Source organism: Lepidothrix coronata, unplaced genomic scaffold (genome assembly GCF_001604755.1).
Source record: "Lepidothrix coronata isolate B3197 unplaced genomic scaffold, Lepidothrix_coronata-1.0 Scaffold213, whole genome shotgun sequence".
Classification (NCBI taxonomy): domain Eukaryota; kingdom Metazoa; phylum Chordata; class Aves; order Passeriformes; family Pipridae; genus Lepidothrix; species Lepidothrix coronata.
In genome coordinates, this window is record NW_016690393.1 from 555,272 (window position 1) to 624,490 (window position 69,219).

Genomic DNA, 69,219 nt, shown 5'->3' on the forward strand with positions numbered 1-69,219 from the left:
GCTGGGTCTCACAAGAAATTGAAACCATTATTTTTTGGAAGTTTTTATGAGTTGGAAATACATTAGTCAGAGACTTACCCCTGCATTCTATCAGTCCCCTTTACAGACCCCATTTCCTTGCTGTGGGCAATACCATAGCTCTCAGTGACACTTTTCATTTTGCACTATTAAATCCTCCTGGGCTTGATTTGACCTCCAAGTGCCTGAAGCCCTTTGAATTCTTGGCCTGGATCTTTAAAAGGGCACGTGAAGCAACAGCTCCCACTGCCTTGTGCAGTCACAGCAGAGATGGCACTGGGTGAATCCTCGTGTTCAGGGTGCCCTCAGCAACCAGGGCAGTGCCCCCAGATGGCATCCAGGTGCCTGCAGATGAGGTGGGTTGTATTGGAGGGCAAAGAAATAACTTGATTGGAGCCATTTACCCCTCATTCTGGCCAAGTGAGCTCGAAAAGAACTAAATAAAACTCTCAGGCTGAGGTGGGAGCAGCCAGTGGAATGGCAGTGCAGGGATATTTTGAAGTGTTGCTGTTCACTGTGGTAAACTTTGACTTCTGAGGGGTGGGATGAGCTTTCCCCACGTTTGTGGGGATGTTTTTCCCCAGCAGACTGGTGCACCTGTGGTGTGGATTATTCTGGAGATGTGGCAGGTCAGGTCTTGATGGGAATGGTCGTGTCTGTGATACTGAGTAAACTTCTGCCTGTGCTGAGGTTGTGACCTCACCCAGCTTTGCCAGACTCTGCTGGGAAGCCTTTTGTGCTACCAGGTCTTTTTCTCTGGTTCTTGCTGGTTTATCATTCTTCACTTTGGGGTTTTATCATTTTAGGGTTTTATACTTGTGGCTTAGAAGAGCTTCTTGTGGTGTGCTTGATAAAAACTGCTTGCCAGGGTATGGATGTGGTTCTTGTGGAGAGTTGTAGCTTCTGAAAACATCGTTTTTGCAAGTCAGCTGTAGCAACTGGACTGACTGACTACTTGCTTAATCATTAATTACCCTGTGAGTGCATTTGTTGGACCATTGTGTATCAGAAATAACATTTTCTGACTTTTGGAGGGAGGCTTTTTCTGTGTAACTCTTAGACAGAGGCTGACTTTTGGGCAGTTTAAATATAAATATTCCTAAAAGTTGAATGAGAAGCAGACAGCCAAATTCCTTTTTGATTTCTGGCTCCTCTTTGGTTCGTGGCTGTTGCTGTGTCTTAAAAAGGAGAGGAAGGTCCCGGGATGCAAATTTAAACATGTGCTGTCCCAAAATGAGTTTCTGGCTGTGAATGAGAAAAGGATTTTCATTCAGGAAGAATAATCTGCTGGGCTTGTCTGACATTCATTAGGGCAGCTTGGGCAGCCTAAAGCTCTACTAGAGGTGGTGTATTTTCAGCATGTTTGTGTGAAATAGGGCAGTGTTTGTCTCAGACCCCCGTGATTTTTGTAATGGTTGCTCTAACAGGCAGCTATTTTGGGCAGTGTTGGCCTGGTGGTGCTCGTTACATCTGGTGGTACTAATTACATCTCTGCCTTAATGAGGAGACTGGTGCTGTTTAGCATTTGGGCACAAGAATATGTGCAAAGCCTGTTGCTGGTTTATTCAATTGTCTTTTTATTCCCTTGTACAGCAACAGCAAGCAAAGGATCACAGAAAGACCTAAACTTTTGGGATGGTCTTTTTAGATTGGCTGAATCTGATTAAAATCCAGGCTGTCAGGGGGAGGGTGTGGTGTGTGAATTAGAATCACAGAATATCCTCAGTTGGAAGGGACCCACAAGAATCATCAAATCCAACTCCTTGGCCCTCAGCACACTTTTATAAGAAATGGGACAACATGTGAACATTTATGGTACTGGCTGTTTTATACATATCTTTAATTTGTAATAAGCAGCTCCTTATGGTCGAGATTCCTTCAAAGGGAACTTGGCTCGTGAGTTTTGCATTAAATTTATCAGCTAACGATGCTTTTCCACATGCTTTCAACTATGTGGACCCTCTGCATCATCAACAGAGGAGGGAAGTTGGGGCATTTCAAGATGGTTGATCAGCTGAATATTCTCTCCTCTCAAGGTCCCCCAGCCTGCACAGAGGAAGAACTTGGTCCCCTCTTGAAATTAGTTGTGGCATTGATGAGAGACCTCGTGGAGCTTTGTGTGAAGTACTGTGCAGAGCACAACTGCTATTGCAGGAACCCTCCTGGGATATCCTCTGAACTCAGTTTAGGTTCAAAAAAAGATATTTATACACTGTCACATGCAGATCTTGTTTACAGAATAAATAGATGCAGTTGATATGGGCTTCATAGCCCATAGCCCATGTGATGCTTTTACCAAACTCCTTGTTGGTAGTAATGAGACAATTAATGTACTGGTTCACTTTCTAACCTTGAAGAGCTCAGCATGGCACTGAACTTCACAAGTGATGGGGTCTGTCACTAGTTCAGTGTAAGGCTGAGCTTTGCCTCTGTCCTACATGGGCTACAGAATAGAATCATGGAATGGGTTGGGCTGAAAGGGACCTTAAAGCTCATCCAGTGCCACCCCCTGCCATGGGCAGGGACACCTTCCACTAGCCCAGGTTGCTCCAAGCCCTTTGCATAAAAGATGTTGAAAGCATAAAACTTTCTTGACCAACCATCTGGGGTGGAAATTTTGCACATCATTTACCATCCATAAAATGGGGATTATTCTTCTTATCCCATTGCTTCTCCCAACTACATGTGAGGTCCAAGATACAGTAAATTTCCCAGGATTTCCCTGGAAGCCACCTGGCAGGACCTGCAACAGGAAAAAGCTCTGAATCCCAGGTCATTGCCCTGTTTGCAGTGGCTCTGTGGCCAGGTGTGCTGCTGGTCCCAGAGGGAGTAGCTGGATTGAATTATCCAGCTTTTATTACAAAGGAAACTTTGAAAAATGAGTCAGTAAATGAAACTTTACATGGAAAAATAGGCTGTGGAATACTTGTGCTTCAGTGTGCCATATTTAAATTCTGGTTTAGCCATCTTTGTTAAAAGTCAGTCCCTAGCCTAGACAGGTGTTGCTGGGGACTTGGATTTGAAATTAATGTGTTGAGATTTTAAGCTTTAGTTCTCCTGTAGATTGAGTATTAAAAAAATATGGATTGCAGAGTTTATCTACAAAATTTTGTGCTGGCTGTTGATGTCCTCTGGGTATTTGTCACTCCCACTGGTGATGTGTGTTCACTTTGTTGAACCCTAACGTGTTGGATCTTTCTCCTTTGTGCAGGTTAACATTAGCAGAGTATCATGAACAGGAAGAAATCTTCAAACTCAGACTAGGTCATCTTAAAAAGGTAAGAACTGACTGCAGCAAAGGCTTTTTGATGCAGTGTTCTGTGAACAAGAGCATTTCTCTGTAGAGGTCACCACTCTTTGTTTGATGAGATGTTTTTGTTGCTTGAAAGGGACAGCCAGGATTTTGTAATAATTTTTTTCCAGGGCAGTGGCATTCAGGAAAGGTGTTCTTTGCTTCAATAAATAGATTTCTGTGTCCTTACAGTTAGGATTTCATGCAGAGAGTTCCACTCTTTTGATACATCTGTCACTGTGACCTGCCTGGGGCTGGGCTCTGAACGTGTCCAGCGTGGGGGAACAGGAAGGAATGGACCAAGGGAAGAAAATCAGGAGAACACAACAACAAAATGCAGCTTTTCCAATTCTTTGCAATATTGAGTAACCAGCATTATCAGTCCAATAAAATCTCCTGGGCTGTTGCAAACCAGTCCTGTTTAGGCAGCTGCAATGCCCATTTGTTCTCAAATACCTTGGCTTCAGTAGGAACTGTACCTGCAGCTGAGGTTATATTTAGATAAGCTGTTGGTTACCTTGAAAGTGATTGCAGTGACCTATAAATAAGTTTTCTGGGACACTGCAACAGATGAAATTCTGAAGGAAAAAAGATAGATGTCTTCTGCCATTTCCTGGTTAGGTGTGATCTCTGCTAAGGCCAAGGAGTTTTCTTTTCCAAAGGAAACAAAGAGGAAGTGGACAAATGTGCCCCTTCTTTTCTCAGGTGGTGCCTGAGCTCTACATTTATTTTTTTTTCCTGTAACCTTGACACACAGGTTGCATTCAAAGCCTCATTAATGCCTCTGTACTCCTTGGTATTTTCAGTGGAAGGGAAAGTTACTGCACACATGGAATCTGCTGGCACTGTGCCCATTGTGCTTTATTGACCTGTGAACAAAGAGAAGGGATCTGGGCAGGGCTCCACAGCTTCCACATGGCTCCAGGGGATTGACTGCAGGTCCATCTCCGCTGGCATGTGGCACTGCCACCCTGGAATGGAGGAATCCATTGGGAAATGGACCTTAATGGCACATGAAGTAATGTGCTGGGATCGTGGCATTGTCTGAAGCTGAGCTTATCCTTCTCCACTTTTGGAAACTGGCTCATTCTTTATGTCTAAAAATAGAACAAGTTGGAAAGGGAAGGAGCAGAGTCACAAGACCGATGGGTAACGATGTCCCTTGAGTCACACACCCAAACCATTCTGCTCAAGGGACACGTTTTCCTTCAGGTTTGCAGCCCTGGCCACAGGGGTGGCAATTCTCCTGTCGTGTTTGAGGGCACCTGAGCTTCCCACTGGATAAACAGTTGTCAGAACTTCCCCATGGCACTGAGGAACGTTCTGACCTGTTCTGGCACTGCCACTACTAATAGGGACACAATGTTGTTCTCTCACATTTCCAATCCTGTCTGGATACTGCCCCATCCCCACGTGGCATCATGACATCCCTGCCCTTACTTCTGAGCGCTGTCATCTTTCTCTTGCCCCAGCAGAACTGAAATTCCTACAAAAACAGCTGCTTAGGGAAGGAGCAGGATCAGAGAACAAGGCTTCTTAATTACAGAAAATGTTACAATGTGAAAAATAAGGAGGTGTAAAGAGATGTGAGCTCCTGTCTGTGTAGGTGTGAACAGAACTGCCCAGTCAGTTTTCATTCCCGTCACCTTCCACCTGACTCTTAACTGACTCTGACCATCTCTCTGATCTCCCAGACAAGTTTTTTTGGCAGTAACCTCTTGGGAAGTGGAATTACATTTGTGTTTCCAAGTGCTGCCTGCAGTATCTCACCCAGTGTCGTGTTTCCCTTTTGGTTTTCCCTTGAGCAGGAAGAAGCAGAGATCCAGGCGGAGCTGGAACGGCTAGAGAGGGTTAGGAATCTACACATCAGGGAATTGAAAAGGATACACAATGAAGATAATTCACAGTAAGAACTTCAAGCTCTTAAGCTCAAATTTTTATTTGCTCTCTTGACAGTCTTTTTTAATTTGATGTTACAACTCAACAGTCACTTGGCTGGGGGGTGGCACAGTGATATAACTTGAGGGCTTCCAAGTACATCAAGGTACCATTATATAGTCTTTCATCAGTGCAGAGTGATAAAATAGTATCAAATCTGTCAGTCATTAATAGTTTTCTGTCTGAGAGTAAGAATGTTTTTTTCTCAGCTGTGCAGTAGCTGTGATTTATCTCTGTCAGTGTTCTCAAACCATGTCTTTCTCACCAGATTTAAAGATCATCCAACGCTAAATGATAGATATTTGTTGCTACATCTTCTGGGTAGAGGTGGCTTCAGTGAAGTATATAAGGTAAATTTGAAATGGCAATCTGTGGGGGAATCTGAATGTGCAGGGGAAATACTGTAGGAAGCAGAATTTCTCCACTTGTTTTCTCAATTCTGTGCCTGGTTGTGGCGGGAAGAAGGGAGGACAAAGCTCCTGGTGCATCTGGCTTGCATTAGGCAGCAGAGTTGAGATTTTTGAGTGCTGCCCTTGTCCTCAGAAGGCCAAATTTCCTGCAAACACGTGTCAAGAAAATGTGGCACCAAGTCTTCAAGTTTTGTCAGGACAGAGAAGCAAAGCACTCGTTTCTCCAGGTGCTGCACACAAACATCTGCAGTGGCTCAGCCTTCCTGAGATGGCACAGCAAGTCTGAACATCTCTGCAAAGAAGAGAAAATAGCTGCAGTAATAAGAGCAAAGCCTGCATTTCCTGGGGGTAGAAGGCTTTGTTTCTTGTGCCTTCATTTTACACTCTGAAGTAGCAGACTGGGTGTGTGTGTGTGTGTAGTTTTGGGACTTCCTTAGAACTGAGGATTCCTTGTGTGTCAGCACTCCTGACAGCCAAGACCTGTGATACTTTAAGTGCTTGCTCTTTGACTGTTGTGCTTAGAGCCATTCCAGTCCTCAGTACTCCCCATCTGCTCTCAGTAGTCTTGAATTCATGTTGAATTTGGCTGGGATGAAAATAATTATGCCAATGCAAATATTGGAAACTTCACAGTGCTTTATTATTTTGATGGAGGGCAGCAATAGGTACCTAAACTAAGGTACCAGACTGCTCGGGGGGGAAGAAGGGAGTGTGAGCTGAGTGTAAGTTCTCTGAGCTGTTCTTTGGAGGCTTTGCTGACTAAGCAGAAAGTTTTGGCACCACAGATGAAAGCAGGAGGGTATGAATGCTTCATACCTGACTGCTCTTAAGAGTTGTAACTCTGTTATTAAAACAAAGACATGCTTGGCCCTTCTTCTCCAGGGTCTTGGCCAATCCATTAAGCATTAGGAATTAAGTAGTCAACTTTTGAGATGAACACAGAGTATCCTTGTTTGCTTACAATAGCATTTTGCCCTGTCCTGTGAATTATTAGCTGTTGCTGCTCTCAGACAGGGTAAAAGATTTCTGCTTTTTTCCAAGAGCACAATTCCAGAGGCCCATTCTTTAAGGACTGTTGAAATAGTAAAAAAAGTGGAGGGGAAAATGCAGCACAAAATCACACAGTTCTGTCATTAAATTCTCCAGCTTCTAAATATGCTGAAACATTATGCTCCAAGTTGGAGAGCTGAGCTACCAGTGTGAAACAAAGTATTGAAAAATCCTCTGTATTTTGGGGTTTGTTGTTTGTTTTTTTTTTTAACCATGTGTAGAAAATGAGTTGGGGACTTGAGGGGATAATGGCAGGGTCTTTCCCAATATAATAACTGTCTATATTTTGCTAATTTGGCCTTTCTGGTCCCTTTGTAGCTCTGGTGGTAAAATGTCAGAATAAATGCAGCATGAGTTAGATTCCATGGGGAAGGTCAGATCAAAGCCCAGAATATTCAATTGTTTTCAGAGTTGCTTGGTTTCATTAGTGAAACTAATTACCTCAAAATGTGGGTTTGCTTTTCCCTCACTATGTTGTAATGCTGATTTCCTGGGTGGGGATATTGGGTTGTTAGAGCTTGTCTGCTTTTGCAGTGTTAACTTGAAGCTGGGATTCCCACTGATTCTCAGCTCTTCTCTCTGCAGGCATTTGATTTAACAGAACAGAGATACGTAGCTGTGAAAATACACCAGTTAAATAAAAACTGGAGAGACGAGAAGAAAGAAAACTATCACAAGTAAGTGGGGCTGTAAAGCAGCCAGCCATGGTTCCAAACTCCTCCTGCATTCGGTTATCCAGTGTCTGCCAATTTTTTCCTGTGTTTGCCACATTTCAAAAGCCCAGTAGCTGCTTGCAGAAGTTATGGTCAGATTAGAAATGTTTTAAATGTGCCCACAAACACACACAGAGTTTTGTATCGGCCCTCTGGCACCAGGTTTCAAAGCACCAGTGCTCTGTGAGGGAAGTGTTAAAGTGGCTTCTCCTCTCTGAAATGTTGAAGCTGTTTTGTGGGACACAGTTGTTCCTGCCCATCTTCCAGGTACGCACCTCCATGGTTCTCCCTGAAAGCCTCCCCCTTCCCTTTGCTTCCCAGAATGATGGATCCTTTCACAGATGGTGAGGATGTAGAATCATGGAATGATTAGGGTTGGCAGGGGCCTTAAAGACCATCTCATTCCACTCCCTGCCATGGGCAGGGACACCTTCCACCAGCCCAGGTTGCTTCAAGCCCCATCCAACCTGGCCTTGGACACTTCCAGGGATCCAGGGGCAGCCACAGCTTCTCTGGGCAACCAAAACAGTGTGGGCAGCAAATCAAGGAGAGAATTCTGCCTCTCTCAGAGCTGCCTCCAGCCCTGGGGTCCCAGCACAGGAAGGACATGGAGCTGTTGGAGCGATGGTTTGAGGGATGGAGCAGCTCTGCTGGGAGGAAAGGCTCAGAGTTGGGACTGTTCAGCCTGCAGAGAAGGCTCCAGAGTGACCCCCTTCCAGTGCCTGAAGGGGCTACAAGACAGATGGAGAGAGACTATTTACAGGGCCTGGAGTGAAGGACAAGGGGGAATGGCCTCCCACTGGAGGAGAGAAGGTTTAGATGGGTTATTAGGAAGAAATTCTTTACTGGAAGGCTTTTGCTGTTGGTAGCTCTTGCTCCCTAATGCCATGGGTTAGATAAGCTCTCCAGAGTGGCAGCCAAGCCTTTCTCCTTAGAGCTTCCCAGACAAAGCTGTGATCTTAAATCCCTAACAAGTCACTGGTGACAAACTAAGCTGAATTTGAAGCCTGGAAGTTGGGCTGTTGAGCATCATGGAATTTTTCTAGAACTTGCTGATTTTTGCATTCAGCCATCTTGGACCCCTTAAGGATTTATGAGGTTATTCTATTTTGGCAAGCAGTCCCATTAATCAAGATGAGTTATTTTGTAGCACTGCCAGCCCTGGAGCTGCACTGGGGTTCTGTGGTTCCCAAGAGCTGTTGTGTGCAGCTCCTCCTTCCCCTGCCTTTTCCGAGGCTGAGCAGCCTGATGAGTTCCACTGAAGCTGATGCTGGGGGGTGTGTCTGGGTTCACTATCTGCAGAACTAAGAATTAAGTCACTTGTATGACTAATGCTCAGACTTTGCTGCTTTCAGACATGCGTGTAGAGAGTACAGAATCCACAAAGAACTGGATCACCCTCGAATAGTTAAACTCTACGACTACTTCTCGCTGGATACTGACTCGTGAGTCGTGTTGTCCTTGCCCTTGCTTTGGCCTCTTCACTACAGACAGAGTATTTAAAACTTCCCAGAAAGCTCCAGAGAATGCCCCCACCAATGTTAGAGATATCTGAGGTGTACTTTCAACATACACTGGTTTTCTAGAGACTCCAGCCCCCAAACCAGCCTGTTGTGTTATGTCAGATGTGGTGCTTTACTGGTAAATCCTATTCTTTGGCCTGAGCAAACACCCCAGCTCATACAGCTTTTACCCTCTGGGTCTTTAATGGGGGATCTCTGACCTTTGTACTGTTGAGCATCGAGGCCTGTGCTCCTGGGAGCTTATTTTTAGAAAAGAATTAATAGGCTGGCAGACTCTTAATTTAATATATTGACCAAATTGGTGAGTTACAGACAAGCAATAACCAAGTGTTCTGGTTTCTCTCAGGTGCCTTAATTACAACAACTGCTGTTTTGCTTGCAGGTTTTGTACAGTGTTAGAATACTGTGAGGGGAATGATCTGGACTTCTACCTGAAGCAGCACAAGCTCATGTCAGAGAAAGAGGCACGATCCATTATCATGCAGATTGTGAATGCTTTAAAATACTTAAATGAAATCAAACCTCCCATCATACACTATGACCTTAAACCAGGTATGCTGTGCTGAGGTGCCTAAGGAGGTAACAAAAGGTAATGGGTTGCAGGTAACGTGGGGGAGCTTCCTTTGGTCAGACAGCAAATGGAGACAGGGCTGTCTGGGAAAACTAGCTGGCAACAAGAAAAAAAAAAACCCAAATGCATAGGACATGCTGTGGAAAGGGTATTGTCTCCCAGAATTGCAACATAAAACAAGGAAGTGTAACATTCCAGAAAAAGGAGCTTCCTTGTTCAGAACGAGCCCTTGAACCACCAAGTGTCTGTGTTTGTTTTCTTAATGTCCTGCTTGTATTCTGCTGTTGAGAGCTTCTGTTATTGCTTCATAAAGGTTCCCACAATTACTAGTGTGCTTCATGTTCCCATTCTTCTGGCTTCTTCTTTCTGGAATCATCTGGCTGAAAATTTTGATGGCAGGAGTTGATATGGAAATATTCAGGTTTTTGTATCGTGGGGCAGCTCCCAAAGCTGAGGACGCACAGTGAGACTGCTCAGGTCTGCCTTAGAATTCACTCAGTTACATCTGCCAGGGAGAAGATCCTCCCCAAATATTTGTTGCAGATTTTCCTTTACCACTGGGCAGAATCACGGGAGGGAAATGGAAATGCTCTGTTTGGAGTGGTGCGTGTTGGTGACACGACTTTTTTGCTAGTCCAGTAAATTCATCCATCTCTTTGGGCAGTTATCCCTGGCTCGTCTCCCTGTCCTGGTGGCACTTCATCAGCATTGTGTAACTGCTGAGTGATGTGGTTTGTTGCCTCAGCCCGAGGAATGTGTACAGGAGGTGGTGCTGTTGCACTGGTTCTCCTGACCCCGCTCCCTCCCCGCCTCTTCCCGGGTGTCTGAGCTGTGCCTGCAGCTGTGCAAAGCTGTGATTCATCCACTGCCACCACGCACACTTCTGCTGCTTTATTGTAGGCTTGGAGAAGAACACTGATGATCTGACTCCTTGATCCTTGATGGATTTGTGAAAGACTCTTGCCTAAGCAGTAATTGTCCTTTTTGAGCTTAGAAAGTCACTGGGGAGCGCTGCCAAGGAGGAGAGTTTCTGGCTTGTTGAGAGGCCAAGGCAAGTCAGAACTTCTGGGCAGGATGAGTCAGAACTGTGTGTGCACTTCTCTCCTTAATCCTCCTTTTTGACCTGCCCTTCCAACAGGACCTTTGGGAAGGGTCAGACAGCCTGGGCATCAAGCCCGCTTGTTAACAGGGCTCAGGATCTGGAGGCTCCAAGGAATATCAGGCCACTGGGTCATTCAAGGATGGGCAGATCAGTTCTGGTGCTTGATGGGAGCAGACTTGTCTCTGGACTTGGGGTTCTGAGAGTTAAAACATCACCCCAGGCTGCTGCAGCTCACAGTGTAGGCCCTTTGTCCTCGTGCAGAGCCAGAACTCAGCGCGATTTCATTCTTCTTGTTTCCTTGCTAGATGTGTAACCTAAAGGCTGTTTGTGTCCCCTCTCTAGGTAACATTCTTCTAGTCAATGGTACTGCATGTGGAGAGATAAAAATCACAGATTTTGGACTTTCCAAGATCATGGATGATGACAGCTACAACTCTGTGGATGGCATGGAACTGACGTCGCAGGGGGCTGGTACTTACTGGTAAGTGTCGCCCGGGGCTCTCGCAAGTTAAGATCAAGAACAGTTTATAAACAGCTTTGGATCTGTGTCAGCTCTGTGTGTGCTGCCATTGGCTGTGACAGCTTGAGACACTGGAGGTTTGAGACCCTGGAAACTGCTCTTGTTGTCACACAGCTCCTTTTGAGGCTGGCAGCTTTTCGCTGTTCAGTGGGTTAGTGTTCAAAAACCAGCTTGGATCCAAAGGGCTGGTGAAAAGCTGCATATGCTGCTGAGATTGAGAGCTCTGGAGTGGGGCTTGGCTGCTCTTTCACAGTCCAGAGTGGCACTGCCTCTCAGCTTAAACAAGGCTGAGGAGAATACTCCACCTGTTTGGAAACTGAGGTACATCAGGGAGATGGAAAGAGTTATTCCCCTGAAACAAGGAGGTGAAAAGCCATAGTTAGCTCTCAAAAAAAAAAATGTAAATCTCACAGTGCTGTCTATAGCCAGGGCTTCATTTCAGTGTCATGTGAAAGATGTTTTCAGCACTCCTTTATCCTCAGTGCCAAGTGTCAGTGGCTGAGAGCAGCCCCTCTGTGAGTGCCACTGAGGGTGACTCTCAGATGTCCCCCGAGCTGCCGACTGTCACCACGGGCAACGGCTGAACAGAACATTTGCTGAGGCATCTCGTGTTGTACAGTTTTGTTCTGTTCCTAAAAATGACACTGACTGTACCCTGAGTGTCTCTTAACTGGGACGTGGCATCTGGGCTTGTATTTCTAGAAATATGTATTTTGGCTGCGTGCTTCCATTGTGGGATTGTTGGCCAAGGCCTTTCAACAACAAATACCACTTCTGCAGATAAAGGAAAATGGAGTTGTTTTACGTGCTCTGCTGAAAAGAAACTGAGTGTGCTGCTAGCTCAGAACACCAGTGTCTGGAGGGTCCTTGGGATCACTGTTCCCAGGAGGAGAGTAGGCATTGGTGATCTTGGCCCAGAGATCCACAGGAATGAAATGGGGTCCCTTGAATCCCAAACCAGTATCTCATCACAGAAGCTTGTTCCTTCCTTTCTGAAAAAAAAATTATCAAAAGTACTTGGAGCTGCTTCTCATAACCTGTTGTCACTTGCTTCTAATCAGGTATTTGCCACCAGAATGTTTTGTGGTTGGGAAGGAACCTCCAAAGATTTCAAATAAAGTTGATGTCTGGTCAGTGGGAGTCATCTTCTATCAGTGTCTCTATGGCAGAAAGGTAAGAAGGCATTTAACTCCTTTCTTAGTGGTGTTTCCCAAACCTTTTGGGAGCAGCCCTGGCTTCTGCTTCCTTCTCCCCAGACTTAGGTGCTTCCACCTTGTCTCCTTGCCATCAGTTCCAAGGCAGAGTCCATGCTAATGGAGAGAAGGCACTAGGCTGTGTTTTGCTGTGTGGCACTTCCCTCAGAAAAGACATTCTGCACAACATCTCTTTCCACTGGGCATGTTCCCACTGAGACCATTGTGGGTGGGCACTGTGGCCTGGTCTTGTTTTGTAACATTTTCAATGCCCTGAGTCTTTGTTGGCCTTGATGGCTGCAAGTCTTTAGGAGGGAAAAATAAGTACAAAGACCCATTCTGAAAGTTTTTGGGAGGGAAGAGTGTGGGTCAGGAAAAGATGATTTTTCACGAGAAGAGGTAATTTGGTTTGTGACAACAGCAGAGATTGGCTGCAGAAGGAAAAGGATTCCATGGGCTCTTGTTTCCAGGAGTCCTTGGTAACCAAGTGTTGTGAAAGCCAGGGCTGACACAGTCTGTGCTGCTCAGAGCTGTCAGTCAGACACAGGAACCAGCCCAGCAGAGGCTGGAGTGGGTGGATCTGCATCAGCTCAGATGGATGACACATGCTATAACAGACCTGCAAGGTCTGCAAGCAGGTGGAGATCCCTCCAGGCCGAGCCAGAGACACTCCAGACACATTCCAGCTTGATCCCTCATGTTCAGTGAAGTGTGGGAGCAGCAGGTCCTGCTCCTCTGGCTGGAATCTGCAGCACCTTCTCAGCAGTTGTGGGCTGCTTGCCTGGAAAATACTGATGTCAGGTGATGATGAACAGTGGTGTTAGGGGCTTTTAAGGCCTGTCACCAACCTTTAACAACTGTTTTGTTTTGTTTTGGTAGCCCTTCGGTCACAACCAGTCACAACAAGATATTCTGCAGGAGAACACAATCCTGAAAGCTACCGAGGTGCAGTTCCCTCCAAAGCCAGTAGTCACACCAGAAGCAAAGGTAAATCTGCTGGTGGGTCAGTCAGTGATTGGGACAGGCAGTTCCATCCTCTTGATTTCCCTACAGTCAGCTGGAATTCTGTGTTTAAGGCTCACCTCTTGCACAAGGATCAGTGGCTTTGCATGCCCCATCCCTGGAAGTGTCCAAGGCCAGGTTGGAGGGGGCTTGGAGCAACCTGGGCTAGTGGAAGGTGCTCATGGCAGGAATGAGATGGGCTTTAAGGTCCCTTCCAGCCCAAACCATCCTGGGATTCCATGGCAGGGGGTTGCAACCACATGATCTTTCCAACCCTTCCAACCCAAAGCATTCCACGATTGCTGTAGTTTCAGGCTGAGGGTTGAACCCCGTGGCCTCTGCTCACCCTTTGCCCCGGCAGGGGCTGAGCTTTGGTGGTGCAGGAGCTGGGCCGTGTCCGGGGCCGGAATTTCGGCGCTGGGGTGTCCCTCTGGCCCTGCTCCCAAAGAGCCCAAAGCTTCCTGTTTGCGTCCCAAAACACTAATCCTTGCCTTGCCCTGGGGTGCTGCAGGCGTTCATCAGGCGGTGTCTGGCCTACCGGAAGGAGGATCGGATAGATGTCCAGCAGCTGGCCTGTGATCCCTACTTGCTGCCTCACATCCGCAAATCCGTCTCCACGAGCAGCCCAGCTGGAGCTGCCATCGCGTCCACCTCCGGCTCGTCCAACAACAGCTCTTCAAACTGAGCCAGAGCAATAGGCCAAAAACTGCTCGAGAAACCGGCAAAAAAAAAAAAAAAATAAAAACCAAGACTTTCAGAAACAGCTTTGGAACAGAGGAATCCGCAAGGGTCTCAAGAAACCTGTACCAGGTGCTTTTTTTCTCTTGCTTTTTTCCATCCATAGAGCATGACGACATCAACTCTCATCAAGGAAAACCTTTGGCATCTTAGGCCAAGCCACGTGGATAGGAGATGGCTTGAGGTTTATGCAGTCAGTGACCACAAAAGGGTGGCTGCTCTGAGCAAGGAGAGGAAACTCAAGAAAAAAAAAACAAACAAAATACAAAAAGACATGGTTCCATGTACTGTGAACTTCTGAACATGCAGCCTTGGGGAATCCAGGACGCCGTGTGTGCTTCATATGAAGAATGTGGACTTTGGAAAAAAAGACTGGGCTAGTCCAGTGTTGATATTTAAACATTGTTCTTTTTCTTTTAATAAAGTTTAGGTAACATCTCCTGAAAAGCTCGAAGCACCAAGGTTCAGCTGGGGATGGTATATGACTCTTTGCCCTTTGGAGGGGAAAAAAGTTGATCCTGCCTGTTCATGGCACTAGAGTTAGTGTTTTACCCCTAATTAATTTCAATTTTTTAAAAATAACAATTTTTTGGAAGAAAACAGTTTTCTGGTCTCCAAGTGAAACCCGTATTAACAGGTTGGTGCAGCTCCCCTGCTCCCTCGGGGCGGCCTCTTAGGAATAATTCACCTTCTCAGGAGGGCGGTGAAGCCCTGGGAGAACAGGCCTGCGTGGATCTGTGCTGGGAGTGGATCACAGCTCAGGCTGCCACAAGGTTTCAGCTGCTGCCTCATCGCTCTCCTCGTTAATTTATTTCTGGTTTTGGACACCCCCCGGCTGCTCCCCGAGCCCTGAGCCTGATGGGACGGGATGGGAGCACTCAGGTGTCACAGGTGTGAGCTGTGCTCGCACAGCTCTGTGCTGACCTGGGTCCTGTTAGAACATTCCCAAGCTGAAGGCTTGTCTGCCCCTCTCTGTTGGTGACTTGGCAGCCAAGCTTCCTCCCTCCCTTAACACTTTCCTTTTCAAACTCGCCGCACTCGCTGCCGTCGCTGCATCCGATTCCAGATGGGAAGGGAAGAGATAATGCTCTTGAAGGGAGCAAACACCCTAATTATTATTTTTCTCTCCCTCCTGTAATCTGCCTGGAGGGGTCTGGCACCTTCAGCTGGATCTGCCTGCTGTGACACGGGAGCCTCCCATCCCCACTCTGCTCCCTTTTCCCCCCGCGTTGAAGGAAAACCGAAAACCCGAGAAGCGCAGCACTCCCAACATGTGGCAGCCAGGTTGGAGCGCTCCTGACATGTGGCAGGAGCTCTTGGCCAGGGCTATTTAAAGATGCAGTGTTGGGGAGCAGGGTTTGCCTCAGGAGGGAGCTGAGCACTGCACTGCTGTGACTCAGGGTCTGGTTAAAAACCAAACCCCCCTGTGTGACTCCCCGACCCCCAGACCTCCGTGGGGTGGGGGAGCCTCTGTGGGGCACCTCCAGGGTGGTACCCACAGCTCTGGCAGCACATGGGCTGTTTGGGGGGGCTCTGTGCCCCAGTGGCATCTCCTGGCAAGTGCTGTTCTCTGTCACAGACTTTGAGAGAGAGCTGCCACTTGTCTGCCTTACCGTGGGGCATCAGCTGCAGGTGCTGGGCTTAAACCTGATCAGGAACTGGAACATGGAGCAGTCTGTTGGAATTAAACAACAGGCCAGGGAAGTGGAGAACTCTGCCACTTTGGTTTTTCTTACTGCATTTGTAGTGACTCTGGGGCTTTTAAGTGGATTTATTCCCTCACAGCTGCATTAAGGTGGTCTCCAAACTGTAGTGTTTTAAACAAAAGAACAGAAATACTGCATCTTTAAATCTTCAGCCCTCCTTTCTTAGCCCTTTCCATCCCTGCTGCTCTAAGCCAGGAGTTAACTGTTCAGCAAGCAGCTTTGACATGTTTATTCAGCCTCTGTCAGGAGAAATCAGGGTTGGTGCTTCATCCCATTTGCCAAAACCGATGGTTTGGTGTCTGTCCACATCGGGGAGAATTCTAGGAGGGTTTTTTTCTATCCTGGTCCCGTTGTTTCTTGGCCATACAGTGTGTGCATCTCTGTGGGTGTGATTAGTTTTGTGTCAGAAGCATTTATCCTGCTGTGTGACACCATCCAGGGGCCTGGGGACAGCGCAGTGAAGAACCCTGGTAGAATTCTGGCTGCGACACCTCCCTTGTTAATATGGGTTTCACTTCCAATAACAGACCCTATTGCCACACTGTTCATTTACTTAAAGTGTATGAAGAATTTGTAACTTAAACCAGGCCAGACTGTTTTGGCTCTACCCAACAGATGAGACATGGATATTAAAATAAGTTTTAAGAAACTCATTTGCTTGGCTTTTACTGTGTTGCTGCTCTTGGTGTTGGCACGAGCTCTCTTGCAGTGGCTGTGAGGAGGTGACAGGGGACAGGATGAGAAGGATGGAGGAAAGGTGAATCCAGCCACTCACAGCAGTGAGATCTCTGCATCAGAGGGGGAATGGCTGAAAATTACCAAGTCAGTTAATTCCTGGCATTAATTTTGTCCTGGAACATCAAGATTGAAATCTGAGGTGGGTTTTCCCTCATTTTCTGTAGGGCAGCAGCTGCCTTGAGAAGCCATATATGTTGAGCACACAAAAAACACCTTTTTTGTGTCTGTTGATGAAATTCTGTGGCTCACAACCCTCTGGCCACTCCCCAGCCCACAGGCACCCAAATCTCCCCTCAGTCACCCACAGTAACCATGCTGAGCAGTGATGAAACTTGGCCCTGAATTTCTCAGGGCTGAGCCTTGTCAGCTTTACAAAAACACACAATAGAAAATGAAAAAGGACCTTGGCAGCTGAAGATGTTGAGTCTGCTCGTATCTGGGCTGATCAGGGGGGAGCACCAGACCAGTTTGTACATCCAGCTCCTCTGCAGCCGTGTGGGGCTGCTGTTCAGGGTTATCCCTTGGCATCCCCCAGGCTGTACCTGCCCCAGAGCTGGTCCCTTTAGTGAGCAGCTTCTCCACAAACCCGATGTCACCCTGACTGTGCCTGAAGTCAAACTCTTTGAGTGCCATGAAACCCAACACCCAGCGAGTTCAGCCCCCTCCCTGCTGCTGCAGTTGATTATTTTTCAGCCCCCTGTGCCAGTTCTGATGATGCGACACAGATTTGGGCCAGGGGAGGTTTGGGCAGCGCCTGGAGCAGCAGCAGCAGCATCCTGTGGTGGTCAGGCCAGGTGCCCACCCGTGTGTGGGGTGTACCTGGAGCAGGGACCCTCTCAGGTGGACCCCAGCAGGAGCAGGACTCGCCCAGGGGCTGCCTTTGCCTCGCTGGATGCTTTGCCTCTGATATTCATGGCTGGGAGTCGCAGCATAAATGGGTTTCCCTCTGCCAGATGGGCCAGTCCCAGTTTATTTTGTGACCTGGCAAACCCTCAACCTGAGGTTTGCTACCGCTGCCAGGGTCTCCCTGGGGTTTGCTGCTGGAGGATGTTGTTTTCTGGGTGCTACACGAGCTTGGCTCAGGCAGCCTCTGACTTAAACCTTCCCAGCAGGGGAGGGGGAAAGAAGTCTTTGGAGTATGTGGGAGCAGGACCCAGCACAGCCCTGACTCCCAGCCCGGAGCTGCCTTTCCTACCAAATGCAGACGAATCTTTGCACGGAGACACCGATTTTCCATGGCTGTGCCCATGGTCTCTGCTCCTCCCTGCCCTGGAGGGCAGCCGGGTGCCCCCGGCCACGGATCACCCTGGGTGGGGATGAGAGGCCAAGCAAACACGGGGCAGCTCAGCCTCCCCTCGCCACGTTCACACCCGGGAACGGGCTCTGGGCCACAAGGGCTCTATTGTGTGTGCTGGGAGCGGGGCTGAGCCACGCTCCCGTTCCATGGAATGGCTGGGGGGGGGTGTGAAGCCGGGAGGAGCTGCCGGCGCGTGCTGTCGGTGCGGAGCTGCCAGCTCCGGGTGCTCCTCCCTGCTCCTCCCTGCTCCTCCCTGCTCCTCCCTGCTCCTCTGTGCTCCCGGCCCGCAGCTCACCCTGCGATGGGTCCCTGCAGCCCTTCTCCTCCTCCATCCTTCTCCTCGTGTTTCAATCGCTCCACTGCTCACCACCAGCGCAGGGGAGGCTCAGTGCTTTGAGCTGATCCGGGAAAGCCTGGAAATAGAGGTTATCCACCATGTGCGCCGCCAGTGTGGGATGAGCCTCACCAGCCCCCAGGCAGGGCTAGCAGGGAGCTGCTCTCACATCCATCCTCTGCTGCTTGGGCTGCAGGGATGGGGCAGATGGGTGCCATGGTCCTCATGGAGTTAAAAACATAGGGATGGAGCTAAAAACGCAGGAAGGGAGCTGAAAGTGCAGGGAGGAAGCTAAAAATGCAGGAATGAAGCTAAAAATGCAGGGATGCTTCGGGGACCAGTAGAGTCAAGACAAGGAGATTTGGCCTCATGTGCAGTCCAGATCTCCCATTCCCACTTGGGCAGCCCCGGGGAACTCCAGTAGCAAGGTTAGAAGGTGCTTGGCTCTGGTTTGAATTCACGGGAAGAATAAACCCAGAGCTGTGCTCGGCCCTGTCCTCTCTCGACCGAAGGCTCTGCTGTGTGGGAGCCACGAGTGGGTGCTGGCTGGGGCTGTGGGACAGCCCTTGGTCTGGCCCAGCTCTGCACCAGGAGCAGGGCTCAAAACCTGCTGTGTTCAGCACTGGCTCATCCCAGCTCCTGCTAATCCTAAAAATCCACCCGCTCCCACCCAAACCCAGGAGAGCAGCTGGGCTTGGTGCCAAAGCCCCTCCAGGCTGAAGGAACTGGTGAGGGATGGAGGTGGAAGGGCCGTGCCCGTGGCTATGAGGTAAGGCAGTGGCAGAGGTGGAAATGAAGCACCACTCTGCTCCTGCTGGAAAGGGCCAGGGAGCAGGGTGAGATCTCTGCTCCCTGGTCCCATCCCAGCTTCCAGCAGGAGGAAGATGCCGTTCGGGATGTGCTGTCCTCCGCCGCTCTCCAGCTGCCTTCCCTCCCCGCTCTGCAGCCCCGGCTCTGCTGATTTGCTCTTGAGTCATGCAGAGAAAGTGTTTTTCTAAAAGGCAAATTTCTCGTAAATGGCTGGAATTCCTCACTGCCCCTTTCCAGGAGCCCTGGGGAGGCCGGGCAGGAAGGAGAGGCAGCGGGCTGGGAGGGCAGCGCTGCTCCCCGGGCAGCCCCCGGCCCCGTCTCGCCCCCGCGGCGGAAGGGCAGGATCTCGGCGCTGGCCCTCCCAGCGCTGGAGCGCCCTGAAATTCCTCATGGCAGCTCTGAGCGAGCACATCTGGTTTTAATAAATTATTTTGCAGCTTGAACTTGCCTGACTTTTCAGGGCTGCAGAAGAGGGAGCAGCGAAGAGCTCCGAGAGCTGCAGCGTGGGGCGCCCGCAAAGGGACCCCCTTCCCGGTGCTGGGAGCCAGTGGAGCTGGGGAGGGAGCCGGGGGGGGCTGGGGCTGACCGACCCCGGCAAAGCCCTGTCTGCTCCTTGCAACAGCTGAGGGGACGGTTGGGTTGGAGGCAGGGAAACAGCCCTTCATTTTGGCCGGGATCCCTCTACCCGCAGCTGAGTGTCGAGCAGAGCCGGGGCTGATCCTAAACCCCGTCAGCTCTCAGGCGAGGAGCTCTCCCTGACACCCCCTGCTCGGTGGAGCCCCGGCCGCCAGCACCGAGACCCCTCTCCCGGCACTGAACCCTCCTGGGAAAACCGAACCCTCGGGAGCCTCGGCGTCACCCCATGGCCACCAACACCCTGAGGCTGTGGAGCTGCTGAGCCCCCGCCCGGTGTGCCCAGGCTCGGCCTCAGAGGGAAGGGTGCGAATGCAAACTCTGGGGATGAGTCCTTTGCCCCCAGGGGGGTTCCCCACCAAGCCCAGCCGGGGGCTGCTGACCACCCTGTGCCCTCGATGCAGAGCCTGGCACAGGCCTGGGGGGGAAGCTGGGCTGTTCCTGCCTGTCTGGGAGAGCGACGTGGCCGTTCCCTGCTGCCGCTGCCGGCGCGGGGGAGAAGGAGGCAGCGGACGCCAAGTCGGCCTCTTTCCCCAAGCAGTGACCTCAGCGCACGGCGCCTGCCAGGTGGGTGTTGATCTTGGCCCAGCCCGGCCCGTTTGGGGCCAGGATGAGGCCGAGGCACTGCAGACACTGGGCTGAGCTCGGGGCTGAGCTCGGGGCTGAGCTCAAGGCACAGCCTGGCAGGTGCTGCCAGCTGTAACTGGCACAGCAAAGCCAAGCCCTTGGCACCACCAGAGCCCCTCTGCCCACAGAGCTTTGCTCTCCTGGAGCCCCCAGTCCCATGGAGAGCCGTGGGATGGAGGGAATACCCTTGGAAGAGCACAGCTGAGCAGGACATGCAGCCTCTCTGGTCATACAATGTACCCCCATGCCCTCCCCAGGCTCTAAAATAGACCCTTTGGACCTGCCAGTCCTCAGAGGTGGCTGGTAGGGTGGTCAGACCCTTCCTTTGGAGCATCTGGCAGCTACAGACACTGCTCTTGTGGTCCACAGGTCCCCAAATGCTGTCCTCTAATGCCTCTGGCACAAGCAAACACCAAATGTGCCCCGTGTCAGCCCCAAACTCAATAACTCCCAGGGGCCTCGCTGCCACTGAGCAGCCCAGCTCCAGATCTGGGGGTCCTTCCCCACCCCCATGGCTGGGTCCCACAGCGTGTTGGTGACACATTTTCCAGCCTGCTGAGCATCCAGACTGACCCTGGTTCCTCCCAGTGCTCCTGACCAGGCCAGACCTCCAGCCAAAGTTGGGCAAGTGGCACAGATCCATGTCTGGAAACATTTTCCAAGTCCTTCTGCAGGGTGACTCTCACCGGAGCCGGTGCTGTTTCACCCTGTCCCACCGCAGCCCCTCCACTGTGACCCCTCCCCATGCTGTGTTTTGCTTTGGCCAAAAACCAGCTTTTTATTTTTCCAACTAAGAGGCAGATACAGATGGTCCGACTGCAGGAATCAGCCACTGCCAGCGAGTGTCCCAAATTCTGGGTAATCCTGGGATGAGCCTGTCCCTGCCATCCATCTCTCAGTGCGAGGAGCTCTCCCGAGAGCGTTGGCCCTCCCCTGCACGGGCCACGTCCCCTCCTCTGGCAGCAACTCCTCAGGGCCAGAGGGGTCAGACAGCTTGGAAACGTCCCAGGGGAAGGGAAAAATGCATTTCCTCCCGCTCCACTCCGACGAGTAGCAACTCAACTGGCACTAAACCGGATTAGGAGGAGAGCGGGTGAGGAGCCTTTGGCCTGCGCTGAAGGAATTAATTATTAAGAAGTGCTAATTATCTTCTAATCACACGCAGCATAGGGGCCTCCAAGACACGGGATAAACCAGGCCAGGAAGCTGTGATGCTCCGTGGGACACACAGCCTTTTGACTCTGCTGTGTCCCCTCCTTTGGATGGGATTCAACTCCTGGGAAAGGTTTGTCCGGGATGAACAGACGGTCCCACTCGTGAGACATCACAGCTCCATCATGTCCTGATGGCACCCCTGGTGGCACCCCCGGAGTGGTCTCCAAGGTTTAGGGATGGGAGTGAGGATCTGGGTGATTCCCTCCTCTCCTCCAGGCCGTGTTTGCTCCCCGTGGCAGTTCCCGGTGCGTATCCAGCCCTGGAGGCCAGCGGGGCCCTTCTCCCAGCACTGCCACAATTAAAAAATAATCCCTTGCCTTAAAAAAAAACCCAACAGCCCAGATGCTGATGTGCTTAATTGGCCCCCCCCCCGAGGATTTACATCCCCAAAGCCCATCCTGGCACCGGCCTGCGGGTCCTTCCTGCCTTGCTGGGAAACAACGGATTCATTTATTTTCCTAAGAACGGCCAAACAACCGGTGCCCGGCTCACACGTGTTCCCTGTGTTGTGCACCCTCAGGGCCAGATCCTGCTCCCTGCTCATTAAAAGCACCATCTCCCCTGGACTTGGATGGCAGAGCCTGTGTGCTGAGGTCTGACATCCCCTTCCCTGCACTGCTTAAAGCCCGGGACACTCGAGGAGGTGGTGAGGCTCCTGCACGCTCAGGGGTGCTCCCACAAGGATGGGCACTGTGAACAACACCCAAATGAAGCCAAACCTTTGTGTTGTGCCACGAGTGTTCCCACCTCTCCCCTCAAAGCTTTCTTGGTGGCTCCAGAAATGGAGGAGATCCGGCTCCCTGGCAGCTGGGCAGGGGGATACCCAGCTGAGCAGTGCCTGGCTGCCCCATGGGAATCCTCTCCTGGCAGCTTTCAGGGATTTGGGGCTTTTATTTGATTCAAGCAAGCTGCAATGTTGAACCTCCTGCAGGTGCCTCGGGGTGACCTGTTACCTCCAGCCAGACCTGGGGAAGGTGTGAGCAGCTGTGCTGGTCTGTGCTGATGGTTTCAAGGTGCAAATGGGTTTTAGCAGCAAAGAAACCCCACAGCAGGAATCTGTGGTGCCCACACGGCTCCCGTTGGAGCGGGGTGCCTTGCATGAAAATGTGCAGCCCTGTGGATGTAGAAAGCCAGGAATACACCATTTTCCAGTGTTTTCCACGTATACTGCCTTCCTTGGGTGGCTTTTGGGGGCCTGGGCAGCCCTGCTGAAGTGGAGGTGTGAAAATAAAAGTTTTAAAAAAGTTATTAAAAACTTTTTTTAAAAAAGCCTTTTATACTCAGCCCCTGGATGTGGGATATATCTGCGTTGGATCCCGCGGTTGCACTTCATCCCGTGCCCTCAGCAGAGGGAAGCATGGGAAGCTGGAGCCCTGCACCCCACGGCTGGAGGGCCGGGCCGGGTGGTGGGAGGTGCAATGAGCTGTGTCCGGCCTCAGCGTCCTCATCCCCGGCTGAGCCGGGAGCTGCCCAGCTCTGTGCCACGGGGATGGAGGGAGGAGGATCCGGCTGGGCTTGGGATGAGATAACTCTGCCGGGCACCCAGTGGTGCAAGGGAGGGCGTGTGGTGGGAGCTCACAGCAGCCCTTGGCTGTTTTTCCCGGCGGAGGTGGGGTCCCACACTGCGGGGCTGGAGGCACCGCGGGGATCTCCCACACCCCCTCTCACTTGTCCCGGGGCATCGGGACCACCTGGGATGCGGAGGGAGCCGCGTGGGCGCCCTACGGAGGGAGCCAGCCCATCCCCGAGGGGCTGCAGGGATGCCCCGGCCAGGCTGGGCACCGCTCCTGCCACTCCCACACTTCATGCCCGGGTCCCCCTCCATCCCCAAACCCTCTCGCCCTCCCCAGGGGTCTGCAGGGACGCACCGGCCAGTCTGGGCTCTGCTTTTGCCACCCCCCGCGTTTCACCCTCGAACGCTCCCGCCCTCCTCGGGGGCCTGCAGGGATGCCCTGGCCAGGCTGGGCAACCCCCCGGCTTCACCCCCGGACCCCACCTTCAGCCCCGGACCCCACCACCCTTCCCGCGGGTCTGCAGGGATGCCCTGGCCAGGCTGGGCACCGCTTTTCCCACTCCCGCAGCTTCACCCCCGGACCCCCCGCCCTCCGGACGCGCTGCCGCGGGCGGAGCCCCCCCTGTCCCGGCACCCCCCGGCCACCGCCCCCCGGTCCCGCCGTGGGCCGGGCCCCGCTGACGCAGTGTCTGAGCCCGGCCGCGCACGCTTATTTTATTTTTTTTAACTTTTCCCCCCCCCTCCATCCTCCCCTCCCTCTCCCGCTCGCGTCCCTCCTCCTCCTCCTCCTCCTCCTCCTCCCCCATCCCCCGGTCCCCTCCCCGCCCCCGGCCCGGCAGGAGCGGCGCGGCCCGAGCGGAGCGGGCAGGGATGGGGATGGGGCGCGGCTCGGCGGGACCGCGGCCCCTCTGCCCCCCCCCGCGCCCCCCCCTCCGCGCCCCCCTCTGCTGCCTCCTCGGCCTCCAGCTGGTGCTCGGCGCTGCGCACCCAGGTGGGACCGCGCTCCCCTCCCTCCGCACCCCCCGAGCTCCGTTCCCGGGGGGAAAAAGGGTGGGGAGGGCTGGGGGGACCCCCCCGGCCGGGCGGGGGGCGGCGGGACCCCGGCGGGGGCGCGCAGGGCGGGGATGGGGTGTGGGGGGGTTCGCCTCGCTCCATCGCCGGTGGAATCGCTCCGGTTTGTTTCCTCGCGGGATGTTTTATCTGCTCCTGCCACGGTTGGTTTTGCTCCATCCCCCTCCGCTCGCCGTTCGTTCCGCCGCGTTTTGTTTTCTCCGCTCCGGCCGCGCCGCTTTTGTTTTCTCCCCGCCGTATTTCGCTGGCTTTTTATCGCTCCGGGCGTGTAAAACTCCCCGCGCTCGGCGCCCGCCGAGCCCCGCGGAAACGCTTCCGCGGCCGCGGGAGGGGTCCGGGGAGGGCTCCGCCGACCCCCAGCCCCGCTCCGGCCCTTTGTCTCCCCGGGGAGGGCTGTTCGCGGAGCGGGAGGTCGGGAAGGGGCCGAAGGGGTTTGTTGGAGGTCTCCTCCCTCTCCCATCCTGACCCCCTCTCCCGACGTGTTAATCCTATGGAAAAGTGCCCCCCCGGGGCCCGAGTGCGTTTTTCCAAACTTTTCTTTTTGTAACTTCTCACGCTAAGGTCAGCGGATTGTATTTTATTTTTTTTTAACCTTCTGAAGACACCGTGAACCAGACACCGGAGGCTCCTTGGGACTGCCCCTGGAATTGCCATTTGAGACACTTTTTATCCCGGGATAGCCCTGAAGCAAGGAGCTGCTTTTGGGGCTTCCTTGAATTATTTCGGCCCTGCTGAGAAAACTTTTAAAAATGCAAAAAAAGGCAGCAGAATTGGCTACTTCTGCCTGAGAATAACCACAGTAAACCCTTGGCCTATTTTATTAGAGCACATTTAGCAAATCCAAAGCAGATTTGGAAGCGGCAGCACAGGAGGGCACTGCTCCTCTCCTCCCCCCTTGCCCTCCCTTTCCCCTCTCCCCCCAGTCCCACAGCGCCTGGGGCTGGAGCATCCCGAGGGGAAAACGAGGGGTCATGGACACAGTTCCGGTGGGCAGCAATCCCATGCCAGGCAAGGGATCTGTCCTGGGATCAGAGGAGAAACTGCTGCTCTGGGAGGTGGAGAAAGGAGGAGGTGATGAGGAGACCCCCATCCCCCGAGGTGCTTGGAGGAGCCGTCGACTTCCCGCAGCTGAATTCCTGTTAAACCTCCCCATAATTTACTTGAGGGCCGTGAATTCCTCCTTCTGTGGGTTTTAAGGGGGCTGCTTGATTTCAGCAGGGCTTTGCTACCTCTAAGGGGCGGTTCTGGCTGTTTCGTCCTAAAAAATGTCGGTGGGATCCAGGTCTGGCGATCCCGAGGACAGAGGCACCTCTGTCCTGGAGGTGAGACGGGAGCGGGGTGGGAACCGACCCCGTGCAGGGGCTGGGAGAGGAACAAGGCGGCTTTCAGAGGCCTCCAGCCACGGGGCCAAGTCACTCGTGCCTCGCTGGTGCTGAGCACCCTCAGCTCGTCCCCCTCCCCATCCCCATCCCCGCTTTTGGCTGCTCCCCCCCCCACCAGCCCTGGCTTGGCCCCAGTGAGTGAAAGGGTCGGGGATGGCACCAATGGAAGTGCCACATCCAGTGCACCAGGCTGGGTTTGCAGCTCGGGAAGGATCCTCACGGGGATTTTGGGATGGGGATGGAGTAGTCCCAAGAGTCCCTTGTTTGCGAGGACACCGCCGGCAGTGTCCGGCCCGGCCGGGCAGCGCTGCTTCCCCTGGGGAGCTCTTGCTTCCTCCAGGGGTTTGTGCCAAACTCCTGCCTCTGGGAGAAAAACTCCTCCACCAGGAAAGCTGGAGTGGTTCTTTTGGCAGGAGGTTTGGGGCTCCTTGCTGGGATATCACCTCCCACTGCCCCTTCTCTGCAGCATCGCGTGGGCACCGCGGGCCCATCCCGGGGAAACCGAGGCAGCAGCTTCTGTTCCGACGTGGCCGCAGGCAGGACAAGGTCCCTGTGTGGATGCTGGGATTTAGTGCTGGATCATCTTCCCACCTGTCCAGTGCCCAGTGTGGGACCTGCTGTGTGGGCTTTGCATCGAGGGAGGGGACAAAAGGGACCGGGAAGAATTTACAACAGACAGAGCAGCCCCTGCGGGAATTTCCCCCCTCCCCGTTTTCCCCCTTTCTGATGGAAATAGATTGTTGCACGGCAAATGCAGCCCCAAGAAATTATAACTCGGTCTTCTTTGGATTATTTGGGAGCAGGAAAGGGGAACAGAGGTGGTGGCTTTGCTGCTCAGAGCCTGGCAGGGGGCAGGGGACAGCGGGGACCTCGCAGGCGCCTGCAGCAGCAGCCGGGAAGCGGCAGCGGGGCCAGGGATGGTTCTTGCGCAACAGTGACAAGAGTGAAAAGCAAAAGAGATTTATTTTAACCTTCAGAGCAAAGCTGTCCCCTTCCCCCAAAGCCACCCTGCTGGTGTGGGGGCCCTGGGAGGTTTCCCATGGGAAGGTGCTCCATTCGGGCACGTGCAGAGGCGTTTTCGGGCGTGAGGTCCCGGTGACGGTTAAAGCCACGTTGCAGGTTTTTCTCTCCCTGGCTTTATTCCTGGCTGGATTTTGCACCTTTCCCTGCAGGGCAGAGGCACTCTGCTGCATTCCCTCTGCTGCATTCCCTCTTCCTTAAGTGTTTTCCAGGGAAACTTTTTGCCCCCAGATCAAAGCAAATGTCTGCTGAGGGGTATAATTCCTGTCTGCTAAAGCATCTTTTCCAGCTGATAAATCCATCACGGGAGACTCTGATCCCGGTGCCTCGGTGGGTGCTCGGAGCAGGAAGGGAAGGGTTTTGCCCAGCTCTGCTGGAGGTCCCAGCATTGCCCAGGGGATCACTGTGCCCTGCTCAGCTCCACCAGTGTGGATGGATCTCTGGTGGGAGTGGAAGCAACGCCCACCCACCCACTCCAGCCCATCCCGACCCAGCCTTTCTCCAAGGTTGTTTAAGCAATTTGTAGGATTTGGTTCCTCACGTGCAGCCAGAGGAGCAGGATTTTAATTAATTTGAACCGTGCGGAGCCCGCGGAGCATCGACATTTTTGTCATTCCTAAGATTGCTCGGAGCCCAAAAGAGCCACACAGATGCTCTTGTTCTTAAAGGACCCATCTTTAGTTAATTAAGGATTAGAAAATGATTAGTGGATTGCCTTGCAGATTCCTGGGAGCACTGCTTAGCCCAGGGGTGCAGGGTTGGCTCTTTGCAGGGGGCACAGGGTATTTTCCAGCACCATCCCCATCCCACTGCTCAGTCCTGCACTGCTCCTCGTGATGCCACAGCTGGGATGGAAATGGGACTTTCCATGTTTGCTGATGGTGCTGATGGGGAGATTGAGCCTTTCCCTTTCCTCCCCCCAAATCCAGACGTGGGTTCTGCAGTAACAGCCCCATTTCCCCCACTAATGCCTGGTCTGGGAGTGCTGGGCATGAGGCAAAGGACACCCAGGGGGGATTTTCATGGGAAATATCATTTCAATTAACAAACAAAGCTGTGGGACACCAAGGGCTGCCCCCTGTGGTGTGGCTGTGCTTGGGTTTGGTGAAATTTGGGATCCCGCTCCAGAGCAATGGCACTGCTTGGGGAAGTAATACTGGGAATGGTGCTGGAGAAACAAGAGAAGAGAAATCTGTGGATCTTTTATCTGTTTTTTGCAGGGAGTTTCTTTAGCAGTTGTGAAAAATTTGGTGAGTCTTCAGCCAACTGTGCTGGAAGCAGCATGTGTATGGGGACATGTCAGGGGTGTCCTGCACCTCACCTCACACCCCTGGAGGTGGCCACCACACCAGTTTGCTGGCCAGGGGGTCTGTGGTTCTGGTGGACGAGCAGATGGGGGTGGTCAGAGGAGCCAGGGCCAGAGCAGTGCCCGGTCATGGCACTGCCAGGGGTGGGTGTTTGGCCACTGTGTCCTGGGAGGGGGCCTTCACTCCTCCCCCTGTGCCCTCAGTGGGTCTGTCACACTCCTCCCTCCCGCCTGGAGCCTGTTGGATGCTGCTGCCTTCCTCTGCATTCCTGGGAAGTCAGCACCTCTGGATGCGTGCAGCCACCACGGGGCTGGAGCCTGGGCCAAGTCTGGGGAGAAGTGGGAGAAAGTTTCCATCCTTCCCCTCTTTGCTGAGTATCAGAGGGATGCTGAGCCTCCCATCTCCCTTGTCCCTGGGTGAGTCCCTTGAGCTGCCCTGGCTGAGCCATCCCTCATGGAATGCATTTCTCTGTGTGTGTCCCGGGCAGGGGGCAGGGAGAATGGGCTTCTCAGTGTCTGCAGAGAGGCTGAAGTGAAGGCTGTGGCCCTCATCCAAGCCCTTCCCGAGGCAGAGGGTGGTAGGTAGCCGGCGGTGGCGCAGCCAAGTAAGGAGCTCGTCTCGTCCAGCTCCCACCATATAAACAGCAGCTCCTCTCCTCGAGCCAAGAGGAGTTCCTCAGCTCCAAGTGCACATCCTGCTGCTCCATACCCCCAACCAGGCCATCAGGAGCTTCGCTTTCTTCCACCCTAACAAGAGATCTGCTCCTTATTCCTGGAGGTTTATTTTTAAAAAACAAAAAAAACCAACTAATAACCACCCTCCTTTATTCTGGAGCTTGGCCTGGAGCACCCAGAGCTGCCTCTGGAGGAGTCTGGCCCCAGCTGAGCCCCGGGGATGTGCTGGGCTGGGTGAATCTGTGGGATGTCAGGCAGCATCTGGTGCAAAATTCTAATTTAGGAGTGTTGGAGGTGGGAGGTTGTGTCTGCCCCGGGCTCTGGAGCAGACGGGAGCGTGGCCGGTGCCCTTCCTGAGCCAGAGGCTGCCAGCATGTCTGGGGCTGCTGGTACAGCTGTATTTCCTTCCCTTTTATTTTTTATTCAGTCTGAAGTTCCTCTTTAAGCAGTTCCATGGAGATACTGATGCCAGAAGCAGCTCAGGAGGGAGGTAGAGCCGTGACACCCTTCCCACGGGTGGGGATGCTCTCGTGTCCTGTGGTCGATGGGAGCAGGGGATGCTCCAGCTCTGCTGTTGGGAGCTCCCACGAGCACAGCTGCTGCTTTTGTCACTTCCCAGCCCTCAGGGGGATGCACAGGCTCCTTCCTGGGGCCAAAACTTGCTGCCCTTCATGGCAATGGCCGTGCTTTTGCTCTTCTCCACAAGGGGATGGTGTCAGCTGGACTGACGGCTGGGGGTGACACCAGGGCTTTGCTGGGAACCTCTTTCCAGAACAGGGGTTTTCATCTAGAGGAGTGTTTCATCCAGTAATATGGAATTGAAGATGGAGCTGGGGCCTGGTCTCTCCCCATCCCAGCAGTTCTCTCCCCTCCTCAGGGCTGTGCAGGCTGGGCCTGGCAGGGGCTCTCTCAGGCAAAACCCTCCTGTGTTCAAAGAGCAACAATTATTGGTTCTTCACAGAATCCCAGAGTGGTTTGGGTTGGAAGGGACCTTAAAGATGATCCAGTCCCACCCCCTGCCATGGGCAGGGACACCTTCCACTAGCCCAGGTTGCTTCCAAGCCCGGTCCAACCTGGCCTTGGACACTTCCAGGGATCCAGGGGCAGCCACAGCTTCTCTGGGCAACCTGTGCCAGGGCCTCCCCACCCTCCCAGGGAACAATTTCTTCCCAATATTTTTTCTAAACCTGCCCTCTGTCAGGAGAAAGGAGGAAGCCATTCCCCCTTTTCTTGTCACTCCATGCCCTTGTCCCAAGTCCCTCTCCAGCTCTCTTGGAGCCCCTTTAGGCACTGAAGGGGCTCGGAGGTTTTCCTGAAGCCTTTTCTGATCCAGGCTGAACAACCCCAGCTCTCTCAGCCTGTCTGTGGGGGTTTTTTTTGTCTTCATTTTCTGTTGTTTTTTTATTCCAGGGGGGTTTTGCTTCTCTGTTGCTGATCATCCCCCACACTTGGTCCATCCCCATCTTGTTTATTGTGTAATGAGCTCTCACTTCCCACAACTTTTCTTCCATCAGTGCCATGTGGGTTTTGGAGCCCTTCCTTACCCTTGGGTAGCAATAATGGGCTGAAAAGCTGGTGTTTTGGAGCAGGTGACGTGGGGCTGAGGTGCCCTGTTTTCTGGTGGGTGAGAGCACGTGGCATGAGGAGGTTTGGGCTGAACAGGGCTTTGTTTCTGCACCACGTGAGTGAAGGCACCTGATGGGTACAAGTTTTACCTGGGCTCCCAAGTCTTTGTGGAGGTGTTTGTTAGCTCAGGGGTCTGCAGGCCCTGAGGGAGCTCCTGGAGGAGGGAGCTCCTGGGTCTTGGAGCCCTGATGGAGCTGGGGCACCACGTGGGCTTTGAGGCTTTGCTGCCTGTGCTGGGTGGTTTGGAGCAAACCACATCCATGGTGTGTCTGCAGCACAGGGACCTCCAAGGAGGGGACCAGCCCCGAGGAGGGGATCACACCCCTGGCTCTGGGTGTGCTCAACCTCCTGCACAAGTGCCACGAGCTCCCCAAATAAAGGGGAGCCCTGAGTGGAACAAGGGCAGGGAGCACCTTCTCTAGGGTGGGTGCAGGAGGGGGCTGAGCCCCAGAGCTGCTCGAGGGGCTCTGCCATCACTTGGGAGCCCAGGGGCTGGCAGGGGTGTGGGCACAGAGCCTCACAACACTGCTGTGCTGGAACCAGCATTCCCCTTGGGCTGCCATGAGCCAGAGCCCTGGAGCTGCTCCAGCCTGGGATAACCAGGGCTGGGGGCCAGTCCTCTCTTAAATTTGCTGCCTGCATTTGTTGCTGGTGATGGGAGGGTGACAGATGCCCTGGGTGTCCTGGTGTGGGTGGCCAGGCTGGGAGGTGCTGGTGCTGAGGGTGCCCATCCCTGTTGTGCTGCAGGGCTTTCTATGTTTACCACCACCTCTGCCCCCTGGAGCCTCCCCAGCCCCGTGGCCTCTCTCATCTGGTGCTGCCCACATTCCCCAAAATTGCAGGTTGTGAAGCTTTCCTTGTTTGCTGGGGACTGTTGTGGGGAGGGTTGAGCTGAGTTCCCTCAGTTCAGGCTTCCTGCTGGCTGAGAACTTGCTTTTTTTTGATTCAGAAAAAGGACCCGCAGCCAGGTGTGGGGGGTAAAAGCTGCCTTGAGGGCTGCCCCAAAGGGTGGCAGCTTCTTCAGCCCTGCAGCCTTCAGCCAGCAGTGCCAAGGCCAGTTTCTCCTGCTGATTTCCCACATGGAGAGTGTTCCTGCAGGCAGAGCTGGTGTCCAGCTCTTACCTCAGCCCCTCCCTGTCCCCACCATCACTCTGCCTTGTAGCACTGACTGGTTTCCATGGTCCCACCAGTCAGCCAGAAGCAGCATCCCAGTGGCTGCATGGCTGGGACAAGACCCTGTCCTTGCTGGAAGCATGTGGGTTTTCCCTTTGTTTACATCGTTCCTCCCCAGAGGAGGAAAAGGAGGAGGAGGAGGAGGAGCAGGATGTGATGGAGCAGAGCTGCTCTGAGCAGGCCCTGCTGGAAAGATGAAGGATGTAGGAGAGAGAGGCACAGGATCCACAGGGTGCCCACCCCAGCCCTGGGGGTGATTCCAGGCACAGCATCCAGCAGGATTGCATTTTCCAGTGCTCTTTGTCCCATTCCAGAGGGCAGCTCCTATTTGGGAAGGATCTGGGGTTGCTGTGGGTGGGTTTCTGTGACTGGAGGGTGGTTGGGAAGCTCTGCCTGTGGGATTTCAGCTCTGCTGGTGGGTGCCAAAACCTGAGGAGCTGTACCATGGCAGTGGAGGGCAGGCCCTAGAAGGGATGGGGACATTCCCAGCCCCTTTGGGATGCTCCTCTGGAGCTGCCTCCTGCAAGGGTTGGGTTTGCTCTGCGGGATACCAGGTTGGACAAAGGGATTCATAAAGGGATTTACTTTATAGTAAAAGCATTTTACATTAATTGTAGCACATTTTTTAGTTATACATAGAAGGGAGATGTGTATAAAAAAAAAAAACAACAAAAAAAGCCTGCCAAACATGCTTCTATTATTTGTACAGCAAGAAATGGACAATTTATATCCATGCTGTATGGCATTATTATTTTTTTTCAGCCATATGTCCATCTATTTAAAAATTGCTGACAATGATTTTTGTCTATTTATGAAAAATTAGAGAGCATAATTACAGTTATAAACTCATCCCATCCCCCCCAACTCCACATCCATCCCGGGGGTCAGGGAGGCTGAACACTCCTCTCAGTGCATCAGGGACCTGTCCAAGCACCCCTGCCAATGTCGTGGACAACAGTGGGGGTCAATCAGCCCCAAATTCCCTACGAGTAAGGAAAAGGGAAGTGTGTTTTGGGTGAAGCCCAGCTTTGCTGCCGGGTGCTGAGCTCGTGCTGGTCACCCCCCAGCTCCCCCCTGGCAGTGCACGGTGGTTTTGCAGGGGGAGAAGCTGGAAGTGCTGAGGGGGTGGATCTTTCCCATCCCTCCGTGGCCCAGGGGAGGTTGGGGACACGCTGGGTGGCCTCTGCTGCCTTCTTTGAGCCGGGGGGGCCTCGTGCTGAGCTGTGCTGAGCTGCCTGCAGCGGGCGGGGGCAGCCCGGAACCCTCACCCTGTAATTTCCTACCTCCAGCTCTTCTCTTTTTAGAGTAAAATGATATTTTGTGCCTTTCTGGCCCCGGGCCTGCCCCCTCCAGTCTGGACAGCTTCCTCTGAGCAGTGTGAGCATGGCCCTTGCCCTTGCCCTTGCCCGGTGCTGCCAGCCCTGACATGGCACTGGGCACCCCAGCACCATTCCTGGGTTGGCTCCAGGGCTTTTCCAAGCTGATGTTAATTTTTCTTGCAAAGCCAGGCTCACAGATAACAGAGGAGGATGTCCCATAGCTGACCCTGGCCGTGGTGATGGTCACAGTGGAGCAGCTTTTTCTATTCCAAGGACCAAAGTGCTGCTGTTTGGCTCCTTGCAGAGCTCTGTGGCATCAACCTGTGCCCCAGGGAGGCCTCATCCTGCCCCAGTGCTGCTACTTGGGTCCAGTGGGTCATGGCAGTGATGCTGCATCACCCAAAACTGCTTAAAGACACCCCCCCCATGCCCCCAGTGCTGGGGGGAGCTGCACCCCCCTTGCTGCAGGTGGGAAGGGGAGTAAGCTGGGCTGGGAATGCCATGGATGGTGCTGGGGAGGGGATGAGCTGCTCTCCTGCTGTCCAAGTCAGGATCAGACCAGTTCCAGCTGGGAAAACACCAGCACCAGTTTAAGGGACCTGAGCTTCTGCCAGCCAGAACCAGCCCTGCCTGCATTTTTGCTTGTTTTCCCACTTGTCCTGGTTTGAAAAATATTTTCAGTGAAATTAAATGTTTCCCTTGAATTAAATGAAGCCCTGCAAAGGGGCTTCATTGTTTGTTTATTTGACATCATCACCAATATCATCTGGGCTGGGGAAGGAGCCTTTGACATCATTTCTGTCCTGGAGCCAGGTGGGTGCTGGAGCTCCCAACTGCAATGGGGGTGTCTGTTTTCCTCCATTTATTTTTCCCTTTCAGACAAGGCAAGGAAGTTCTCTGAGCTGAGATGTTTGTCGCTCGAATGTGCAGGAGCCTCCTGTAACAACAGAGCTGGGGCAGGGTGAGGCTGGGGTGGGAAGTAGGAAATGAAAACCTTTTCAGCCCAAAAAATTCCTACAATGGCAGAAAACCAAAGCAAACCAGAGCTAAATATAGTGGGGCCCGTGAGCTCGCTTGGACTTCTGGTGAACGCTTGTGGTGGAAAAAAATGGGTCGTTTTAAAAGAAAAAAAGGAACAACAGAAGTGGTGGTGTTGATGTGGTGCTTTGGGCAGCTTCTTGCTGGGGCACTGGGGGAGGTCGAGGTGGTGAGGAGCCCTGGGGCAGCTTTTTACCTTAGGAACATTCACTGGAATAAATAAAGTGTCCCTTAAAAATGGCAGGTCAGCTGGAGCAGCGAGTCCCAGTGTGATGTCCAGGATTTACTGGTTTATACAGGTTTTTGGATGGGGCCTCGTGGTGGGGTGGGACCAAGGTGATGCTGGGATCAGGGAATTGCTGTGGGGATGCAGGGTTGGCCCGTGGCAGGGCCGTGGGATGTGTGTGGAGCTGGGGTTGAGCTCAGCCTGTCTCCCCTGAGTGGCTGTGTTTTATCTGCTGGCAGTGATTCCCCTCGCTCAGCTCCCGCCTCCCAACACCTGGGCTGGGATTCCAGAGGGTCCTGATGCCACGTTCTGTATGGGCTGGGGCTGTACAGGCATTTTCCATCACAGCAAGGGAGACCTTCTCCCAGCATTGCTGTCTACTCTGCAGCTTTCAGCAGGTCCCCAGACACCCCCGGCACTGACGGATGCGCTCCCCGTGTCCCTGCTCTGTTTTCCTCAGCCTGGAGCAGATGGCTGGTGCTGAAGCCCTTGGCTCCTCCAGCACTGGCACAGGCTCGTTGCAATGCCTGGGAATGCTGTGGCCAAGTGCTGCCCGTGGCAGCTCAGTTTTGAACCACTCCAGTGACGTGGTGAGCGCGGGTGAGTTCTCTGCTCCGGCTCCGAGGCCCGAAAGCCACACCTGGTGATGCCACCCTGGGTGCAGACACCCACCCGTGTCACCCTGCTTGGAGTCCCTCACCCAGGGACAGGCGTCAGGACAAACTCTGTGTCAGTGCTGCAGGAAGCAGGTCCCAGGGATGCACCCAAACCTCGCTGTGCGTGGAGCCAGGATGTCCTGTCGGGGCTGGAGGTGATGCGTGGCACGTGCTGAGTCCCCGACGATGCTTCATCCCTTCCCATTTCTTTCTTCCCCAGACTCCAAGGTCTTCCTCATCTACAACACGGGCTCCCAGGGCTGCCTGGAGACCAAGGACTCGCTGGTGCGACTGGCCAAGGGCTGCAACGGCAGCGCCCCGGCCCAGCAGTGGAAATGGGTCTCCCGAAACCGCCTCTTCAACGTGGGGGCCATGCAGTGCCTGGGGGTGTCGTGGCACGGGGGGAACAGCACGGCGGGGCTGCACCCCTTGGCCACCTACGAGTGCGACCGCGAGTCGGTGAACATGCGCTGGAGCTGCCGCGGGCTCGGCGAGCAGCTCTCGCAGCACCTCGGCGCCCGCCCCGCCAACGCCTCCCTGGACAGGGGGGACCAGGCACGTGGCTCGCAGTGGAGGACGTACGGCACCGAGGAGGACCTGTGCTCCGTGCCCTACTCTGGTAACGCCCCCTTGGGCGCCGTGTTGTGCCGTAACCCAACCCCAAACGTGAGCGGAGGCCGCGGGGCTGCGGCGGGCGGGTCCAGCTCGGTCCCGGCTCGCTGGGGCTGCAGAACCGGGCAGGGTTGGGCTGGTGGGAGTGGGGCAGCCCCCTCGGGCACCCCCTGCCCCCCACACCACAAACCTCCCTCCAGCCCTGTAGACAGGGCCTCAAGCAAGGGCTGCTCTTCTCCCCCCAGAGATTTACACCATCCAGGGCAACTCCCACGGGAAGCCCTGCACCATCCCCTTCAAGTACGACAACCAGTGGTTCCACGAGTGCACCAGCACGGGGAGGGAGGACGGGCACCTCTGGTGTGCCACCACCCAGGACTACGGCAAGGACGAGCGGTGGGGCTTCTGCCCCATAAAGAGTGAGTAGGGGGACACATTCCATGGGGAAAAGCTGCACCGTGCCCATCCCTCCTGGGGGTTTTTCTTCCTCTCTCTTGACGTCCTGCCTCGTCCCTCCTCCTGCCAGCAGCCTGCAGTGCTGGAGCAGCAGGTTGTGGGGTTCACGGGGTTATTGGGGTATTTTGGGGGTGTTGGGTGCTCACCCTGCTCATTCCCACAGGCAACGACTGCGAGACCTTTTGGGACAAGGACCATCTCACCAACAGCTGCTACCAGTTCAACTTCCAGTCGACGCTGTCGTGGCGAGAGGCCTGGAATAGCTGTGAGCAGCAAGGGGCCAACCTGCTGAGCATCACCGAGATCCACGAGCAGACCTACATCAATGGTGAGATCATGGCAGCCTGGCTGTGTCCTCCTTGCCTGGGCAGAGCTGGTGGCACCGTGGGCATTGCCACTGCCAGGTTGCTCTGCCTGCCCCGAGTGGTTGGTTTTGGGGGGGTGACAGGCTGGGGACTGAGCTGGGGTTGGGGGGACTGATCCTGCCCCTCTGGCTGTGTTGGCTCAGGGCTCCTGACTGGGTACAGCTCCACACTCTGGATTGGGCTCAACGACCTGGACATCAATGGAGGCTGGCAGTGGTCAGACAACTCGCCCCTCAAGTACCTCAACTGGGAGAGTGGTGAGATGGGGGGGTCGTGGTGGTGACGGGGGGCTGGGGAACAACCTGTGACCACCAGAGATGGCCACGTGGCAGGGGAGGTGGCCTGGGCTGCTGCAGGGTGTCCCCTCACTGCCTGAGGACAGAGAGCCCCAGGGGGCATTGGAGCAAGCTGGGACATCTGTGGAGCTGGAGGGGTGACACAGGGTGCTGAGGGGGAACATGTGCAAACCCTCAGTGGTCCCTCCTTGTTTGGAGGGTTGCATCCCTGCTTAGTGCTGGAGTGGGGTCCCCAGCTGCAGACACCCCTCCCTAAACCTGAGGTGCACAGGGAGCAGAAGGACCCAGAAACACCCCTGGGGGCACTGATGCCCTCGCAGGAGGTTTGGGGACAGGCAGGAGCAGTTCAGGTCTGGTATCGTGACCCCCAACTGCCACCTGGGCACACGGGGTCCCATCTTATCATAGAAAATAATGAAATAAATGGGGTTTTACTGCTGCTGGAGCGGGGAGAGCTGCGTTGGTGGCTCCTCAGCAGCCTGTCCCCCCTCACCCTGCTCTCCAGACCAGCCTGACAACCCCAGCGAGGAGAACTGCGGGGTGATCCGCACCGAGTCCTCGGGGGGGTGGCAGAACCGCGACTGCGGCATCGCCCTCCCCTACGTGTGCAAGAAGAAGCCCAACGCCACGGCCGACCCCTTCCTGACGGGTGAGCAGGGCAGGAGCAGCACCGGGAACGGGCACACCGGGCGTGCTCCCACCCCGCCACGGCCAGGGGATGCTGCCCATGGAGGTGCCCATGGTGTCCCCAGCCTGCTGGTGCCCCGGGTGTGCAGAGCAGGGGTTTTGCTCCTCAGGGTTCCCAAGGTTTGGGAAAAGTCATCTCCAAGAAGCGCTTGGTGCCATTCTGGGTGGGGTGGTGAAGGAGGGACAGAGAGCAGCGGGTCCCCAGGGGAGGGGGTGCTCTGTGCTCTGCTCTGCCCTCGCTCCTCTGCAGACAGGAGGGATTTGGTTTGTCCCCGGAGCTCTGAAGCCGCCGTTCCCTCACCTTGCCACCGCCTGTTACATTTTGGCCGTGGCTTTCCCACCGCGGCTTTGGCTTGTGCTGAGCACCCCGTGGGACTGCGGCCCCTTCCCTGCCAAGGACGGGGCTGGAGGGTTGGCAGGAGCCCTCAGGCTGCCTTGTGTCCTGCCAGACTCGTGGTCGGAGGTGAAGGTGGACTGTGAGCCCAGCTGGCAGCCCTTCCAGTCCAACTGCTACCGGCTGGTGGGAGAGAAGAAGAGCTGGCAGGAGGCAAAGAAGACCTGCCTGCGGAGTGGGGGGGACCTGGTCAGCATCCACACCCTCTCCGAGCTGGAATTCGTCACCAAGCAGATCAAGCAAGGTGAGGAGGAGCCCGCTGTGCCAGCAGCCCCCTTCCCATCTGGTTGTGGGGTCCATGGGAACGTCCCTGGGTGTGCTGGAGGCTGCAGAGTTGACTTTGTGGCTGTGCAGGGAGTGGAGGCCCCAGGCTGGGAGGTGATGTATTCCTTGGAGGAGCCCGTAATCCGGGTGCATCCCCCATCCAGCAAATGTGAAAGCTGTTCCCAGGAGCCTGCAGTGCTGAGGAAAAACTCCACAGCTGCAGCTGGGAATGGTGCTGGTCCCAGCTGGTTAGTGTAGGAAAAGATGGGGAAACAAAGTCCTGCTGGACTCGCTGGAGGAGACCAGCAATGAGCCATAGGAGGGTGGAGCAAGGAGGGGAAATGCTGGAGCCTCCAAGCTGGGAGCAGATTGGGACAGGATGGAAGGGAATGGTTGAAAACCAGTAGCTCACTGGACCTGAGCCTGCAGGTCTGGGCTTTTACATTCTGCTGCTGCCAGCTGCTCTCTGAAAGCTGCTGGCAAATGTCCCTGTATTTCCCACTCTGAGGGTCCATGTCCTTGTGTTTCCCGCTCTGGGGGTCCACCCTTGCAGGCAGGAGCTGCCCTGCTGTGCCCTTTCCTGCCCGTGGTCAGAGCTGAGCCCTGCAGGGCTCGTGTCACTGGTGGGTTCTGCACAATGTCAGCCAGGAGGAGGAACTTTCACGCCCTCCCCTCCTGTCCTGGCAGACGTGGAGGAGCTCTGGATTGGCCTAAATGACCTCAAGCTGCAGATGAACTTCGAGTGGTCGGACGGGACGCCCGTGAGGTTCACGTACTGGCACCCCTTCGAGCCCAACAACTTCCGTGACAGCCTGGAGGACTGTGTCACCATCTGGGGACCGGTGAGAGCCCGGGGGGGCAGGGGGCCCCAGGGGGTGTAACAGGGGGGATTCAGAGGAATTCAGGAGGGTTTTGGGGTCCCAGAGGGGAAATAGGAGGGTCCCGAGGGGGAAAGGGAGCACTGCACTATCCTCATGCCTGAGGAAGGCATTCCTCAGGGAGCACCTCCAGCTGAATTGAACCTGGCTCATCCCAGCTGTTGGGATGGGAGGGATCCAGCACATCAGCCTTAGGGATTTGGTGTAGGGAAGGAAAGTCTGTGGACCCGAGGTGGGGGTGGGTGGGCTGGGGAATTCCCCAGGCTGTCGGGATAGGCTGATTCCTGCTCCTCTCCCACCGTGCAGGAAGGGAGGTGGAACGACAGCCCCTGCAACCAGACCCTGCCGTCCATCTGCAAAAAGCCGGGTCGGGTGAGCCAGGAGAAGGAGGAGGATGACCATGGATGCCGAAAGGTGAGGGGCCCCTGGGGCTGGAGGTGGCTGCATCTCTCCAGGGCTCTCCCTGAAACCATTTTGGGGAGCCCTGATGGGCAGCACCCGGAGCTGTGGGTTCTGTGCCCGGGAGCTGCTGGTGCAGCAGAGACCCTGGGGCTGCCGAGCCCTTCGCTGCCTCCGTGGCTCCGGGAGGTCACGGGAAGAAACTGGGACACGACACACATGTGTCTGTGAACATCATCCAAGAGCCTCCTCCTCGGGCTGCCTTTGGCTGCCAGCAGGGATGTTCATTTTTTTCCCTTTGCCTCTCTCCGTGCCAAAGCTGCCGCACGTGGGAGCCTGGCGGGACAGAGGCGGCTGCCGGCCCCGTGCCTGGGCCTGCTGGCAGGCTGCCCTCCCTGGGCGGGGCACAGGCCTTCTGGGGACACCAAACTGGCAGATTCTCACCCAGCCCATGCTCTGCCTCAGTTTCCCCAGCTGCCACAGGGGGCTGAGGCCGCCCCGTTCCCACGCTTTGCTGGGAAGTGGCTTTTGTGGCTCTGCGAAGTCTCCAGTTGCTGAGCCTGGCAGTGCTGCCACTCTTGAACCTCTCCCAATGTTTCAGAGCAGGCTCTCACGCTCAGACTACCAAGCAGCCCCACTGGGCCAGCTCCCAGAGGTGCTGCTGGCCTCCTCCTTGGGTCCTCATCCCCTTGCCAAACCCCAGCAGCCACTCGGCTCTGCCAGAGCTCAGGGCAGCACAGCAAGCTGCCACACCAGGCCAGATATGGGGGCTGCCAGCTGTAGCCAGAGGAGCCCCAGTGTCAGCAGGTGCTGGGGATGTGGCACTTGGTGGGCAAAATTCCATCACCACCCATTTGCATGTCCCCAGAACAGTCCTGAGCTCATAGGACGTCCTGACACATAAGATGTCCCCACAGAGATTTAACTCCTCCTGCCTCCCCAGCCACAGTTTTACCCTGGCCCTGGGTGCCCAGCAGAGATGCACCCACTGAGAAACAAACTGGGAGTGGTAAATCAACCAGGGAAAGACCTTTCCCCATCCTTCTTCCCCTTCCTCATCCTCAATGACGCCTTTTGCCACCCAGATCATCATCTTGCTCGGGGGATTTGGCCCCAGTCCTCTCCAGCCACCATGCTGGTTTTTCATGATGGCTTTGCTGCTTTTTTTCCCCTTCTCCAAACCTTCTTTAATTTTGGAACTGCCTTAAAGGAAGCAGTGAGGGCTGGAGGTCTGGGCAGTGGGAATGGCAGAGCTGGAGAGGGATGTGGGGACACACTGGCATTAGGAGCTGGAGGCAGCAGTTGGGGTTGAGGATCCCATCCTGGCCCTCTTTTGGATCCAGGGACTGCCTGTGGTGGCCAGTGTGTGGGAGAGCATCCATGGGGTTTTTGGGGTGCTGAGGCATGGGGCTGATTGGAGACCCCTCCAGGGACATCCAGATCCTTCTGGGGGCATCAGGAACCCACACTGTCCCAGGATGGGCCCTTTCTTGGCTGCTCAGGGGCATCCATGTTCCAGAGGGACCCAGCTGGTGGGTCTGTACCTGGCTTTGCCAATTTTGGGGAAAGACTGTAGGAGCAGGAACTTGCAGGGCGAAAATGGGATTTGGGGTTGTTTTCATGTCCTAAAGCTACTCCTGCTTCCCTCCTTGCCATGCTGATGACACTACATATGGCACATGTCCCCCACTGTCCTTCCAGTGCCCAGGGGACCCAGGAGTAGAATCCCAGTGATACTTCCCCTTCCAGGGTGTTCCTGAGCCTGAGGCCACTTGCTGCCCCAGCTGCTCCACCCTTGGGAAGGGCGTGTGTTCCCTCTCATGGATGAGCCCCCATGTCCCTCCCTGCTTCGCCAAGGGGCCACTGCCAGCCCCGGGGCCGCCCCGCTCCCTGCTCTGGCAGAAAACAGGCACTATTGTGTCTCCAGCCCCGGAGAGGCTCCAACATCAACAAGGCGGGGGATTAAAGCCGGCTGTGGTGGGACTCGCTCTGGACTCGGCCCCGCGGCGTGAAGAGGAGGATTGTGTTCCCCTCCCCGCGCCCCGGCCAGGCCGGACCCTGGCAGGGAGAGCCTTTTCCCCGGCTTTGAAGCTGCCTGGGTGTTTGTTTTCCCTGCAGCCCCGTCCCCTGGGGCCAGGGGCTTGTTGGAGCTCAAAGCTGAGCGGGGTCAAGCTGGGGCGGCCGGGGGCAGGAGACCTCCCGGGAGAAGGCAGAGGTGGTGGCAGGGGACGTGGGACGTTGCTCCCGCGCCCTGGGATTGCTCCCATCCTTTGGGGAGGTCTGGGCGGGCAGTGCTGGATGTCCCCTGTCACCCATCCCCAGGGCTGGAAGTGGCACAGCCCCTCCTGCTTCTGGCTGGGCGAGGACCGTGTCCCCTACAGCGACGCCCGCAAGATGTGCTCCGACTACGGCTCCACGCTGGTCACCATCACCAACAGGTCAGTGCCATCACCAACAGGTCAGTGCCATCACCAACAGGTCAGTGCCATCACCAACACGTCAGTGCCACACCGGCTCTGGGTTTGAGCCCCCTGAGGTGGGGAGTGACCCCACAAGGGCTGGGGCATCACAGGCCGTGTCAGCTCGCAGCATCACCCCCTCTGGCCGCCCCCCAGGTTCGAGCAGGCCTATGTGAGCAGCCTCATCTACGGCTGGGATGGGGAGTATTTCTGGACAGCCCTGCAGGACATCAACGAGACGGGCGCGTTCCGCTGGCTGAGCGGGGACGAGGTGATGTACACGCACTGGAACCGCGACCAGCCCGGTAAGGGGGGCAGGGGTGGCCCGGGGACACCCCCTCCAACGGGCTGGGTGCTGGCTCTGCCCCCCGGCACGGCCCCACCCTAAGGCTGCGTCCCCTCCACTCCCGTGAGCGCTCCAGGTTACAACAAGGGTGGCTGCGTGGCCCTGGCCACCGGCAGCTCCATGGGGCTGTGGGAGGTGAAGAACTGCAGCACCTTCAAGGCCAAGTACATCTGCCGGCAGAACCTGGGCACCCCGGTGAACCCCGAGCTGCCCGGGCCCTACCCCACGCCCAGCCTCACCGCCACCTGCCCCCCGGGCTGGAGCTCCGACCCCAAACTCCGGCACTGCTACAAGGTGAGAGGCGTTCCCGTGGCTGTTTGGGGGGTGCCTGTGCCTCCTGTGGTGCAGGGGGTGAAGGAGCATGTTCTGGTGCAGGAGGCAGCCCAGAGCACACAAGCCTGGCTGGGGCTGGGTGGTGGCAGAGTGGCCCAGGGTGTGGGGATGATGCTCTGCTCCTCTCCTGCTTCTGAGCCCCCCACACCGCGGGTTCCTCCTCCCCCAGGTGTTCACCTTTGAAAAGCTGCACGAGAAGAAGACGTGGATCGCAGCTCAGGAGTTCTGCCGGGAGCTGGGGGCCCAGCTGCTCAGCCTGGGCAGCTACGAGGAGGAGCACTTTGTCGCCAACACCCTCAACAAGATTTTTGGGTGAGGGGCTGGTGGCACCAGCATATGTCCCGCTGCCAAAGGGCGCTTGGCATGAGCCCGCAGCCCTCACAGCGCTCTGGCACACGTGGATGGGGGGTTGAGGCATGAATGGGGCTCTCTGAGCACGAACTGGTGTGCAGAAGGTGCATCAGTAGGTGTGGTTGATGTGGGAAATGTGCAGGAAAGACGGGGTGTGGGAGAAGTGCAGGAAGTTCAGTGTAATTAGAGGATGGAGCTTGGGTTTCAAACGCCTCCAGCCTTGAGCCTGTTATCCCAACTCCTGCCTTCCAGTGTGTGGGGATGGCAGGCTTTGAAAACAAACAGAAAAAGGCCAGATTATTAATATATATTTGTGTATAAATGTAATACATATCTGTGTATATATAAATAATATATAATCGTGTATAAACAAATATATAAAATAACAATTGTATACTATATATTTGTGTATAAATATATAATTTTATATATATATATGTAATTTAAAAATAGATATTTGTGTATAAATGTAAACCCCTCTGGTTTGGAGGAGGGTTGTGTTCTCACCCATCCCCCTGGCTTCCCCCAGGGAGTCGGAGCCGGAGCTCCATGAGCAGCACTGGTTCTGGATCGGCCTGAACCGGCGGGACCCTGCGGGGGACCGGAGCTGGAGGTGGAGTGATGGGCTGGGGGTGAGTCTTGGGGCGTTTGGGGTGCAGGGAGGGGGCAAATCCGGTGCTGGCGGAAATGCCCAACACCGCCCATCTCTCTCGACCCCCAGTTCTTCTACCACAACTTTGACCGCAGCAACTACGACGACGACGACATCCGGCCGTGCGCGGTGCTGGACCTGGCCTCCCTGCAGTGGATGCCGATGCAGTGCGAAGCCCAGCTGGACTGGATCTGCAAACTGCCCAAAGGTACCAGCAAAGGGGCCCCCAAGCCCCCCAGCTGTGACTGACCTGGAGGAGGATGGGCTGCGGGGCCGCGGAGCAGGTGCAGGGGAATCCTTGGGAGGTGGAGGATGATTCCCAGTTCCGGGTCAGAGAGAGGTGCTGTTCCTCCTGGGGGGATTTGGGAGGGCATCCCAGCCTTGGAGCCCACAGGTGGTTTGCAGGGAAGCATCAGTGGGAGCATCCCAGCCCTGCATCCTGCTGACAGCCTCTCCTTGCCCTTTCTCCAGGTGCTGACGTGAAGGAGCCGGAGATCACGACCCAAGGTGTGTTGACCATGGCTGTGTGTTCATTGGGCATAAACTGTCCTCCTTGGACCTCTGCTGCCCCATCACAAGCACCATCCCTTCAGAACATCCAGGCAGTGTTACCCAGAGAGGGATGGATCCTGGGCAGGGCAGTGGGAGGGTGGGGAGCCCAGGCATCCCCCCCTGCTGCACCACATGGCTGTAGGGACTGCGACAGGGTCTGGTCAGAATCAGGCCTGCCCACTGCAGGAGAGGCTCAAAACACGCGGGGACCAAGGGACAAGGTGGCCATGGCAGGGGTGTCACGGCCTCAGCGTGACCCCGGTCCCTGCCTGCAGGCAGCAAAGAGTGGGTGAAGTACCAGGAGGCCGAGTACAAGTTCTTCGAGCACCACTCGACGTGGCTGCAGGCCCAGCGCATCTGCAGCTGGTTCCAGGCCGAGCTGGCGTCGGTGCACGGCGAGGCCGAGCTGCGCTTCCTGGGCCAGAACCTGAAGAAGGTACCAGGGGGATGGGACCCCCTTGGGCTGCTCTTCCCTCTCTTCTTTCACCCTTTGCTGGAGGGATAGTGTTTAGGGGCTCTGGGCTCTGCGGGGGTCACAGTGGGCTTGTGCAGTGCCTGTGAGTGGGTTTGGGGCTCAGTGAGGTGATGTTTTGTGTCCTGGTGCAAGCTGAGGGCGGGGAAGGGAGGGCTGATCCCTGTGACAGCCTCTGTTGTCCCCAAATACGCCCAGTCCCTGCAGGGCACTGACATGTCCTCTTTGGGTGTGCAGTTCTCCAGGGGCCAGGAGCAGCACTGGTGGATTGGGCTGAACACCTACGAGAACGATGGGAGGTTCAAGTAAGTCACAGACAGAGCCACCGTGTCCCTGCATGTCCCCACAACTCCATCCCCAGCATATTCCCATACCACCATGTCCCTGCTCATCTCCACACCACCATCCCCAGCACATTCCCACACCACCATGTCCCTGCTCATCTCCACACCTCCATCCCCAGAACATTCCCACACCACCATGTCCCTGCTCATCTCCACACCACCATGGCCCTGCTCGTCCCCACACCACCATCCCCAGCTGTGAGCACCGTGGCTCAGCACTTGCCATCCTGAGGTGCTGGGATGGAGATCCTCACCCAGGAGGGCAGTGGTGGGACACGCTCCCCAGTTAGGGCACGCAGCTGGTCCCATTTGCCACTCAGCTCTTTTTTTTGTGCTCCCACCGGTGCTTTTCCAGGTGGTCTGATGGGTCCCTCCTCAACTTCATCTCCTGGGCACCGGGCAAGCCCCGGCCCATCGGCAAGGACAGGAAGTGTGTGTACATGACAGCCAGCAGAGGTGAGGGCAGGGCCAGCCCAGGTGAGGGCAGGGCCATGAGGGGCTCGGTGAGGATTGGGGTCATGCCCAGCCTGTCCCTCCCCACAGAGGACTGGGGGGACCAGAAGTGCATGACGGCTCTGCCCTACATCTGCAAGCGGAGCAACGCGACGGCCGTGAGGCCCTCCCTCCCTCCGGCACCCGCTCCCACGGCCGGGGGCTGTCCCCGAGGGTGGGTGCAATTCCTCAGCAAGGTACGGCCAGAGGGAGAGGGGATGGAAGGATGGAGAGGGGAGGGCAGGAGGGAGAGGGGATGGCAGGGTGGAGAAGGGGGTGGCAGGAGAAAGAGGGGAGGGCTGGAAGGAAGAGATGGCAGGAGGGAAAGGGGGTGGCAGGAGGGAGAGAGGATGGCAGGATGGGAGAGGGAATGGTCGGATGGAGAGGGGAGAGCAGGATGGAGAGGGGATGGCAGGATGAAGAACAGGAGGGAGAGAGGATGGCAGGAAGGACAGGAGTCAGCAGGATGGGGAGGGGATGGCAGGAGGGAGAGGTGATGGTCACCTCCTGGTCTTCCACCAGCCCTGTGGAGGCAGAGTGGGTGGCTGCAGAATGGCAGGATGAAGAGGGATTCCTGCACGTGTTTTTTAGGGAATGCTGGGGGTGCATTAAGAGGGATGCTGGGAGAGGTGTGCTGTGGGGTGGGGGTGCAGGAGGGGGTGGTGAGGTGCGTGCACAGGGATGCCAGGAGAGCGGTGGGAGTGCAGGAGTGGTTGGGGGCTGGTAGATGTGAGGGCACAAAGGGGAGAAGGGCCACCAGGACAGAGTGGGGCTGCAGAGGGTGGTTGGATGGGGAGGGTGCAGAGCTCAGGGTGGGGGGCAGCTGCCCCCCATGGACCATCCTGTGCTGCTGCCTGTGCAGTGTTTCAGCTTCAATGGCCACAACAAAGGCGAGATAGTGAAGTGGCCGGAGGCGAAGCAGGCGTGCGAGAGCCAGGGCGCCGTCCTGGCCACCATCTCCAGCCCCCTGGAGCAGGGTAGGTCCCCGCTGCCCCCACCAACCCCACCAGCCCTGCTGGCTGGGGACCTGCCAGGGGTGGTTCTCAGCCCCTCCTCTGTCCCTCGCAGCCTTCATCACATCCATGCTGCCCAACATCTCCTTCGACCTCTGGATCGGCCTCCACGACGCGCAGAGGGAGTTCCAGTGGGTGGAGGGGGAGCCCCTGCGGCACGTGAGCTGGGCCCCCGGGGAGCCCTCGGGCTGCAGCGCCTCCAGCCCCCGTGACAAGCCGGTGAGAGAGACCCCCACAGCACCCCCGGCCCCTGGGAAGGTCTCAGTCCCCTGTGCCACCATGGGAAGGGAAGGTTTTAGCAGGGGTGGCTCTCCAAGGGCACAGCAGGATCCGGCCCTGCAGGGTGGGGACCTGCCCACCAGGGGACAGCCCTGGTGTGGGGGTGCCCACAGGGTGGGATGAGGGTGCTAAGGGCAGTGCTGACCCCGTGGCTTGGCTCTGCAGACCAACTGTGTGGTGGTGTGGCACGGCTCACCCCCTCTCTTCACGGGACGCTGGGACGACCGGAGCTGCCTGGAGGAGAAGCACGGCTACATCTGCCAGCGGAGCATAGGTAGGGGGGGCATGAGGGGACAGCCCCAGCTCTGCTGGCTGGGGACCTGCCTCTGCCACCCTGGTGCCCCATGAATGGTGGGGCTGGGGAGCTCCAAGCCGTCGACTCATCTTGGGAGGAGCTCCTGGTGCTGGAGGAGCTCAGGGAGACAGGCTTGACTTGGGGGGTGGTCCCCCATCACAGCTATCTGTGGGACAGCCCCAAACCTGTACATGTCAGCCTGGCTCAGCATGTTCCATAGGGATGTGAATCCTAGTGGACAGGCTCCAAGGTGGGGATGGTGCCAGGGTGTCACTGCTCGTCATCCCTGGGGATGTTCCTCTGCCCTCCCTGGTTGCACCAGTGCAGCACTTACAGGGACAGCCGGGCCTGGGTAGGGACAGACAAGGGGGTGACCCCTCCTGGGATGCAGGAGTGCCCTCCGTGCCCTCTGACCGTGTCTCTTTGCTCCCCCAGACCCGGCCCTGAGCCCCGCGCGGACGCTGTACCCGCCCTCGCCCACCGGCGCCCTCTTTTACCACAACAGCACTTACCGCATCCTGCAGAAACCCCTCAGGTGGCACGAGGCCCTGCTGCTCTGCGAGACCCTCAACGCCACCCTGGCCACCATCCCCGACCCCTACAGCCAGGCCTTCCTCACCCAGGCCATCAGCAGCCTGCGGGCCCCGCTCTGGATCGGCTTGGCCGACGAGGTGAGGGAAGGGGGCAGGCGCCTGGGGCAGGGTGACCCTAAGGGGGTCATGGCAGCCCCCTCAGCATCTCCTCCCCTTGGTTCTCCTCCAGGGAGGCCGGAGCTACTCGTGGCTGACGGAGGAGAACGTGGTGTACACCAACTGGCAGGACGGGGAGCCCCAGCAGATCACGGGCTGCTCCTACATGGATGCGGACGGGAGCTGGCGCACGGCCGGCTGCGACACCAAGCTCCAGGGGGGCATCTGCCAGCTCCGAGCAGGTGCTGGCCAAGGGGGGCACAGGGTGGTCAGGTGGGGTGCCACCAATGGTTGGAGATGGCATCCTACCCGGATAGGGCTCTCTGGATGTCCTTGTGGGTCTGAGTGCCCCGACGTGCCGTGGGACCTCGGTGCCCTGTGCCCCTTCACCCCCCTCAGTGTGCCGTGTGCTCCCCAGGTGCCCCTCGCACGCACAAGTGGAGCTACAGTGGCAGCTGTCCCAAATCGCTGGAGGACTCGTCCTGGATCCCCTTCCGGGACCACTGCTACACCTTCCACATGGAGATCACCCTGGGGCAGAAGGACGCCATGAGGAGGTGCCAGAAAGGTATGAGGGGGCTGAGGTGGTAGAGGGTGAGATGCCCAGGATGAACTCCGCTGTCCCTCTGCCCATGCCTGGCTTTGGTCAGTCATCATCTCCTTGCTGTTCCATGGGAGGGTTGTCCAACCATCAGGTGGTTCATGGGTGGTTCCTCAGCTTTGCGCTCCCGGGCACTGCTGCTCCCCAGCTCCATCCTTTGAGTTCTGGGCTCTTCCATGTCGCTGTTCCCTCCACAGTCGGTGGCACGGTGTTGTCCATCCAAGACGAGATGGAGAATGTCTTTGTGTGGGAGCATCTCCAGTCGTACGAGGGCCCTTCCAAGGGGGCCTGGCTGGGCATGACCTTCAACCCCAAAGGTACAAAGGAAGGAGTGAGGTTTGAGATATTCCCCCAGGCACCCCCATGAATTGCCACTGGGTCTGCAGTGAGCAGAGGAAGCCCTTGCTGGTGGCACCAATGAGGGGAGCTCATGCCATGGTGTGACAGGAGCACCAGTTCTTCAGGCTGTGCTGGACATGCCATGTATGTCCTCCTCTGGCTTGGTGGGGTGGGAATCCCAGAGCCTTCTCCAAGACACTGGAGCCTGCAGATGCAGGAATGAGCCCTGTGGCCCCTGGTCCTCCCCATCACCCCATCAGACCTCCCCATCACAGAATCACAGAATCATGGGATGGTTTGGGTTGGAAGGGACCTTAAACACCATCCAGTTCCAACCCTCTGCCATGGGCAGAAACACCTTCCACTAGCCCAGGTTGCTCCAAATCCCATTGCCCCATCACACCTGCCTGTGCTTCCTGAAGTGGGACAGAGATGGGGTGTCCCCTTCAGCCTCCCCAGGCCTAATTGTCCCATTTCCCAGGTGGCACCTTGGTCTGGCATGACAACACTGCCGTGAACTACTCCAACTGGGGCCAGCACGACACGGGGCCCAGCATGCTCAGCCAGAACAGCTGCTACTGGATCCAGAGCAGCAACGGCGTGTGGCGCCTGGGCTCCTGCACCAACGTCACCATGGGGGTCATCTGCAAGATCCCCCGAGGTAGGACCCCTCTGCTGCCCGTGGTGGGGTGAGCTGAGGGTCTGAGCAGAGTGCTGGGGGGCAGAGCTCTGTCCTGCTGGCAGCACCAGCCATGTGTTTTGGGTAATTCCAGTGCAGGGGCCGGTGTCAGGGTTTTAGGTCCCCGCTGGGCTCAGTGATGGGCTGTGCATGTCTCAGTAGCTGGGTTGGCCTCTTGGGGCAGGATGAGGCTGGTGGGGCATGGGTGGAGCAAAGCAGAGGACCCCCCCAGCTGTGCAGCACCCAGTGTCCGTGGTGTGGTGCTGGGAGCAGTGGAGGGGGTAGAGCCAGTGGTGCTGGCACTGGGGAGAGGGGAGGGTGGCGTGGCCGTGCACTGACCTGTCTGTGTTGCTGTTGCAGTGGAGGAGAGCAGCTTTTCCAGGGCAGGTGAGTGGCACTGTCAGCCTGGGCACAGTCCTGGGACTGGGAACCGGTGCTGGAGACCTGTGCTGCAACCTGGATTGCACAAATAACCAAAGAATGGGGTTTGTGGGTGGGAAATCCCATTCCCAAGTGGCTTTGGCCCTGGACTAGGACTCCCCAGTGGCAGGAACCATCCCTCCATGGAGGTGTGTCTGGCCAGGCTCTCCAGCCCCTTGCCAGGCTCTCCTGCCCTTGCCCACAGTGCCTGGCCAAGCTGGGGGATGGACACCACATTTGCTGGTGGGATCCCAAGCTTCCATCCCAGGCAGCTGCCAGATGTTCCTGCATATGACCCAGAGTGTCTGCCCAGCCCCAGGAGCTCTGCCAGGGGCAGGATGTCCCCAGAACAACAAAGCAGGTTCCTGTGCTGACCCATCCTTGGGGGAACAGCAGCAAACAGGCTCCCCAGGGCAGTGGTCACAGCCCCAAGGCTCCAGAGCTCAAGGAGCGTTTGGACAACGGGGACGTGGTGCAGGGCCAGGAACTGGACTGGATGACCCTTGTGGGTCCCTTCCAGCTCAGGATATCCCACAATTCCATGATCCTGCCCAAAACCGCGGTCTGACTGAGGCTGTGGGAGCCACCCAGCTGCCTCTCACCAGCCTCTCCTCCCGCAGCCCTGCCGGAGAACACGACGGCCATCGCGGTGGTGGTGGTGTCGGCACTGGCGCTCTGTGCCGTGCTGGGGGTCGTGGTGTTCCTGTACCGGCGCCGGCGCAGCGCCGAGCGCGGCGCCTTCGAGAGCGCCCGCTACAGCCGCACCACCTCCAACCCCGGCGAGGCCGCCGAGAAGAACATCCTGGTGTCGGACATGGAGATGAACGAGCAGCAGGACTAACGGCAGGGGGGACGCTGGGGACGGGGCCTGGGGAGGGGGGAGGACGGGCAGCGCGGCACACGCAGCCCCCCCGGCGCGGGGCAGGGGCGGTGGGGCAAGGAGAGGGGCCGGGCTCGGGGTCGGTGGGCACGAGGAGGGAGCTGGGGTCCCTCCTGCCCCACAGGTCACCTCCGGGCTTGTCCCCAGCTGCCGCGGAGGCACTTTCAGGGCTAAAAGGTTTCAAGGAAGGTTGCCCCCCTCCAAGGTCAAGAGCTTTCCGGGCTCTGAGACACCTTCCGCTTGGGATAAGGCAAGGGCAGGTGTTCAGGGCTCTTCCCCCCAGGAACCGAGCTGGTGTCCCAGAAGACATCCATCCTCCCTGGCAAGAGGTCTCCGAAGCCGATCTACCTCCCCTCCACGTGCAGTAGCGAGGGTCCTGCCACCCCCGTCCCCACCACTGTGCCGCTCCTCTCCCCCTCCTCGGCCTCGTCCCCCCCCTCCAGCAGAAAGCAGCGGAGACGCCGCCGCAGAGATCCAAGCGTGGACCCCCCCGGGATCAGCGATGGGATCCCCTCTGCTCCCTGGGATATGGGATCTCCTCTCCTCTGGCCGGCAGCCACAGCTTGTCCCGTTTTCTTTGGTGTGTTCCCTCTCTCCCCAAATAAGTGCAGGGGGCAGCACCGGAGCAAACTGCTGGCCAGGGCCCTCCAACGGGAGCACCCTCGGCATCCCCAGCAGCCCAGGCCCCGCGGGAGGAGCTGGGTGCTGTGGAACAGGGCGCTGCCGGAGAGCCGGGGCCACCCTCTGTCCCTCGCCGGGCAGGGACAGTGCAGGGCTGGGATCACCTGCCACTGGTGCCTTGCTGGGGCCAGAAGGCCGAGGGTCAGGGCTGTAGGGTGGGGAGGATTTGGAAGCCTTGGTGGCTGTTTTGAAGCTCGGTGGTCTGTTGGTTTTTTAAGGGAACGATGGTAGCTTCTGTTGCTAAACTGTACTGAGTGCGTGCTGAATATATACGTTCTTTCACACAGCTGGCTGGGGTGTGTGTGGTTGCCTGTTTCCCATGTAGGGTGTAGCAGAGGAGAAGGAGGAGGAGGAGGAGGAAGGCAGTGTGTAGCTAAGCCCCTACCTGGCTTTTAAGCTGTGCAGGAAGGAGCAGGAGTGCCCTGGGCTGAGCCATCCTCCTCCATCAGCTGCCGGCAGCAGCAGCCCCAGGACAGGATGCCTGGAGACAGCAAGAGTTGTTTGGGCCCCAAGGGGGGTTCCCTGCTGGGAATGGGACCCAAAGAGCCCCTTGGACCTCTGAAGTGGAGTGGCACAGCCCTACAGGAGATGTTGCCTTTAGCCCTCTGCCTCCAAGGCTCAAGTTGGGGTTGGTTTTGCTGCAGCAACAGGAACAAGCGAATTTTTGTAACTCTCTTTTTTGACACCTGCGCGGATTTTAAAATCTGTTGATTTCACTTAAGCTGGACATTAAGTGTTTAAGAAACTGTTGGGGGTGGGATGGGGGAACAAGGGACCATTGGGATTTTGTTTACTTTTTGGCAATGTTCAAAAGCTGCCACGACATTTCAGGGTGAGGAAGAATCTGGAGCTCACGGAGCTGCCCCGGCTCTGTTTCTCTCTCAGCTTTCTTTGCATTTATTTCCTGAGGTCCTCTCTGTTTTGGAGCTGTTGGTTCTGTCCACGGGCCCGTGGCTTCTTGATGTGAGTGCTAGATCCTGAAAAGCTGAGCGTGAATCCCTCCTCATCCCCAGTGTAGCCAGCATTCCTGCTGCTGGGATGCTTGGAATAGCAGGAGGGACGCTGAGCTTGAAGCTGTGCTGTTGCTGGGGATGGAGTCCAGGATAAACTCCTCCTGGATGGGCAGAGGTGTTAAGAAGTCCTAAAGAATAAAGGTTGAGGTCAGGATTGGTGGGCAGGAGAGAGCGAGGAGCGGTGCTGAGGTCAGGGCAGGGCTGGGGCTCGTTTGGAGAAGTGATGAGACCCTGGGCAGGGTGGGAACACAGGAGGTATGGCTGGGATGGTGGGGAATTATCCATGCTAGAGGAAAATCCGTGCCCTGGAGAGGCATGGAGTGCCATGGAGTGCTGGGAAGGAGGTCCCACAGCCATGCAGGAGGTGTCACCCCTGGCTCTCCCACGGCCCAACCTGGAACACCTCGCTTTAGAGAGTTTCTTTTTTTTTTTTTTTTCTCCTTGATTAATTTGTTTTCTTTCCTTCTTCTCCTTTGCTTTCAAGAAAAGGAGTCTGTACAGTCTAGGGGAAATGTTGTCTGAGAAGAGTTTTGTCAGCTGTTGGCAGTGATCAGGATTACAGAAAACACATATATGGTTACGTGGTATCTCCTATCACCATTAGATAATGTGAAGAATTGCTTAAAAGGACCCTGTCAATTATATAATATATATATATAGTTTTGCATTTTTTTTTTTACTCTCTGTGGTTTGTAAGATCCTTTTAGAAGCTTGGAAATAAAATTTCCTTTCCCACTTATTTTCTACCTTTTTTTTTTTCCCTTTTATTTGGGAAAAACAAACGTTGTCTTTCCCTGTGTCCCTGACAAGTAGCAAACGAAGCTGAAATGACACTTTAACTGCCTCCAGCAGGGGAGACTCCAAGGCTGCCCAGGTAAGGGGGATGTTGTATTGATTCCTTGTGGGTTTTGGATATGATGGCTTTGCTCTACTGGTTGTTTGGAAGAGTTGGCTGGAGGGAGAAGATGAAGGAGAATGGGCAACATTTATTTGTCTGTGACTCCTGAGCTCAATGAAGGGGTCAGGTGGAGCTGGGTCCTTGGGAAAGCGCTGGAGTTTCTGTTTGATAAAATCCTAGAATGGTTTGGGTTCAGGGAGACCTTAAAGCTCATCTAGTCCCACCCCCTGCCATGGGCAGGGACACCTTCCTCTATCCCAGGTTGCTCCAAGCCCCGTCCAACCTGGCCTGGGACACTTCCAGGGATGGGGCAGCTACAGCTTCTCTGGACAACCTGTGCCAGGGCCTCCCCACCCTCACAGAGAACAATTTTTTCCTAAAGAAACTTCTCACTGAGGACTGGGAGATGGGGCTGCAGTCCAGCAGAGCCAGTTCCATCCCCCAGCTCACGGAGCATCTCCCCTGGAGCAGCGAGGCCGCAGCACCCTCCTGGCCCAGGGCATCCATCAGGGCACTGCCACTCCTGCACTCCAGGCTTCCCCTGCTCACACCAGGGGCCCTCAGGGTGCTGTTCTCTCACCTCTCTCTGCTTTGGGGCTTCCCCACATCCAGCACTCCCCTCCCTGGGCTCGGAGCCGGCGCCCTCCACGCTCGCCCACACTGAGATCTCACTGGGAGAGATGAGATTTCGTTAATTGTGGAATCACAGAATCATTTGGGTTGGACAAAGACCTTCAAGCTCCTCGAGTCCAACTGTTTGCCCAGCACTGCCAAGCCCACCACTAACCCCTGTCCCCAAGTGCCACATCCACACAGCTTTTACATCTCAACCAGGTTTCTCTTGGGTTTGCCGGGGCCGCTCGGTTTTGCCTTTGGTTGGGTGAAGGGCACAGGGCAGACACACCTGGAGCAGAAGATGCTTTGAAGAAACATGATTTTTCTCTTCTTCTGTTTTTCCCCTGAGAGATGAGAGGAGCTCAGGGGGGGCTGCTCCCTTTAGCTGCAAACAACAGTGGAAATAACACCAGTGACCCCACAGTGCAGCAGGGAAAGGACACTGGAGTCATCCTCCTTCTGGAGCTTAAACGCTCTCAGGGTGACCTGACCTGAGTTCAGGTATGTGGTTTCTCTTCAAAGGAACCCCAGTGAAACTTGCACTGCTGGTGTGAGACAGTGAAGCTCAGAATGTGCTTTATTTATTTACTTTTTAATCTGAAAGAAATCCGGCCCCTGGGGCAAATAGCAGCAGCTTGTAGCAACCAAAGGCCCTTTCTCACTTAGATGAAGAGTCTCCACCTTTTATCTACTCTTCTGAACTTGAATTGAGCACACCCATTTTAAGGGAGTTACTAGAAGATTCCATGAGGTCTGGTTCAGGCTGGGTTCATCTGGAGAAGGATACGAAATAGCCTCGTTATTTTAATCCCCTTTAATTTCCCTGCTGAATACTGAGGGATCAGACAGAGGGAAGGCAACGAGGACACTCTAAAATTAGTCCCTGGCAGGTGAGCTGCCCATCAGCCCCTGGATCACAGGCTGGTGTGAGGGCTTGGAAGGGAAACAGCCCATTTATTTTCAGAAGTTTATTTTCTTTTCGGAAATGTATTTTATTTTTATTTTAGTTTGCAGCATGAGTGCAGCACGCCACACCCAGACCTCGGGGTGGGCTTCATCTGCTAAACCTGAGTCACTCAGTGCTGGCACAGCCTGAAGCTCCAATTGTGTCAGCTCTGATGCACTCTCTGGGCACTGCCAGGTCTAAACTGGGTCAGGTGAGCAGTGACCTGAAGTGCCCCGTTCTCCTGAATAAAACCAGAAGACTGGGGCAGCTGAAGGAGCTGCAGCGTCCACATCACACCTGCTGGCGGCTGAGCAGAATCCTACCCTCAGAGGCTGATTCCCTCCATTTTGATAGGTAAAACCAGACCTAAGCTGTTTAGGACTTGCTCATCATCTGCACTGAGACAGTCCTGGTATCCCCAGAGTGTGGGGAGCACTCCGGGATATTTGGGAGCCTCGTGGCACGGGCGGTGCAGAATCCTCTGCTGCAGACACACGGCTGCTTTGTCTGCGAGCTGTGCAGAGTGAGGAGCCTGCTGGGCTGAGCTGCTCTTTGCCTCCTTGTGAGGGTGAGAATTCGGTGTTAAATGCTCAGGAACAAGAACAGCTCAGGGGCAGCAAAGATCAGGGCTCTGCAGAGCCTCGGACGTGCCCGGGCTGTGACCAGGGGCCGAGGTTTTGAAGCAAATTGCACTTGGCAGCTGTTTTCATTTCACCCCGTGGTAAAAACCACCACTCTGAAAACAACCAGTTTGTGCAAAACGAGTCACCACAAGATCTTTGTTTCCCCGTTCCCAGAAGCCAGGCCTGACTCAGAAGTTATTAATCTGTGCTGGATAAAGGAGGAATGCAACGTTGTGTGTGTGCAGTGCCTGCTTAGTGAGGAATTTTGTTCAGGAATAATCTCAGATATACTGGATGCTCCTCACTTGGGATGGTTATTGGTCAAATTATCATGTAGAGTTCATGCTTAACAGTCATCTCTTATTTCGTGCAGTCAATACAAAGTTTCTAAGGCCCAGTGTGGAGACCAGTGAGTGCAGCCACGAGTGTGGATCAGGTTTCCAGTGACAGACAATAACCAGCACACTGTTAACCAGCAGCACAGGGGATATTAAGTCCCTTAAAATTTACAAAATTATACCCTCTCATCACACACAGCAAAAAGAATTATAATGCATTAAGTAATATATTTCAGGTTCATGTGGAATCGAGAAGTTAGGAAATGTAATCAGACAAGAATTCAGAAGGTTCAGAAGAAGCCTGGCTCAGAAGAATTTTTACAGCAAATTTGTACTCATCAATCCAGTTTTTTTGCTGAGGTACAAATATCTGTGCAGTACAGTGAAGCCTTCAGGCTCTTTCCTAGTTTTACTTCCAAACAACAGCAGTATTTTCTGGTTGCTTTGCGTGGATTCAACTCTGTGTGTCAGCATTCAAGTCAAGATCTGAGTAACTGCTTTCCTTCTGCTTTCTAAAACAAAGGAAAATCCCCTCTTTGTTGAGGCCACGTGAGTTGTTAGAGAATGTCAAATGCAAGAACTTTGCTGAAAGTTCATCCCACTCCAGCTGAGGCAAAACACCCGATGGTTGTTGTCACACATGTTGGGTCCCAGAAGTCAAAGCGTGCTCCGGCCCCCTTGGCTGGGAGCTGTGGGCAGGATCACGTCACTTCATAAGCACAAAACCCTAATCAGAGGAAACCTCAGAAGCAAAGAATGTCGGTGTTCTGTGTGACTCCAAACACACAGTAAAGGGGCCACAGGCATCTCCATAGCCTGTGATTTTCGGGGTTAGAGGAGTTCAGTTAAACCCCCAACTCAGTGGCCGACTGTTTCCAATTAGGTGAGGCACTTTTGGGACATAATCAATAGAAACGCCAAGTTGGCTTCACTGCCCGGTTACCTTGACCTGTGCTCTTTGAAAGTAATTAGCTGCCAGTGTTTGGACTTTTAAAGACAACAGTAGGACTACAAAAAGGACTGTGTGATGTAAACACACTTGTTTTGGCTTTAATTAGAGTAGGAGAAAAGTAGGAGTATAAGAAAAACAATGGAAAAGGTGCTTGATACAAAGGGTTCCTGGTGGAATTCCAAGGTCATGAGAGTTTTAACTGTTTCCCTCAGAGCCAGAGTCTGTAAATGAAGAACGAAGGGTGGTTCAGAATTCCTTCCTTCATCAACAGGCAAAAGCCTAACCCGAGTTAACAAGATGAAAAGCCGCTGCTTTCTCTTCAGCTTGGAAGCGGAGAACGATCACGGAATAATTATTTTGATTGCCAATTATCTGCACTGCCAGCCTGCTGTTCTGCTCTCTGAGGCACCTGCACAGCCCCTTCTGAACTCGGTTCTGCTGCCCAGCTGAAGGTCCAACAGCTTCCTCAGCACTCAGAGGCTCTCTGTGAATTGATGGAGCCTTCGTTTGGACAGTTGGAATTACTGTGGGAAAGTAGAAGGTGGAAATGTGGCCTTCTCAACACACATAAACTTCTCCTAAACACTCCAGTGCCTCGGTGTCTTTTTGCCTAAAATGGGAATTTCGTAACGCTTACGGTACTGTTGGGAAGTTTTAATATGTGGAAAACTTTTTCGAGTCACTGGTTGCAAATCACACAAAACCTGCAGAGTCCTGCTTGCTTAGATTAGTTATTATTTACAATACAGCTCTTGTAAATACAGCTATAACAATACAGTTATAATGTTATACAGTATTATAAAATAGTTATTAATTACAGATATTATACAGTTATAATATTATACAGTATTATACAATACAGTTATTAATTACAATACATCTATTATACAGTTATATTATACAGTATTATAAAATACAGTTATTAATTACATCTATTATACAGTTATAATATACAGTATTGTACAATGCAGTTATTAATTACAATACAGGTAGTATACAGTTATAATATTATACAGTATTATAACATACAGTTATTAACTACAGGTATTATACAGTTATATTATACAGTATTATACAATGCAGTTAATAATTACAATACAGCTATTATACAATTATAATATTATACTGTATTATAACATACAGTTATTAATTACAGATATTATACAGTTATACAGTATTATACAATAGAGTTATTAATTACAATACACCTATTATACAGTTATAATATACAATATTATACAATACAGCTATTAATTACCATACAGCTATTATACAGTATTGTACAATACAGTTATTATTTACAATACAATTATTATTTACAATACAGTTATTATTTACAACACAGAAAAAAAGCTGTTTTCTTTTTGCCGGGCTTGTCAGATCCACAGCATTATTAACTCTTAAATAAGAAGTAAACGTGGTCTGTACAATAACAGATGGAGTTCTTCTGCTGGCACAGTGGGACGATGTCAGATGTGGAAAGCAGCAGTGACACTATCACTGATTAATTAAAATCTCCGATTCAAAGCAAGGGTTTATATTTTAAGGGGCGTGCCGGCATGAGAAAGGCGCTGTCTCTCGGTGCTCAGCCCGAGCTCTGGAAGGCTGGAAAAGACGAGTCCTGCAGGGGATGAGGAATCCTGCAGGGGATGAGGAATTCCGCCCTGCCGGAGCTGATGGGATGAAGCCCGGGAAAGCCTGGGCTGTAATTAGGCGGGCAGTTCCTAGGTGTCACTGCAGCCCCAGCCGACAGAACCCGAGGAGCTCTCCTTGGGCAAAAAAACCCATGGAAAGGGCAACACGTCCAACAAAGGAACTGGAGAGTCCTCCAGCTCCAGAGCTGCCTTCTGGACACGGGAGCTGGAGCCTTGCTCCAGGGTGAAACAACTCCCTCGGCGTTTAGCTTCGTTCCCAGCCATTCAAATCCTGGGTTTATGGGGTGTTTTTCCCGTGACTGGCAACCTTTCTTGAGCAGCAGCGTCGCAGTCTCGTGGCTCATCATCAGCCCCTCGGCAAAGGGATCTGCGAGATAACAAATACCTGTCAGTCACTGGGGAAATGCCCATTTAAAATATGCATTCTCGTTTTTTCTGTTCACTAATGGGTCGGAATAGAACCTGGAAGGTGAAGGAAAAGCAGCTGGTTTGGCCAAAGAAGGCGAATTCACACTCTGGAGAATATTATCATGCTGAGGGTAATAAATGATTTATTAGAGAGAAAAGTTTCCTTACCCTTTTATTTCCATTTTATTTCAACCTTTGAGGGAAATACAAGCCCTTCTGCTGGCTGAGGGACAGGAGTCCCTGTTCTGTAACACAATTCAGCAGCGTTTCCATCAGGAATGGGGAGTTAATCTCTTTTTGGCCAATTGTCTACGCAACTTATCTAATTATGAAGTTTACTTTGGTTAAACACCCATTACAAAATCAGAGCCGGGACAAAGAAAATTATCTTTGTAATGGAAAATAGATAAAATATCCGGGCAATGGGTAGTTTAACTTGAAAGTCGAAGTGAAGGTTGTGGGCAGGAACTTTGGAGGCAGCAGATTTACAATTACAAGGCACAGAACAAATATAAACTGAGTTGTGCTCAGCCGTGGAAGTGAGTGATGCCTGACTCAGGTGATAGAAATGAGCATCAATAAGCAAATAAGTTCAAATAAATATCATAACTACCTTTCAAAATTTTTCTTTCCTTCTCATTAATTCATTTTAAACCCCCCCATTGTTCACAGAACATAGTCCAGGGTAGGTGATTAAGAACTTGGAAGCACTGTAGGGTTGAAGATATTTTATGTATCCCGACTAATGGTCACGTTCAGGAAAAACTGAGAGGCAAAAGGGGGTTTGAAGGGAGGGAGAAGGGGGCACAGACAGAAACTACTGAAGAACAAAGACTGTTTCAGGCCGCTGAAGACAGATTTTTTTGATCAGTAGTACCAGCACCTCTTTAAAATTCCCTTCTGGAATGTGAGGTAAAAGAAATTAAAATTACAATTGGGGATTTTATTCTTTTTTTTTTTTTTTTTAGTAGGAGTCCCAACATCCTTCTGAGCTCAGCGGGGGCAGACACCTAAAAATCCAATGGCTTAATGGGGTTCTAGATCTTGAACCCTGAGAGGAGAAACAACCCCAGAAAGTTTCCTCAGAGGATGAGGCTTCTCTTGCTGTTTGCTCAGCCCTGAACCTGGTGTGGAGAAGAGCTTGGGGCTCCTCCTGGGTGTTTGGTGGAGCTCTGCTCTCTGACACCATTTTCTAACCCACGGGATCCAAAACCACCTTGCAAGTGAAAGCAAAGCAATTTTTTTCCTTGCAGTCTGTGATTACATCTCAAAAACTAACCCGGCTCCTTGCCCTGGTTTGAGAATGTCAATGCCTTGCTCTGTTAAACTGGATGGGGATGGAGAATTTCCTGATCAGCTCAAAGGAAAGAAAACACAGTGACTTTGTTAAAACAGAATCAGACGAGAACAAAAGCCTTATTAGATGAATAAAGTCTTTAACAAGATGCCAGCCTTCTTCTTAGATCTTCCAGAAAAAGCTCATAAATGCTGGTAAAGGCAGTTTAACATCTTATTGAATCGAATAATCAGGGGAGGGCCAGGACACCAAACCCGTAACCAATCGAGTTTTACTGCAATAGACTTTTAAAGAATTAAAGGACTAAAGCCCAACAGCCAGAACTTGTACACTGTGGGGGGTTTCTTTTTTTCCTCTTCACTGCTCATTGGTTTTGTGGAGAACGCCAATTAAATATCTTTACTGTACACTTGATATCATGTAAATTTTCCTAATTTCTGAAACTTGCATTTCCTGCATTTTTTTCCTCCCCCCTGTTTTTGATGTTTGATGTGTTTCTTTTATATCCGTGTCCCTCTTGCCAACTCATGAGATGGTGCATATTTAATGAGAGCAATTAAACAAGAATTTTGTAGAAATGAGTTCAGAGCTCCAAAGCTGACTTTCATTTTCCTCTGCTTTAGGCTGTCTTGAGCACTTGGAGAAAGGCAACCAGGATTAATAAAGCTTTCCCATTTTAACACTGATTAGACACACGATTTAATAGAGCTGGAAAAAGCAAAGAGAGTGCTTTGTAAAAAGAATGAAAGCATGGAAATGCTTAAAAAAAACTGGACAAGTGAGGAAATACTTAAGATACAGCACAGCTTTGGATTACTCTTAATAGCAAAATGACTTGTAAACTGGTTTGCCATTAAATTTTACTCATCTATTACTTTATATTTAAAAGACTTGTTTCATTTAAGCAGCTGGTGTTAAGACAAATCTAAGGTTGTAATTTACTTCAGGACCTTTTTTTTAAAGCTTCTTGCTTCTAAAATAAAATTTATACGTAGGGGGAAATGACCAGAACCTCGGAGATTTATATGGATTTAATAATGATTTTGTGCTAACAACACTTGAACTTTCAGGAGGATAATTGAACTCAGGAGCACAACTGAGTTCAAACCTGGGGGTACAACTGAACTTAGAGTAAGGGGGTATGAGATCCATGGCAGAGTGGGGCACCTGCTCTTGGGATTTGTCATTTCCAAGCCCAATCCAAGCTGAGACTGAAGGAGGAGAGATGCACAAAGGTGACATTTCTGTGTGGTCCTCTCAGCTCAGGGTCCTTTCCCTCTCCCTCACCTGGAGCACGAGGGAGCCTCTGTGACCCCTCTGGGCTCGGGCTGCTGTGAGGGGGTGGACAGGGTTCTTTTCAAAGCCCAGAGGTCTCCTGTAGCCAGAGGCTCCTGCATTTCACTCCCCGTTCCCCATCCAAGCCGCGGGAACAGGGACCTGCGTGGGTGGAAGGTTAAACGACGCAAAGAGCAGCAGAGCACCGAGGGTAAACTTTTACAAACACAGGATCAAAGCCTCCTTATTGCCCCTGCAGCTCCACCTCTGAGCAGCTCCACCTGCGGGGCCGCTGCTCCTTTATTTCTCCTCCTGGGATCTGTTTGCATGCAGTGGACTGACTCATCCATCCGGAGGCACAATTCCTGCAAAACCGAATGTACACGGTGCTGTATCAAAGGATCTGAATGACCAGCTAATGAATGATTGTGAAGAGCGGCACCGACTCCCCCGTGGCTCCGTGTTTTAATTCCCCATTCCCTCTGAAGTGTTTGTTTGGAAGTGCTTTCTCTTTCCTGCTGCCTGAGGAGAGTTTTCCACCCAGGCCATCTGGAACCTCTGGCTGCAGCCTTGTGTTGTTTGACATTAAAGCTGTCACTTCAATCCCTGATTTTATTTTTTTATTTTTTTTTTTAGGAAAATGATGGCAAATCAAAATTTCCAGCGTTTTGGTGCCGTTCCTCCTGCTTGCAGTAAATGTTCCACATGGATGAGCTGGACTTTTATTAACAGGAGAGGGAGTTGGGCTAATTTAGAGCATATTTGACCAGGTATTGTTGGGTTGTTTACAGATAATTGAGGTTGCTCATTCTGGCTGTGATTCTGTCCTACCCAGGAAAGCAGATTCCACACCTAATCATCTCACCCCTTCCTTGGTATCTCACACCCTAACCCAACTTTTCCAAAGGAATTTATGAATTACCTACTTATGCCATTAAAAAAGACAAGAGGCTCTGTAATGAGGCTCCTGTGACCAGTTTAAGTCACTTTTTGCAAGGTGAGATGAGCCACATCTAGAGCAGAATATTTCTGTATCTCAGACTTGCCTTTTTCTCTCCACAGACCTTAAAAAAATCGTGGCCAGCTGATGTTGGCTTTGTACTGGGCATGTCTCAAACAAGCAGAGATTAATCCCCCTTCTCTTGCCTGATTTTTGGAAGTGCTGAATTAATCACTGACTTCAGCTGGCACTGGAGCTGCACTCACCCTTCTGAATGGCAGATGGAAAGGTTTTTAAATTATTTATTACAATGGACAATCAAAATGAGAGTTAAAGTTGTGGAACTGCCAGGTCCTGAGGCACCACAGGTGGTTCATGTGCTACATCTGAAAGGATTACTTTACTTTTTGTTTTCTCATCTGGACTGGTGGCTTCTCAGGAGAAAACTGAGAGGTTCTTTGGGGGTTTTTTGAGTTGTTTTGTCTTGTTTTTAATGATGTCCAGCCATAATGAAGCCAGAAATACCCACTAATTATAAGGGTACACATAAAACAACTACAAAAGAAAAGGAATTATCACCATGTCAGTATTATTTTAAAACGGATATTTCAAAATGGCAAGACTAGAAAGGAATCATGAGAGTCCAGCATCTCATAGCCTGGGTTCTAATTAAAATCCCTTCCAACCTCGAGACAGTCAGGACTGGAAATCACCATCCCTGCAGTTTCTGGATGACTGATGAAAGACTCCAGACAAACCACAAGCAGCCACTGGCTCAGCTGATGGGACCTTTTTTTAGAGCAGCTCAACTGCAGCCCCAATTCTGCAGCAGAAAGGACGGTCTTCTGAATTTAAAAACATCCAAAATGTCATTCCAGAGAGCCTGGCAAGGTACAGAACACGGCCCCAGTTCCGTGAGGAGCTGGCCTGCCAATTAACTGGAAAGTTTCGTCTGCAGCTTTGCAGTTTGTAACAAGGCAAGGCAAGACAAGGGAAATGGGGTTTAATTTGACATGTCCAGAGTGCTGACCCTCTGGCTTGGTCACATCTGACAGCACCACAGATGGATTCTGACTCTCCCTGCCTGCACGCCTGAAATGAGTGGGATAATGAAGGATCTCTCAAGATGATGGAAATTGTGCTCACCAAGCCAAGGAAAGCCTTCCACGAGGGTTGGGATCCTCACCATAAGGAGGAGGGCTGGCAAAAAGCCTCGTCAAACCCCTCATTTTCACCCTTAGTTTAATTAAGATTCCCTAATTCATCACTGCCAAAACTCCTGAAAGGAGTGGGTGACTTGTTAGCAGTGACCAGGGAAGCTGGAAGGGATTCTGTCTGTCCTCATTTCAATTATCACAGTCAAAAAAGTCCTTGTGGGTCTCACTCCTCAGTCATTCCAGGTGCATTTTCCAGGCATACAATCCCAAAAGTCACCTGGGCTCTCTCCTAAAAAAAAAAACTTTCAATGCTATGACTGGTGAGCAGTGTGAGCACAGGTGACTTTGGTGAAGCTGCCACTGGGAAGGTAATTTAAATAACTGAGAAGACAACAGGGCCATGAAGTGCCTGGCACTGGGATGTGGAGAAGGGGGTGAGGATCAGGTGTGATTTCAGGTACACCTGTAAGGAAGCTGCACAACACAAGTTCACTGGCTGGTTTCTGAAGAGGAGGGTCTGCTTGGGAACGCTTTGCTGGTTCTGTGTGGGTTGAAGAGCTTGACAGCAAAAGAGGAACAGTGAATTGCTGTAACTCGGCTGGAAATTCTGTATTTCTGCTTCTTTTTTAACCTTTTTTTTCTGATAATCAGCCTGCAGCTCCGTCTCAGAGTTCACCAAATATTCATTTTTAAAGGTGATGCAGTCCATGTTAAAGACCTGAACCTGTTAGTTGGTGCTGTGCCTGTATGGAAACCCTAAATCTGTGTTTTCCCCCTTGAGCTGAATTACAGGAGGATGCCAGAACTAACTGCAGCCTTAGAGAAAGCTGCAGCAGTGACCACCTGTCTCGTGGCTGCACAGAGATTTATCCCTGCATTTCATTGACATTTCTCACGTTAAATGACTAAAAAGCAGCTGCCCCATGGTTACACACTGAGCAGGAGGAGGGCAGAGCTGCCTGAGTGGCCTCTGGCATGGCTGGAAAAGCACAACCACCATGAACCAGTGCTGGTGAGGGGCACGAGTGACACTTATTTATGGGCTCCTGTGGGTGCTCCTGTCACAGCTCAGCACACAGGACAGGATTTTACATTCTGTGTGCAGCACTGGAGTGGGATTGGAGCCTCAACAAAGAGGCTGAGACAGAGGGGGACCAGAATAACCTCATGTGGCTGTTCCTGCCTGAATGTCTGATTTACTGAAAGTCTGATTTACTGAATGTCTGATTTACTGAATGCAATTCACTCATCAACTCCCAATTACTTTCACAATTAATGTTCTGTGTGATGCTACAAGACTCACAACTGCTGGTCCATTGGGAGGGTTCAGCACCCTCGGGAGGGAGGGACGGAGGATGTTGAGGGTGTTCTCTTAAATTTTGAGTCCTGGCCCCCAAAAATGCAAAGTTACCAGTTCTACTGAGATGATACCCTTACAAAAAGGAAAGAAGGAAGGTTTTGAACACAGGTAACTGAAAGATTAACGTTTAGTTTGGTCTTGGGTATAAAACAGAGCAATGGGATGTAACAAAGCCTGTCCAGAATGGAACTTGGCAAGTCCCAGCAGAGAAATGTGTCTGTCCCAGTGAATATTAGTGGAGATCAGGAAGAAAGCAAGTGTCAAATACTGATTAAACAGGAGCAGGGGCAACTACCAAGCAGCACTTAACAGGAATAAAGAGATGGTGCAATTAAAACCACAGCTGTAAAATGCAGAACTGTGTGTGTGAGGTTTTTGGAAGGAGGTGGCTGCTTCCTTTTTTTTTTTTTAATCTGGATCAACTGCAGCGTAGATAATAATCACTAGTATGAAAAACAAGGAGTGGATTTCCTGCATTCCTAGATGGAAGGTCTCGAGGGAAAATCCTGGGGAGCTGTGGGGAACCAGGTGCAGAACAGAATGGTGTGAAGATTTCCTAAAACAGATCATGAAAGAGGGATGAGCTGCCTCTAAAAGTGTCAGTTCTCAGGGAGATGCAGCAAAAGATCTTGACCACCTGTGGGTACTGAAGATTTCATGGCACTGGCAACTGTCACAAAATAAAAGGCAGCATCCTGGCTCTGTTCCATCGGGGAAAATTGATTTTGCCTCCCCAAATTTCCACTCCATGGGTCTAATTGAGCACTTTTTTTAAAAATAGTGAATCCAATCAACCCTCGGGACAAAACATTTATTTCGCCTCGCTCTTGACAAACAAGTGTTTTGTTTGCATTTGCCTCTGTAATTAAAGTGCCAGCTGCCAATAATGAAACTATAGAAATTAATAATTATTTCCCCCCCTGTAAATGCACTGTACAATATTGCTGGCGTGGAAAAGTAGCCCTCATTCCAAGATGGAGAGGGCTCCATCCCACTGATTAGAGACAGAAAATACGTGTATAAAGTGCATTTGTGTGCGTGGGGAGAGGGACAATGGCTGAGGGGAGGGATTTTTGTACATGTGCTCCTCCAGAATGCACACACTGGATGCTGAACGTAAATCCAAGCTGGATAAAAGCTGCCTTAAGGCTACTAATGGTGTTTCTGGGAATTACCATAATCCTTTTAAAAACTGTAAGTAGGAAGAGGCAGGGCCAGGCAGCCTCTGAATAGAAGCAGCATCACCCTTAGCCTTGAATTTATCCCACTTTGACCAAAACACCTTTTATTTTTGCTCAGCTGGTTTGGGGGGTGCTGGTGTGTCCCCTCTGATAGGAGAGGTTGGAACTGGGTTGGTGTATCCTTTGTGCTGTAATTCTATGTTTAAATGTCTTTATAAAATATTCTCCTCCAACTGTTCTTTGTTGTTGCCTCTTTCTCCCCCCTTTCCCCCTAAATTCCCCTGTTCCCCTTGTGCCTCTCAAGCCCTGATGATGTTCTTCCTCCAGCCTTTCAATGAGTCACTGCCAATCTGAGCCTAAGTAAGAGGCTTTCTGTTCCTGTGTATTTTACAGCATAGTGGCAAATCAATCATCTAGAAAATAGTTTGCTGGCTCTGTCAGGGCACCCTGGGAAATAATTTACTTTTTTTTCTGTGAGTAAGCAAGGCCTGAAGGCATCAGATGGAGAATGTGCACTGTTTACTGCAAATAATTCGAGAAAGACACTTCTACCAGATTGTGCATCTTCTCCTGGTTGATAGGAAGGACTCTGGCACATTGAATTATTTATTTAGATGAGCAGAAATGCCGAAAAGGGCACCTAGCCATATGTTTTAGAAGCTTCTGGCATCACTGGGAAGGCATCACAAATAATACCCCAAAAGTACAGCAGCGTGGTATAAAACACCTCAAGAAAGAAACACAACTTAGTCTTAATTACTCTAAATACTCCAGTAATTATTCATCTCTGTGCTTCATCCTGGTTCTAAAATGCCTGTGGGGAGGGAAGGAGCTTTGCAGCTTCTCCTGGTGTGGAAATGTGCGAGCAGGATGCTCTGGATTCTAAAACTGGACTTGAATTCGGGCGTCAGTTTTAATTCCAAGCTTCAAAACCCGAACTGTGGGCACGTGGGTCACCTGCAAACCCTGTTACTTGGCTGCTTGTGCCAGGAAGAGTGTGCAGAAGTGGGCACTCAAACCCCTACCAAGCACTCCAAGGGAAGCCAAGGGGTTTGCATGGTTCTGGAGAAGCCAACTTCTATTGCAACTTGCTCAAATACCTTGGTTTAGGACTTATTTACCTACAGCTTGCAGAGCAGGGTCCTGCCCATGGCTCGAACTGCCCCTTGGGTCATGGAGTCTTGGCAATGAAAGAACAGAATTTGTGCATTAAAATGCAAGAATAACGTGTTGAACTCTTTGTAAGGAGGCTTTTTTTTGGTTGTTGAGCGTGTCCATCTCTTCCTTAACACCATCATCACCTTGTAGTGAAATCAATACATCTGGCTTTGGAAGGATTAATCTCTCAGAAAACAGGGGATTTGCAGCTATAATTTAAAAAGGAGGCTCTTGGTCTCAATACTTTGGCTCCTCATTCCCATATTTCTTTCTTTTTTTTTTTAAAAAAGAACATCAAATTTTAAATTAAAAACCCCACCCTAATGGGAAGATGTTCTGTTCTGCTGGTGCTCAGCCTGCTCAGTTCTGCTGTGAAGGACAAACAGTGAAATCCTTGGCTGCTCTCCCTTCATCTGCCCAACAAACAGGAGTTTTTCCCCCATTGCCACACTTAATTACAGGTTTTCTCCATGCAAAGCCCCCAGACCTTGGGCAGTTCCGTGAAATGCTCTGGGATTACACGAAGAATAAAACCTGCAGGAGTGAGGATATCTCTTCCTGGCAGTTTAGCAGGTTCCAGTCGACGCTGACATTTCCCTGCACGTGGAAATATTGCAAGGCAGCAAGATCAAAATAGGATTATGGGCTTTTATCCCAAGACAGGCAGTTTCTTCCCCGTGCCTGTGGTGATTTTTTTTTTTTGCAATTCACGTTCACTTTGTCCACACCAAGGCTCAGCTCGTGCTTGGGAAGTTCTGGAGTCTTCTCAGCTCCTGTAGGAAGGCAAAAAAAATCAAGTCTTTGGCCTTAAACTTCATCAGACCTGTTGTAAAACTGGAAGGAGGAAATGTTTCATTTTAAAGCTGGCTTCTTTTTATTGGAGTTCTCCTGCATCATCTGAAACCACAGCATTTTTTACACCAAAGCAGTAGGGATAAGGCATTTTTTAATGCTAAACTCATGTAATAGCAGGGATAATTGGAATAGGGATAGTTGGAATAGTCCTCTCTTAAATTCAGAGTGATATATGGCTGCGCTGGATTTTTTGTTTGCTTTCAAATGACAAAATCTGTAGCTTTTATGGAATAAAACTGGAGGGACCATGAGCCACAGTGATGTAAAATGCTATAATGACTCCATCCATAAACCCCTGTCTGAGGCCTTGTCAGTCCCAAGGAAGCCAAGGAATTGCCTGGAATTGTTTACTCACATCTCCCCCTTGGTGTTTTTAAGACAACGACGAATTTCCTTTCAGTGCCACCAAATAAATGGATAAGCTCTTACCCTACAAATTGATTCTCTTCTTCTAAGGGAAGACGTGGAACAAAAGCTTCCAAAGAGGCAAAAGCCCAGTTTTCCACGTGCATGGAAAAGAAAAAACCACCCAAACTAAGGCAAACCACCGAAAAACTCCGAGAGCCTCCCCACACACTTCGGGACCAAGGAACCAAAGTTCTGTTGATAAAATTGCCACCTCCTCACACCTGGGCCAAGGTTCCACTGAGTTCTTTCACTGCTTGATGTCCCATCACCTCCTTCTGTCCTGGCTCCCAAACTGCTGCAGGAATTCTGGCCGGATGAGATCCCTGAGGGGAAACCGAGACGATTCCGCGAGGACGGGATTTGGGGAAGGTTTGGGAAATGTGAATCACTTCCCCGAGCTGGGGGCAGGCCAGGAATTTAAATGAACAAGGCCTGGCAGGGCCCCAAGTACACAGGATTTCACTGATAAATTATCTGCCTTTAAAGACTGGGGGAACAAAACTGGCATCAGCTGCTCTCTGCCTGGGTACAGGACTGGCATTTTACACAGCCTACACTGGGTTGGGGTGTGTATATCACAGACCTACTTATATCCTCTCTGGGGGTTCATATTCATGTTATTATCTGATGGTGGGTTGGTTTAATTTGTATTTTTAAGTGCTCGCTTGCAAGGAGTAAGTTGAAAATTATACAACTCACTCAGGAGCCTCAGAAGCCACAGTGCACCAAAGTGTTTAACAACCACTGCAGAATGGGTCTGGAAATAAATAAAACCCCCCAAACCAAGTCTTGTTGTGATTACCTTCAATCTCTTGATAAAGGAAAGGGCCATATTGTGAAAATGCACTTAAAACCCGAGCTTACAGTGGTATAACATCACTGATAATCTTCATTTAGAATGAACTAGAATTGGCACAGCAAGAGCAGTGCTTAAGGGAAAAAAAAAAGGGGGAAAAAGCATGCTGGCATAAGTGAGGGTGAAATCAAAGAATAATCAGAATAATCAGCACGACTGTTCTTTAGCTCTAGGGTTTCACCTTCCTGAATGCTAAAATTCATCCTGCTCATATTTCTCCTCCCCTCCCCGTTTGGATTCTTGCAAGAGTTTCATCTCCTTTTATGTCTGGGTTGGTTTTGATCACTGAGTCATTTCTCTTACCTGTTAGTCCTACCTGTGCAGTTCATGTTCCCTGCAAAATTCGACGTTCACCTACTAATTGCTGTGGATTAGCTCGTTAAATCTTTTAGCTCTTAACAGCAAAGATCTTGTTTTAATCCCAACCAAACACTAGAAAATTATGTCTTTTCCAACCTGTGATATTTGCACGGGCAGGTACTGATGGGACAAGGGGGGGATGGCTTCCCATTGACAGAGGATGGGGTTAGATGGGATATTGGGAAGGAATTGTTCCCTGGGAGGGTGGGGAGGCCCTGGCACAGGTTGGGCAGAGAAGTTGTGGCTGCCCCTGGATCCCTG

The 69,219-nt window shown here is 53.0% G+C and overlaps 2 protein-coding genes across 4 annotated transcripts in view; both read left to right on the top strand.

Annotated features, from left to right (window-relative positions):
* The window catches only part of TLK2 (tousled like kinase 2), a 42,736-nt gene extending 26,307 nt beyond the window's left edge, over positions 1-16,429 (top strand). For all 3 annotated transcript variants that reach the window (XM_017833333.1, XM_017833335.1, XM_017833334.1), the window contains 10 exons: positions 3,230-3,296; positions 5,119-5,216; positions 5,517-5,598; positions 7,294-7,385; positions 8,777-8,866; positions 9,327-9,496; positions 10,960-11,098; positions 12,199-12,310; positions 13,210-13,317; positions 13,844-16,429. In XM_017833333.1, the coding sequence (XP_017688822.1) occupies positions 3,230-3,296; positions 5,119-5,216; positions 5,517-5,598; positions 7,294-7,385; positions 8,777-8,866; positions 9,327-9,496; positions 10,960-11,098; positions 12,199-12,310; positions 13,210-13,317; positions 13,844-14,017 (1,132 nt within the window). In that variant the 3' untranslated portion in view covers positions 14,018-16,429. The remainder of the gene's footprint in view (positions 1-3,229; positions 3,297-5,118; positions 5,217-5,516; positions 5,599-7,293; positions 7,386-8,776; positions 8,867-9,326; positions 9,497-10,959; positions 11,099-12,198; positions 12,311-13,209; positions 13,318-13,843) is intronic.
* Positions 16,430-34,685: 18,256 nt separating this feature from the next.
* MRC2 (mannose receptor C type 2) lies at positions 34,686-52,415 on the top strand. Its single transcript, XM_017833359.1, has 29 exons — positions 34,686-35,054; positions 35,293-35,466; positions 35,667-35,831; positions 36,012-36,125; positions 36,670-36,813; positions 37,301-37,489; positions 38,197-38,351; positions 38,694-38,801; positions 41,109-41,224; positions 41,402-41,550; positions 41,668-41,885; positions 42,094-42,236; positions 42,805-42,907; positions 42,997-43,135; positions 43,399-43,434; positions 43,755-43,915; positions 44,189-44,256; positions 44,651-44,751; positions 44,839-44,984; positions 45,650-45,764; positions 45,856-46,019; positions 46,245-46,353; positions 46,810-47,045; positions 47,137-47,305; positions 47,482-47,631; positions 47,862-47,981; positions 48,485-48,664; positions 49,043-49,069; positions 49,723-52,415. Exons 1-29 carry the CDS (start codon positions 34,808-34,810, stop codon positions 49,941-49,943), a joined length of 4,167 nt encoding a protein of 1,388 aa, XP_017688848.1. The 5' UTR covers positions 34,686-34,807; the 3' UTR covers positions 49,944-52,415.
* The last annotated feature ends 16,804 nt before the right edge of the window (positions 52,416-69,219 follow it).

Bases quoted from the DNA above. Each gene is read 5' to 3' on its own strand.
- MRC2 (XM_017833359.1), top strand. From the start codon at position 34,808: ATGCAGTGCCTGGGGGTGTCGTGGCACGGGGGGAACAGCACGGCGGGG. The intron at 41,225-41,401 runs GTCAGTGCCATC...GCCGCCCCCCAG, and splicing joins CTGGTCACCATCACCAACAG to GTTCGAGCAGGCCTATGTGA. The intron at 43,136-43,398 runs GTACCAGCAAAG...CCCTTTCTCCAG, and splicing joins GATCTGCAAACTGCCCAAAG to GTGCTGACGTGAAGGAGCCG.